This window comes from Cajanus cajan, chromosome 6, assembly GCF_000230855.2.
Source record: "Cajanus cajan strain Asha chromosome 6, NIPB_CcT2T_4, whole genome shotgun sequence".
In the NCBI taxonomy this organism is placed as follows: domain Eukaryota; kingdom Viridiplantae; phylum Streptophyta; class Magnoliopsida; order Fabales; family Fabaceae; genus Cajanus; species Cajanus cajan.
The window spans coordinates 44,598,672-44,670,085 of record NC_138522.1 but is presented as its reverse complement, the minus strand read 5'-3'; the positions used below and the strand labels follow the sequence as shown (position 1 = coordinate 44,670,085).

The 71,414-nt window shown below is 33.2% G+C and overlaps 5 protein-coding genes across 19 annotated transcripts in view; 3 read left to right on the top strand and 2 right to left on the bottom strand.

Moving 5' to 3' along the window:
• The window catches only part of LOC109818037 (Protein kinase family protein), a 7,473-nt gene extending 4,345 nt beyond the window's left edge, over positions 1-3,128 (top strand). Inside the window, exons 14-20 of one of the 11 annotated variants that reach the window (XM_020383429.3) lie at positions 1-126; positions 226-414; positions 496-688; positions 1,411-1,441; positions 1,528-1,617; positions 1,836-1,920; positions 2,788-3,128. The exon at positions 1-126 is cut by the window's left edge and continues 32 nt beyond it. In XM_020383429.3, coding sequence (XP_020239018.1) covers positions 1-126; positions 226-414; positions 496-555 — 375 coding nt within the window. In that variant the 3' untranslated portion in view covers positions 556-688; positions 1,411-1,441; positions 1,528-1,617; positions 1,836-1,920; positions 2,788-3,128. Of the gene's footprint in view, positions 127-225; positions 415-495; positions 1,622-1,835; positions 1,921-2,787 lie in introns of all 11 variants that reach the window. The other 10 variants (XM_020383428.3, XM_020383427.3, XM_083077174.1 and 7 more) reach the window with 10 other exon arrangements.
• Positions 3,129-18,095: 14,967 nt separating this feature from the next.
• LOC109818052 (protein SAWADEE HOMEODOMAIN HOMOLOG 1) lies at positions 18,096-23,182 on the bottom strand. Of its 3 annotated transcripts, XM_083077170.1 has the most exons (10): positions 23,002-23,162; positions 22,494-22,645; positions 22,241-22,326; positions 22,105-22,150; positions 21,846-21,939; positions 21,113-21,176; positions 19,097-19,148; positions 18,852-18,995; positions 18,650-18,769; positions 18,096-18,575 (listed from the first exon to the last, which is right to left on the bottom strand). In XM_083077170.1, the coding sequence occupies exons 3-10, from the start codon at positions 22,315-22,317 to the stop codon at positions 18,531-18,533; spliced, it is 642 nt and encodes a 213-aa protein (XP_082933296.1). In that variant the 5' UTR covers positions 22,318-22,326; positions 22,494-22,645; positions 23,002-23,162; the 3' UTR covers positions 18,096-18,530. The 3 variants fall into 3 exon arrangements, with proteins under 3 accessions (XP_082933296.1, XP_020239038.1, XP_020239036.1); XM_020383449.3 differs by lacking the exon at positions 22,494-22,645 and having other exon boundaries at positions 21,113-21,161; positions 23,002-23,182; XM_020383447.3 differs by lacking the exon at positions 22,494-22,645 and having other exon boundaries at positions 23,002-23,181.
• Positions 23,183-44,825: 21,643 nt separating this feature from the next.
• On the top strand, positions 44,826-50,474 carry LOC109818045 (NADP-dependent malic enzyme). 3 transcript variants are annotated; one of them, XM_020383439.2, is made up of 20 exons: positions 44,826-45,016; positions 45,484-45,665; positions 46,133-46,253; positions 46,544-46,618; positions 46,764-46,915; positions 46,997-47,102; positions 47,189-47,254; positions 47,350-47,445; positions 47,562-47,633; positions 47,719-47,802; positions 47,885-47,983; positions 48,557-48,604; positions 48,685-48,738; positions 48,825-48,923; positions 49,023-49,112; positions 49,201-49,278; positions 49,393-49,467; positions 49,570-49,660; positions 49,889-50,017; positions 50,112-50,474. In XM_020383439.2, the coding sequence occupies exons 1-20, from the start codon at positions 44,957-44,959 to the stop codon at positions 50,198-50,200; spliced, it is 1,866 nt and encodes a 621-aa protein (XP_020239028.1). In that variant the 5' UTR covers positions 44,826-44,956; the 3' UTR covers positions 50,201-50,474. The 3 variants fall into 3 exon arrangements, with proteins under 3 accessions (XP_020239028.1, XP_020239030.1, XP_020239029.1); XM_020383441.3 differs by lacking the exon at positions 44,826-45,016 and adding an exon at positions 45,103-45,377; XM_020383440.3 differs by lacking the exon at positions 44,826-45,016 and adding an exon at positions 45,104-45,386.
• Positions 50,475-51,474: 1,000 nt separating this feature from the next.
• On the bottom strand, positions 51,475-57,141 carry LOC109818047 (ATP-dependent protease La (LON) domain protein). Its single transcript, XM_020383443.3, has 9 exons — positions 56,707-57,141; positions 56,530-56,607; positions 56,022-56,134; positions 55,847-55,912; positions 55,217-55,318; positions 54,612-55,104; positions 53,679-53,884; positions 53,362-53,525; positions 51,475-52,015 (listed from the first exon to the last, which is right to left on the bottom strand). Exons 1-9 carry the CDS (start codon positions 56,951-56,953, stop codon positions 51,871-51,873), a joined length of 1,614 nt encoding a protein of 537 aa, XP_020239032.1. The 5' UTR covers positions 56,954-57,141; the 3' UTR covers positions 51,475-51,870.
• A 3,613-nt stretch (positions 57,142-60,754) lies between these two features.
• Positions 60,755-70,271, top strand: OVA4 (Nucleotidylyl transferase superfamily protein). Its single transcript, XM_083077169.1, has 14 exons — positions 60,755-60,953; positions 61,034-61,126; positions 61,218-61,305; positions 61,538-61,579; positions 62,367-62,456; positions 62,557-62,679; positions 64,160-64,231; positions 64,458-64,570; positions 64,698-64,719; positions 64,811-64,876; positions 67,343-67,389; positions 67,543-67,624; positions 68,764-68,853; positions 69,732-70,271. Exons 1-14 carry the CDS (start codon positions 60,895-60,897, stop codon positions 69,867-69,869), a joined length of 1,125 nt encoding a protein of 374 aa, XP_082933295.1. The 5' UTR covers positions 60,755-60,894; the 3' UTR covers positions 69,870-70,271.
• The last annotated feature ends 1,143 nt before the right edge of the window (positions 70,272-71,414 follow it).

The window sequence follows — 71,414 nt, the reverse complement described above, 5'->3', positions numbered from 1 at the left end:
AGCGATTCATTTCCGTTTAAGTGGATCAATAAAAAATGGAGAGAAGGATTTTATGTCACTGCTATGGCCACTGCTGGCACTAGATGGGCTATTGTTATGTCCCGTGGTGCTGGTTTTTCAGACCAGGTCTTGCATTTTAAAAAAAATTGTTTGTGATTAGAAATCCTTGAGGCCCCGAAGACATCCATCTGATCTATTTATTCTTCTCTCCAAACTTAATGCCAGGTTGTGGAACTTGATTTCTTGTATCCCAGTGAAGGCATTCATCGAAGGTGGGATAATGGTTATCGCATCACCTCAACTGCTGCTACTTGGGACCAAGCTGCATTTGTTCTTAGTGTCCCAAGAAGAAAACCAGCTGATGAAACTCAGGAGACACTCCGCACATCTGCTTTTCCTAGTACCCATGTCAAGGTAAACAGTGCATCTGATTTTCATCTATTAATTGTCATTCCATGATCATACATGTTAACAATTGATATTTTGTTTCTGCAGGAAAAATGGGCAAAGAACCTCTATATTGCATCTATTTGTTACGGGAGAACAGTGTCATAAACTGCTGAAATTGAGGTTTCTGGCTGACATCAGTTTGACTGCTGGCACAATCCTGCTTGCTCTTACATCTTCCTAGTTGGGAACTGAAGATCATCTCTGACAAATTTTCTGAACAATTCAGTTCAGCATTGATGTATGCTAAACTCTCTTTATGGTCACCATCACATATCATGATGCAAAACCTGTGCACTGTATTTCAATTTTGTCAAAAAAATACTTGAGTAAAATTAGATTATGTCAATTGGGAAGAGTCTTTTGATATAAAGTTTGTACAGATCTGAACAGTAATTACTATGTTGAAGGCATGTGCACAGGTTAGGTTTTTGTTTATTGATGGTATTTTGCAAATATGCAACTAAGATTTTCCAGTGGGAACTGGGCAATTCAAGCTGTGCACCCTTGTACTTGGTCCTCTTTATCCCTATCACTTTTGACTTAAAGCTACTTATGGGTGTCTGGATTTGACCAACAGAAAGTTTTATATTCTGACAGTGGTTTGTAATTGTTTAATCATTATTATTGCTTCTGATGTTGTCTTTCTATGATAATTTCCTTCCAATGCTGTTCAGTTTGTGGGTACATCTCATGAAATTTAAATGGGATTAGTATTTAGTATGATTGAAATGAAGGATGAGGATGCTTTAGTTTCAGCTTTTTTTTGTTTTGCTTTTTGAAAATTGTTTTTCTAGTGTCAGTTTTTTAACTTTGAATACCTTACCATGACTGTTTCAAGTTGGAAGGTTGTGGTTTCTACATTCTAAAAGTTCAGAGGCTGCAAATATTTTCCATTTATTTGTGTAGGTAATGATGACTTTGAAATTTACACCTCTTGTTCTAACGATTTTTTGCTTCCAGTATCCAAAGTCTACATGTTAGGCTTCTCCTGGTCAGTCCTTCTACATGACTGGGTGCTCATTTTATTTTGTTCTAACACCGAACATTGAAAGATGCACTTATGATTTTTTTGAGAAGTTGGCTATCATGGAAGCTCATCTTGGGAGATAACTTGTGTACCTCTTCTTTATTGATTTGTGTATTTCCCGAGTTACTTGAACATATGAGGCAGGTATTTAATTCTGCTGCTAGTTATTCAACTTGTATTGAGCAGCTGAATCATTCATTTAGTTTAATCTAGATATAATATAATATATACAGATGAACTATTTGATGTTCATTTGGCATGATGACATTGCATGCTACTTTATATTTTTTTTGCTCTCGGTTGAAAGTCAAGTGTTTGGATGGTACATCTAACTTCTGCGGCTGTGGAAACTTTGCAGATTTTGGTTGGTCCTGGCAATGATTATGTTGCTGGAGCAACCCATATGTCAAGTAAGTCAGAAGCTGTTCAAGGAACTATTTGCCGTAAGTGATTCTCATCCCGTTTTCAATTTTTTGCAATTTTATTGATGAATGGTTAGTTTATGTTCTAATAATTTGTCAAAATTGTCGTATTTTGAATGTTACTTTACTACAACTATTGGAGGTCTAGTAGAGAAATAGTTGTGCCTCTATGAGATGTTAGGTAATATTGACCTAGCTTTTATGAACTCCTTGAAAATAAAAGTTCCTCTAATTTGCTTTTATAGGAGCTTTGGTTTTTTGGGTGGTTTATTTTAAAAAAATAGTAATGTAAATTTCTAAGGGAAGTCTTTTCACCTAAAAGTGTGACATTTTTTGTTTACAAGGGAAGGAATAGCCCGTAAAAAGTTAGGCTGAGTGCTAGACTGCTAGTAAGAGCGTCCTATGTTGGCTGTGAAACCAATTTTGAAGTTTCACACTATTTTATTTGTTGTACTTTTGGTATCAAAATGGAGAGACTTTTTATTTTCCCAAATGCAATATTTCAAGGACATGTAATAATTAACTATAAAGCATTATGAAACATTTTTAAGTTATAGGACATTTTTTTCTTTCAGAAATCTAGATTTGGAATCATTGTTGTTAGTTGAAAACTTAAATACAAGGACATGGTTTTCGAGTGAACTTATTCGGAATGATACAAGGATACTAATTAAACCGAGCCAGATAACTTGCCTTGGGTTACGATGGTTTACTGAATGGAATATATTGATTAATGTCCTGTGGGAAAGGAAATCCTCAATCCTTAGTTTATTGACTATAAATTAATTATACCCTGTATTTGTCAATTTCTGTGTATTTGTCAAAAGTCTATTTTATGCTCTTTATTTGGTGAAGTCATTTTATGTATTGAGATATCTATTTGGTTAGGTGTCCCCTGGCTATTCCACAAACGGAAAGGCACAAGTCCAAATTGACATAAATTCATCCTACTGTTCAATAGTCAATACCTTCGATTCAGGTATTGAGAAAGCGGGTGCATTATTCCGAGTGAGGCATGAAGGGTGAGAAGTTCGGGGTTCTATCGCCTGTTCTCTATTTTTTTGTGGCTTTTAAAGTGAAGAAATGTATTTTGGAAGATAAATTGTATACAACCGCTCAAAAATTAGTAGTTATGATATAAATTGTATATAATAAACTTTGAAGTTGGTTATAATTTGCTTATCAAAAAAAAAAAAAAGTTGGTTATAATTTTAATTATTAATTTTTAATTCACGGTTGATTGTTTTATTTTTTATTTAGTGTACTTTCATTTTTAGCAATGTTGAATCCTGTGTAATAGACGGTCTCAAGTTCCAACCAAATAAATTAAAGATGACTAGTCATTTTCAAAAAGAACGAGCCAGCTAATACCGATATTCCTGGAGTATTGACTTTCTTATGTCAAGAACTTAAAGAAGCATCTTACAAATGTGTTGGATCCACTCGACATTATGGCACTCGAAACGTTGGATTGATAGCGCTGCCCGAAAAATAAAGGTCAAGTTAACACATGCTGAGAACCTGACAAACCCCACGTGGGTGTGCTCGAGATAGAGTCGAACAAGAAAAAAGGATTACTCGAGAATAATCGAAGTGTTGAGACTCTCCCAGAACCAGTAGGTAATTAAGCCAGAGCGGTTACCAAAAAATCAATCGAAGAAACAAAAGACACGTGGGAAGAGCGGTTAAAGGAAGTTACAATTCATGACCACGTAGCAAGCATAATGGATAGCGGTTATGAGTTAGAGGCGTACATGCACAAAAGTAACCACTCTTGATTGTTCTATAAATACAAGGATTACGTACCTTTACAAAGGTCGGAAAACTCATACTCTAACCAAATTCTGAAGCATTCTCTGCCTGCACATATGGTTTCCATGCAAGGAATCATCTTTGGGTATGATTACTTCTCGGCCACTTGTCTTTTCTCTTTTTAGGAGTAGGATTAGTGTAGTCTTTCTTTTCTCTTCTCTCCCTTTAATTACGTAGTTATAGACTTTAATCTTGTAATGCTTGAACATTATGTAATTTGAACATGATTTGTATTGCGAATGTATACATTGTTCATTCTATTCATATTGTTATTTGCATGCGGGAACATTGCTTGTTTGTTTTAATCGAAGAACATTTCGAAACAAGTAGTTGCTAAGACTTTTTCATCCTACTCTCCATTCTCGGTAACACGATAACACAGTAAAGCACCTAAATTGAAATACGTTCGTGTGCTAGTCTAAATAAAAAGAACCCAGGATTTGATGGTTAATTCCACCGTAAACAAATTGGCACGCCCAGTGGGACCCGTTTAATTCAGAACATAATTGGACTAGTTTAGGTGTGTGAATTGCATGAGATTAAGGAGTGGGAGAACTATGTCTACGTCTAATAATCCGAATGCAAGCCATAATAATGCAAATGTAGAACAGCCTAACCCCAATCCTGATAGTGCTACTAATGTGACCGGGGGGCAAGGTCTCCTTCTGTGTTACTCGAAAACACAGCAAGGCCAAATAATGTAACTCAGGAACTGGTAGATGTCACGAGGGAGTATCCTTGGGGTATGCCACCTAATTGGCGAAGTACCCAACCTATACATGCTGATATGCCAGTACCCTTGATAGGGCCTAATCCCCAAATGCATATATCCCCACAGGGATATAATCCTGGACCAAACGGCATGGGTTTGTTATGCAAGACCCCTATCAACATATAGGAACGAGTCAGGAAGGTTCGTTAATTCGACAAGGCAGTTACGTACCCACTGGAATTAGTAACCAGGCTATGATGGCTCTTAGACAGCAAATGGACCATAGTAATCATGACATGGTCAATTTGTTGTCAACTCAAATGCATAACATTATGACTCCCCTGTATGAATTGATAAACAAAATAGGGGATAAACTAGGTGAGGGAATACCTTCGAGAGCCATGAGTGCGAACTTGAATGACAGAGAAAACCTTGGGGGGCATGGAAATTTTCAGAATGTAATTCGACCTAATGGGAATCCCAATGATCATTTAGACCAGATGGTGGAAAGAATATTAAATAGGCATGGATTCGATGTACGAACGCCCATATTTCGTGTCAGCTTTTCCTGATTATATTACCCAAGCAGAACTACCCCGAGGAGTAAAAGTACCCAAGTTCTCGAAATTTGCAGGAGAATTGACTGAGTCAACAGTCGAACACATAGCTAGGTATGGAGTCGAATGTGGGGATTTAGCAAATAACGAATATTTAAAAATGAAATATTTCCCTAGTTCATTGACTAAACATGCTTTTACATGGTTTACTACCTTACCTCCTAATTCGATACACACATGGGTACAGTTAGAGGGTAGTTTCCATGAACACTTCTTTAGAGAGGAAACAAAAGTTAGTATAGTCGATCTGATGAATATCAAAAGACAAGATAATGAAACTTTGGATGACTATTTGAATAGATTCAGGCAATTAAAATCTCGATGTTACACCAATATACCTGAACATGAATTAGTTAGGATTGCGGCGACAGGGTTAGATTTCTCGATACGCAAGAAGTTAGTAAACGAACAGTTGAGGGATATGGCCCAACTGGCTAAAAAAGTGAGAAGGATCGAACAAATTAAACTAGAAAAAGAAAGGTTGAGAAAATTTGACAAATTTGTTCGAAAGGAGAAGGTAGCGTATTTAGAAAATTCAGATCTTGGGGAAGATTCTAATTGTGAAGTCTCGAGTGAGGAGTTTGAGATCAACTTAGCAAAACTACGCCCTGGCCCTACGTATCAGTGTCAAATGTTAAAACCCGGAGATAATGTAGAAGGTAATTCGAGTAAGAAGTATAGTTTTGATGTAACCAAAGCGGAAAAAATATTTGATATTTTATTAAGAGATAAACAAATCGTACTCCCAGAAAATCATAAAATTCCCCCATTCGAGCAAAGAAAAGGAAAGAAATTTTGTAAATATCATAATATGTATGGTCATTAGACTAACAATTGTGTGCGTTTCAGGGATTTTATCGAAAAGGCGATTACTGATGGTCGCCTTGCTTTTGAGGAGAAAGATATGAAAGTGGACACAGACCCATTTGCTGCTCATACTGGATATGTCGAGCCAGTCTCGATAGGAGGGATCAATATGGTGGATGTCACTGTCGAAGAGGATGACAATATTGAGCCCATTTCTGATTAGAAGCTCGAGGAACTAATGAAAGATTTTGCTAAGGAGCAGGAGCCCATTTATCCTAAAGAGGGGGATAACTTAGTTGATTTCTTGTCGAAAAGGAAAGAAGTTGATAGAGAAGTGATGTTATGCCCTCGATGTAGTGCTGTATTTGATAGGGCTGCTGCTAAGGCTTTTGAGGAGTCAGATATGATGATGAATTATAAGGCTGAAAACCTTCGACAAAAGCCTAAGCCCAACGTCGGGTTGAATGCTGGGTTAACTATGAGGCAGGTTCACATGCCTCAATATAACGCTCCAGTAGGAAAGATGGAGATGTATAATTCATCGAGGTTTGGTAACACTTTTGTTCCAAATGCTAATGTGCCTATTGGCAAATGGAATTCACCGCCAAGGCCTATGGTCGGAGGAATAGGTCGAGGGAAACAAGTGATGGCTTATCCACGGAACCTAGTGCAAGGAAATCTAGGGAAATTCCCAACGGGAAGTTATGGTCGTGGCTTTCGACAACCTTTCAACAATTTGAGTAAAACTCAGTGGAGAAGACAGCAAAGGATGCGGAAAGCTACTTTTGAAGGAGTAAAAGGAAATCGTTTTTCGATCCCTGTTCCCCAGAGAGGAGAGTCATCTCAAAAGTTCGTTGAAGATGATGAGGAGGACATGATCACTGATTGCTTCGAGAGTGGCTTCGAGGACTCTTTAGAGGACATTTGTGGGATAGTTTTGATCTTACCAACTGAGTATGCTGGAGCCATGGAAGCTGTGAATGAACAAGAAGATATCCATCGAGAGGACTTCTTCGAGGACCCCAATTATGAGTCGAAAATCGTATGGGTTAGCCAAATATCAAGGGTTATTCCCAAGTTTAACACTGCTGTGTTCGATTCTCCTACTGAGGAAATGAAAGGACACCTCAAGCCTTTATTGCTGACATTGTTGATTGAGGGGCAAGAGGTAAATAAGGTTCTTGTTGATGGAGGGGCAGCTGTGAACATCCTACCCAAGACAATGCTGAAGAGGTTTGGAAAGTCCTTAGGGATTTAAAACCTCACAACATAATGATTTCGGATTATGCCGGAAAGTATTCTCAGCCTGAAGGTATGATTCTGCTCGACGTACAAATTGGAAGTGTGAGGAGGACTACAATGTTCATAGTAACGCCATCTAAGGCAAACTTTAACGTCCTGCTAGGTCGAGAATGGATTCATGGAGTAGGAGCTGTTCCATCCACTGTACACCAAAAGATTTTTTTTTGGAATGATGATGAAGGGTTAGAGATGCTTCAAGCTGATCAGAAAACCTATGAAGTTGGGATGTATTTCGCTGACCAACAACTTACAGCGTTTGCGAAAACTAAACCTTTCGATGCTTACAATTCTAGAATGATGGATGAAGAAGAAGGCATCAAGAAGACGTTTTGCTGGGATGTAAGGAGAGGTTTTGTGATTCGAGCCGAGAAGGATTCGGCTCCACTTGAAGAATGAAGGATAAAGATCCTTACTCGAGCTTTTTAGCTCGAATATCGGCTTACGTAGCCGATCGAACGGCCAATATGGCCGAAGAAGTTCAAAGTGAAAAAGCATTTTTGAAGGAAGTTGATAAAAACAGTACGGCCACATGGGCCGATGAAAAACAAAAAATAGAAAATCAAGGAGACCAGGGAGTTTCCAACGAAAAAGAAAACCAAAAAACAGGAAATCAAAGAGACCAAGATGTCTCGAGCAAAAAAGAAGATCGAGGAAACGGAAAAGACTACGCGGTCGAAAAAACAACAGAAAACCAAGAGCAAGAGCTAGATCCCAAGTTGGATTGTATCTTCGACGACTCACCATTGGGATTCGAAAGAACGGAGAAAGAGGAATATAAGTTAGAATCTCAGGATCCACTCGAGGAGGTAAACTTAGGAACGGGTGAGGCTAGAAGAGTAACCTACGTGAGCAAGTTCTTGCAAGGAAACCTAAAGGAGGAATTGCTTCGAGTTTTACATGAGTATAAAGATTGCTTCGCATGGAATTACGAGGAAATGTCAGGATTAGATCGAGAATTGGTGGAACATAGGTTACCCACAGTTCCTGGAAAGAGACCTGTTAAGCAAAATCCCCGAAGATTTGCCCCTGAAGTAGTCGAGAAAATTAAGGAAGAAATTGAAAGACTGCTAAAAGCGAAGTTTATTAGAACTTCAAGATATGTTGAGTGGGTCTTGAATATTGTGCCTGTGATTAAAAAGAATGGAAAACTCAGAGTCTGCATTGATTTTCGAGATCTCAACAAAGCAACGCCCAAGGATGAATATCCTATGCCTATTGCTGAAAACATGATAGACGCAGCTGCAGGTAATGAAATTATGAGTTTGCTTGATGGTTATTCTGGGTATAACCAAATTTATATTGCAGCTAACGATGTGTCGAAAACTGCTTTTCGATGTCCAGGTACCTTAGGCGTCTATGAATGGGTGATGATGCCATTTGGGTTAAAAAATTCTGGTGCTACTTATCAGGGGCAATGAATTTAATATTTCATGATCTAATTGGTAAGTTTGTACAAGTATATATTGATGACATAATTGTTGGGTCGAAACGAAAAGAGGATCATCTAAGCCATTTAAAATTATCTTTCGAGAGAATGAGAAAACATGGTTTGAAAATGAATCCACTAAAATGTGCTTTTGGTGTTACAGCAGGAGAGTTTCTGGGGTTTGTCATACACCAGAAAGGAATTGAAGTGGATCAAAACAAAACGAAGGCTATTATGGAGACTAAACCTCCATCGAACAAAAAGGAACTTCAATCTCTCCTAGGTAAAGTGAACTTTTTGCGAAGATTCATATTGAACTTGTCTGGTAAAACTAAAATCTTTTCTCCTCTTTTACGTTTAAAAAAGGAACAAGAATTTCGATGGGATAAAGATCACCAGAAAGCATTCGATAACATCAAAGAGTACTTGGCTCATCCTCCAGTACTCGCACCAATCTCTGAAGGGAAGCAACTGAAGTTGTACATTTCCACTAGTGATTCCACTATTGCGGGCATGCTGGCGCAAGAAGATGAAAATGGCATCGAGCGAGTCATCTATTATCTAAGTCGAATGTTAGTAGGAGCAGAAATTAGATATTCTCCTTTAGAGAAATTGTGTTTAAGTTTATATGTTGCTTGTACAAAGTTGAAGTATTACATTAGGACTCGTGATGTTGTAATATTTTGTCGAAGTAATGTGATTAAGTATATGTTGTGTAAACCTGTTTTACATTCTCGAGTTGGTAAATGGGCACTTGCATTAACTGAATATTCACTTACTTTTGAACCACTAAAAGCAGTTAAAGGTCAAGTACTCGCAGATTTTCTCGCTGATCACTCGAATGAGTCAAAAGAGATTTTATACTTAACCACGAAACCATGGCAATTATATTTTGACGGATCGAAACATGAGTCAGGCGCTGGAATAGGTCTTTTAATCCTAAACCCTCAAGGATTGCCGACAAAAGTGTCACTTAAAATGAACAAAAAGTATTCGAACAACGAAACTGAGTATCAAGCGTTGATAGCTGGACTCGAAATATTAATGGAGTTGGGTGCTCGAAATGTATTGATTCGAGGGGATTCACAATTAGTTGTAAAACAATTAACACAAGAATATAAGTGCTTAAATGAGAGGTTAATTGAATTAAAGGCTCGAGTCGTGCAATTACTTAACACTTTTGATGAAGTCGAATTACAACATATTCCTCGAGGCTCAAATATCATTGCAAATAAGTTGGCTCAAACAGCCTCAGGGTATAAAGTAAGTGAAGAATGTCTCGAGTATTTAATCCACACAGAAAATGAATTGGTGGAGCACCGAGAAATTATGAATGTTAGTTCAGTAAGTCAGCAAGATTGGAGAAGCGAATTGATCGAATACTTGCGAAATCCCAACCTAAAGGTAGAAAGGAAGATTAAACTCCAAGCCCTTAGTTATCTTTTACTGAATAATGAATTGTATAAAAAGGGTTTCGACGGAGTTTTATTCAAATGTTTGGGGAAAGATGAGAGCTACATAGCAATGGCGGAGATACACGAAGGTATTTGTGGAGCACATCAAGCTGGAAAGAAAATGAAGTGGGCATTATCAAGAAAAGGTTTGTATTGGCCAACTATGATCAAGGACTGTATCGAATTCGCAAGAAGTTGTGAAGAGTGTCAGAAACATGGACCGATACAAAGAGTGCCGGCCAGTGAGTTGCACTCGATTATCAAGCCTTGGCCATTTCGAGGGTGGGCAATGGATTTGATTGGCCAAATACACCCACCTTCCTCGAAGAACCACAAGTATATTCTAGTCGCCATAGACTACTTCACAAAATGGGTAGAGGCTATTCCTTTAAAAGAAGTCGAGCAAAAAGACATAATTGATTTTGTCGAAGATCACATCATTACAAGATTTGGGATTCCCCAAACAATTACTACAGATCAAGGCAGTCTTTACAGGTCGAAAATTTGCTCAATACGCAGAATCGAGAGGAATCAAGCTAATAGCCACTACACCATATTATGCACAAGCAAATGGTCAAGTAGAGGCTGCGAACAAAGTAGTGATTGGTTTAATCAAAAAGCATATTTCCAATAAACCTCGAAGCTGGCACGAAACGTTGGTTCAAATACTATGGGCTTACAGGAATTCACCTCGAGATGCCACGAAAACTACTCCGTATAAGTTGGTATATGGACATGAGGCTATTCTTCCTGTTGATATTAATTTACAATCAATTCACATACAAAAACAAAACAAATTACCTGTTGAAGATTATTGGAATTTAATGTATGATGAGTTGATTTCTTTAGAGGAAGAAAGGTTAATGGCCTTACAGAATCTTGTTCAACAGAAAGAAAAAATTGAAAAATCCTATAACAAGAAAATCAAAGTACAACAATTTCGAGTAGGGGATTTAGTTTTAAAGGTGATACTTCCCATAGAACAGAAGTCTCGATACTTAGGAAAATGGTCTTATAATTGGGAAGGCCCCTTTGTAGTAGAACAAGTATACACGAAAAATGCCTACGTGATTAAAGAGATGAATTCGAACATAAGTAAGGTAATAAATGGGAAATATTTGAAATACTTTCATCAAAGAGAAGAATGATCCATTGTACATCATACAAGAAGTCTGAAAATAAAAGCCTACTTATTACAATATTTGGACTTAAAATCTTTAAAAGCATTGTAAGCCTCATCTAAACGCGTCCTTCGAGAGGAACATTGAGCTTCCAAATGTTTCTTCTGCTCTAAGGTCTTCGCAAGTCGAGAAGAGATGACCTTGCCTTCCTCCTTGAGACCCGTTTGACGCTGCTTGATCTCTTGACTTTGAAGCTTAATAGCATTTTTCTGCAAGCGAGCTCTCTCTAACTCATGTTGGAGAGATTTGATGGTTGCCTCTATGTCCTTTTCTTCTTGATGTAATTTCTGCAGAGAAGACACCATTTCCGCTGTTGAGTCCTTGATCTTAAGCAAGTCAGTTCGGAGCTTTTCGAGTTTAGCACGGTCTTCTTCGCTTTCAACCTCGACATGGGTCACCTCTTGAAAGGAAGTAGACCATTGAGATCGAAGGTCCCATGCGAGGCTAAAAGGTTTGACAAACTCTTGTAACTCAGAATGGACCTCAGGAGGAAGGCTCAGGTAGGATAAGAGATCGTCCATCATTTGTTCAACTTCTGTCTTGAATTCAGGAATAAGAAAAGTCTGATCAAGATCATCAACATATGCCTTTGCTCGAAAGGAATCAAGCAAAGGTTGATATGAAGGAACCTCAGAAACTAGCTCCACGGTTTTATCCTTCTCCTTCTCCGACCCAGAAGGACCACTCGTCCAATTATCTAAAACTTCGAAGATACTGTTAATATCTTCATCTTCGTCGTCGAAAAAGCTCATTAAGTCCAGGTCCGGAGAAGGAATTGACGAAAGACCGTGGACAGAAGAAGTAACCCCGCCTTGGGTTGAAGGGGAAGTTGTGAAGGGTCGAGGCGATTCAGTCGAACCTGTATAAAAGGAAAATACATCAGAAGGTGTCATTAAAGAATTATGATAATAAAGTTGTAAAGTCGAAAGAAATACCCTTTTTCGGACTCAAGGGAGGTCGTAGCTCAAAAGAGGGTTCACCTTAAGCAGAGTCTTGTTGCAAATTCTCTTCATTGACAGCTGGTTCCGATTGAGGAACCTTATCTTCTTCGATTTGAGGAGGAATTTGGATGGAGGCCATTATCGAGGCCATCTCGGTAACATTCAATTGAGACGTGACCAACTATAAACAAAAGAAAAGATAAACATTTGGTGTTATTAAAATAGACCTCGAGCCAGGTAATGAAAGAGAAAGGAACACAAGTGAACCTGTAGGGACGTCTCAGTGGCAAGAGGAATATCTCTCGACAGGTCTCGAGAGGAATCAACATCAATAATATCAATACCCTATGATGAGTGAACAATGTTAGAAAGAGTTAATAAAAATCCAGTTGAAAATGAATTATTGGTCAGAATACCTTGGGTACTGATTTCATCGCATCTTGAAGAAGTTTCTCAGTAGGAGGTTTCTGAGTTTTCTTAGGAAGAGAAACTACTAACTTTCCTTTTCCTTTATCCTGCTTCTTCGTAGTCGAAACCTGAAAGTAAAGAAACAAGATGAGTAGGATTTAAAAGGATAAGAAAATTTAAGGTAAAAGAACTCTTTTACTGTCTTGATACTGCTTGACTCGACTTTTTGCTTCTTAGGGATTTCGATATTCTGAAACATGAAAAGTAGAAGATAAAATGAATGAAGAATAATCGAAGAAGCCCAAAGAGGGGGTGAGTAAAAAACTCTTTACCTTAGAACGAAGAGTAACCTTATCAGAAGCAATCTTTCTTTTTCGACCTTTTGCCCCTTGCACACCTTTGTCATCATCGCTTTCCCAATTAGGAATCTGATCAGCGTGTTGGGGAACGCGTTGAGGAATAGCAGCTGGATAACAACGCAGAAGGAAAATGAGATAAGTACACACAAAGATGTGAGAAAGGATCTTGGTTATAGTTGTTTACCGGGGAGAAGCTTAGTGTTATCGACCCAACATAGTGGCCACCATCTTCTTCGAGGAAAATCGTACAGGGAACATCTCGCATAAGTAACTCGATCCTTTATCGGGATTGCTTTATGCTCAAGGTAAAGCGGGTCGAGTGTTTTTACCCAAGGAGGGTAAGATAAATACTTGGCTAAACCAAAAAGAGCATTGGGCAAAGGTGATATACTTTTAGGGCAAAATTTTTCGAAATCAGTTTTTCCTCGAGGATTAATTACCTTTTTCGAGCGAATGTTCCTATGTACCATTTTCGACAGAGAGACAGAGGCATCGAAGATGGTCCGAAACATGTTGTCAGGTCGATAACAAACTTTAAAAAATTGTTCAAATTGATAAATTATAGTTTGATTCTTGAAAGTACCTGATTGCTTGGGACCCTGCGAACAAGAGAGAGGAGAGTTTATCAGCTTCTTCAAAAAGCCATCAAAATTGATGAGCTTATCTACAATATAATAACACCACCATCGAAGGTAGCATGTTGAAACTAAAAATGAAGGGGAAAAGTTGGAAGGCGTAAGCTTAAGTTTTTTCTCTGGTCGAAGAATGAAGTTAGTGACTTCCTCATAATTTCCCTCTTCGACACAAATATCTGCATCAATACTTTTCTTACGTCGAAGAGGTAGGGGTTTCATTTGGCAGAGACCAAATTGTCGAGCAAAGAGTTGAGGCTGATAAGGGTAGAGTCTAACATCTTTTTGCCTCATGCCTGAGAAAATGACGTCCCACGATAAGAACCCGAACCAGATGTCAGTCGAAGAAGGATTGATGCTCCCAACCTGATTATTTTGACGTAGCCAGACTGGACCTATTAAATTTTGTCGAAGAAAAGGGGCTAAATCCTCGGTGAACTCAGTGAAACTAAGAAACGCTCTAATATATTTTTCAAAATTATCTACTAGACGTTTCCGTGGGGTAAGGGTAGTCAAACGAGCTCCTTCGAGTTCACAGAGTGAAATGGGAGTTGAAGGTAAATGGAGCCTTTTCTCGAGAATGGCGTTGAGCCATAGTTGGAGCAGCCATAGTGGACCGGAAAGATTTCGAGGCCCTGACTCTCGAGAAAGACTCTCAGAAGCTTCGTCGAGGCATGTGTATAGAGAAGCTAGAAGCAACTTGCTCAAACATATGTGTTTCTTTAGATGAAGAGCCTGAGCCAGAACATAGTAATATTTTGGGACTTGGAGGGAAGGAGTACAGAAAACACAGGCCGATAACCAATACATCAGAAATGCAATGTGTTTTGAAGAGGAAACAGGGGTACCAGGTTGTCCCATATGGGCAGTAATGAAAGCCAGATAGGTTTTTTTATCCTAGGTGATCGAAATATCCTTAATCGAGATTTCCTCCTCAAAGGCATTAGGATGAAACCTCTCCCCAAGAGGCAGTAACCCTGTTATAGCCGCAATGTCGAGCAAAGTGGGGCAAACAAAACCACAAGGAAACTCGAAAGCCCTAGTTTCTCTATTCCAAAAGAAAATAGCAGAGAGGAGCATTTGAGGGTCGAAAAGGTGAAGGTCAAATTTGGCTAGCTGGATAAATTCAAAAATACCTATCTCTTTCCATTCAGAAGACATAGAGGCTTCTATACGGGTTAGCCAAGATAAATGTCTTTCTTTAACAGGGGGAAAAGCTCTGAAAATTTTTGTGGTATCGGCAAAGAGATTTAAATCTATCTTGGGTGAGTAAATGAAAGGGATGGTGGTGGTATCCTCAGGAAGAAGGGTATTACTAAACTTCTTGTTGTTCTGACCAGCAAAAGGACCAAGAAAAGCATGGATAGAACCATTCTCTAGGGAGAAAGGAAGAAGTACCTGAGATTGATATATCTTTAAACTGGCCTCTTCCATGCCGGGAATAGGAACGAAGGTATCATCGCCCTCTTGAACCTTACAGACTTGAGCATTGGTAATGAACATAGGAGTGCCCTGAGTAGGAGTAGCAGTGGCCATGGTGGATGCAGTGGTTGTGGTCAGAACAGGAGTTGAGGTAGAGGTAGCAGCAGGAGAAGTTGTAGAGACCACAGCAGCAGAGCTGGAGGTAGCAGAAGAGGCCATTGGAACCAAGGAAATAAGGAACTTGGAAGAAAGAAAGAATGTGGGTGTGCAAGGTTCGCCGGAGAAGAAGATTCTGAAAGCAAAGGAAACTTGAGCGCGAAGGAAACAAACGGTGAAGGTGATTTTAACCCTAGGGTAAAAGATAACAAGTTAAAGGGTCACAAATGAAATGGGCTTTTCTGAGTAAATTCAAATCTAATTTAATGATTGAAACAGCCGCCTAAATATTTTTGGTAACAGTAAAAAATAGAAAACACGCGCCGTCTCTGCCATCAAGATCAGTGCGACAATGGTCATATACATTAAATGCGAATCCAGATATGAGTCAGACTAGGGTATCATCGAAAAAATGCGTGCTTCAAGTAAACATCCGTAGGAATTCGACTTTCTCTATATCAGCATATATATCAAGATCGAATTCCTAGGGGGGCACTTGTTGGATCCACTCGACATTATGGGACTCGAAACGTTGGATTGATAGCGCTGCCCGAAAAATAAAGGTCAAGTTAACACATGCTGAGAACCTGACAAACCCCACGTGGGTGTGCTCGAGATAGAGTCGAACAAGAAAGAAGGATTACTCGAGAATAATCGAAGTGTTGAGACTCTCCCAGAACCAGTAGGTAATTAAGCCAGAGCGGTTACCAAAAAATCAATCGAAGAAACAAAAGACACGTGGGAAGAGCGGTTAAAGGAAGTTACAATTCATGACCACGTAGCAAGCATAATGGATAGCGGTTATGAGTTAGAGGCGTACATGCACAAAAGTAACCACTCTTGATTGTTCTATAAATACAAGGATTACGTACCTTTACAAAGGTCGGAAAACTCATACTCTAACCAAATTTTGAAGCATTCTCTGCCTGCACATATGGCTTCCATGCAAGGAATCATCTTTGGGTATGATTACTTCTCGGCCACTTGTCTTTTCTCTTTTTAGGAGTAGGATTAGTGTAGTCTTTCTTTTCTCTTCTCTCCCTTTAATTACGTAGTTATAGACTTTAATCTTGTAATGCTTGAACATTATGTAATTTGAACATGATTTGTATTGCGAATGTATACATTGTTCATTCTATTCATATTGTTATTTGCATGCGGGAACATTGCTTGTTTGTTTTAATCGAAGAACATTTCGAAACAAGTAGTTGCTAAGACTTTTTCATCCTACTCTCCATTCTCGGTAACACGATAACACATTAAAGCACCTAAATTGAAATACGTTCGTGTGCTAGTCTAAATAAAAAGAACCCAGGATTTGATGGTTAATTCCACCGTAAACAAAATGACAAAAGAAAAAGGTTTAGTGGCCATTATTTTTGTTTAATGTGCTCATACCCGTAGCTCTTTTCTAGGGATGGATAAAGCCTATGATTTGTTTGAAAATTTAATAAATATTTATATGGAGAAACATAAAATAAATCAAATTTTAAGTTCAAAGAATTTGTGATTTTTCTGAAAGTATCTCCAATTTCATTTTTTTTCAAAAATTAAGAGGATTTTAATTTGGTTTATTTTAATATTATGCTAGCGTTGAATAGTGAATTCAAATTAACTCTGATAATTGTTAAATGTTTTTATGAAATTATTTTATTTTAATAGTGAAGTATTAACGGAGTACAAACATGTTGCATTGTTAATTATAATTTATCCTTAGTATAAATTTTTAATTATTATAAAATAGTATGTAGATTATTTTCTCTATGTACATACAATTTTCTTTTTGATTGTGATAGCAAGTGAAACTACTATGTTTTCTATAAACTCATTTAGATTTCTATGCAATTATTTTTTCTTATGCCACGCGTGGCAAACCTATTGTATTTTCTAAGTGCGTCACTCATTTATTTTTTAAAGTCACACAGCTAATCCAATTTTTTCTCATGCTAAATAGACACTTCTTGTCCTAATTGAAGTTCTATTCATGCCCTTGCATTGGAGGCTTTGTTTTCAAAAATTAGATTGTTAGTGGATAAAGAATATTTCAATCTTGTGGCTGTACTGATTGAACTTCGACATCAGATTATTGAAAAAAATCACTCACATATGTACATTTCTTTACTTGTTAAATTCGATTCCCTTTTTGTTAAATATTATATTCTGACGTTAACATATATATTCTTTAGATAATCAATTTAAGTTGAAGTGAGCGAACGTATAATTTATTTTGCTTAATCGAGTGATTGGACTTTGAATCCTTGCTATTATAAAATATAGAAAACTCAAATTTTAAGAAAATGTCCACATATTTAATGTTTGTTTAACTTTTAAAAAAGATTGTTATTGTATTCGACAAAAAATACTCTTACATTATGAACCCAAAAAATATGTTCATATAAAAAGGGGTAAATATCATTAACGTTTATGAAACTGTGTATATAGTATTATAGTCCACGGAAGTATGAAAATTCAAAAAAAGAAGTCTAAAAGTATAAACTCTTACTCATTTTAGCTCAAAATTTCGAAAATATTAATATGCTCAAACAATTAAAATATAAAAATGATTGTAAAAAGTTTTTAAGAATTTGAATGAAATAACTAAAACTTCTAAAATTTATTTAGAATTTTCTTATTTTCATATATTGAAGTTTCAGATACTAAAGGGATACACACTTTTAGTATGTTATACCCGATTAAAATGGAAAAAGAAATATTCACCTGCTAATATACCCCACCCCCACAAAAAAAATTTATTAAAAAAATGAACGAGCGTCAACTTTTAGTGTTGTATTCTAATTGAGAAGCTTCATATCTTTTTTTATTTAAACTGGGACAAAATAAATCATTGGAATGACTAGTTTAATAATTATTGCACGTGTAAAATCAATTTAACTAAGATTATACTTCAATTTTATACCCACGGACTACACATAGAATATACAAATTATTTTGCTACACATGATCAAATGCACGCAATTGTATGCATTAATATAACCATAAAACCATCTTTTCCTCTTATCATTCAGTTCCGAAAACATACGAATGATCAGAGGTACCCATAATAGGTACCGTTGCCATTGATGAAAAACAACGATTCTTGTTTGATTTTTGTTTTCCCCAGAGTATGTAAAAATTCCATAATTGAAGCTGAATTTTCTTTTACCGTCTACTGCTCTTACCTACTAATGATGACAAAAAAACACACCATTTCAAAAAGTTTCAGAATTAAACTTCTACAGCACCCCCAACTGAAACTTAAGTGGATGGGGAAAGGATTTTACATTTTTCAGCTATTAAATTTGCACGATACACTCCATGTCAAGTGCTAGTTGCTTCCTAATGTGCACCAAGGTCGTTTTGCTGAGCTCATGGAATGTCAAAAAGAATTGATCCCAAATACAGCTAACATCTTGGTCTGCGGCAAAGTCTCCTCAACCGAACTCTTTCCTGGAAATGGTAAACAAAACATTAAAAACTTGTATGAAATGGTTAATGCAACCAAGAGCAGAATTAATATGGACCTCGCAGTTGTCATGTTCATATCGAATTAAGATGAGGCACCTACAACCTCTAATATCATGCATTCTCCTTTGGATCTCTACAATGTGAGCATCATAGTAAATTGCTTGATCTCTCCTCTCCTAAAATACAATTGAAATTGTCAAGTCATATACAGTGATGTCATGTAACAACACTACAGTGAGGAAATTCAGCCTAATTCACCTGAAAGCACAGGACAGAGTCTCCAACTTTCAGGTTGGAACACTCCGTGTTTTCAAAAGGAATAGAGCGTTGGCGAACTGAAGTTTTAATGTTGATCCACTCATCTTCCTCAGCTCCAAATCCAACAAATCTGACATGGACTTCCTTTAACAAAAGGCAATTGTCTCAGATGGCAAAATATTGTACATCTTATAGGTGAAAAATCAATTTATCAATCCAATATCAAGTTTTGCAGAAATACTTACAGCTTCCCCTGTGCTAAGAAATCTGTGAGCTATAAATGCCTCAACATCATACCTGCAGCAATATCTTTGACTTACAAACAAAATATTTGAAGTTTACATAATTGATTGAAACATGAATAAAATGCACCTCTATGCCTGCACTTCGACCATATTGCAAATTGTACAAAATTTAATGGGTAAAATATGTTTTTGACCTCTCTAAAATTTCTTAAGTTCGATTTTAGTGCCTCTAAATTATTTTGTCCTATTTTAGTCCCCTCTAAGTTGAAAATGTACTACTTTTGTTCCTCAAAATAATTTAAATGGCCTTTTATAACCACTTTTTGGGGCTATTTAAAGTATTTGGAATATTAAAAATGATACATTTTCAAATTAGACGGACTAAAACCGAATTTCAATAAATTTAGAGGGACTAAAAACATATTTATCCAAATTTATGGGAAGCAGGGCAGTATGAAAATTGGTCATTAATCTTTCAAATGTAAAAAATGCAAGATAGAGCAGGAATAGTGGAGTTCAAACCAAAAGGCAAAAATAAACTATACAAAACATTTCAGTGGGGAAGAAAGAATAGAGAAAAGAAAATAGGTACTAGCAACACAATCTTTTGAACACACTTTTTATTAGGGTATAATATGTTTTAGCCCCTCATTAGGGACTAAAAATGTGCATTTTGAATAAATACAGGGACTAAAAACGTATTATATTTTTTAGGGAAAATATTTTGAGATGAAAGACATTTTATCCCTTTTATTATTGAAATTTATTGAAAATATTTTTTTAGTAAATATCACTTCTCATTTAATAAGTCTTTCTTAACTTTGTAGTTTTCAATAAATTTTAACCAATAGTATGTGTTGCTAGCACTCCTCAACCCACAAATGTTAACCATTATAGTATTATGGTATAGATGGCCTAAAGTCTTTAAATATCCCTTTTCTAAAAGAAATAAAAAAAAATTGTTAGCTTAAATTTTTCAAGATGGAAAATTAAATTGATGATAGACAGGACTGTCTATGCACAAGAACCAAAAGCACCATTTTTTGTGTTTGTGAAAGAGCACCATTTACATAATTCATCTGCTAAAATCCACAAGAAACAGAAAACATCTCTTTATTAAAAAAGAGGAAAATCAATCATATTAGGAGAAGGAAAGTTGCTTGACAATGAGAAAGAAAAAAGAGAAATATTCGGATTATATAGACTAGTGGGGTTGAGGCACAGATTACTTAATAAAGTTGTTTAAAAATTACCAATGTTTGTTAAATCTATTGGTGTTATGCCTGGTTCTCAAACCTCAAGGTGTTGAATTCAAGTCTTGGATTTATAAGAATAGTTAATTAAATATTTTTTATTAATTTAAAAATTTAAGGATAAAATTGTCTAAAAAATGTGTAAACCAAATCAAGCTATCGCCTTTATATATGTTATAGATAATAGATACAAAAGCCTCCTGAATTTTTAGAATATCTATTACAGGAACTCCTATGCAAGTCCCATCTTCAGAATACATTAGAATGGAGCAAATGCACAAAGCATTTTTACCATACTAAAGATGAGAACAAAATCACTTATGAACACAATTCATACCATGCAGAATGTCTTTACATATTAATAATAATAGTATTAATTTACTAATAATAAGATAGCCAGAAGTGACATTGGTGCATCCATACTTAATTTACTTTTTCCATTCCATTATCAATGGGTTGTGAGTCTCTGATATTATAGCCAGAGCTAGAGGTTTAATCCATAATTGAAGACTTCATGCAACCTTTCTACAACATTATGGAATGCACGTCACGGGGACACATGATGAAGCTATCCCCTCCAAGGTAAACATTCCAATAAAGATAACCAGAATCTGTAGTTAGGATTATAATGCACATGTGGGTTTATAATATTGGGAAAGTGTGAACAAGCACCTTTTAGTGACATCAAAATTTAAAAATCTTCATAAGCGTTCATGATTTCTAAGAGAACTTAAGCTAACTGCTACACTGTGTATGTGCTTACCATGCTCCATCTTTTGATGATCTGGCTTCAAATTCCAACTCTGATGGATCTGGCATAATTTTCACTGCAAAGCAATCAGTTCAGGCACAAACTCACAAGATAAATACAAGTGTAGCAGCTAACTAAACAAAAAAAAAGAAAAGGAAAATAGAAAGTGAGAAAGAGCCTATGGAGTCACTTCCTCACCTTCAGTGTCATATTTTCTTCTACCAAACATGCTCCTAATAACATAAAGCAGCTTAACATAAAAGCCATAACTTGAAATAGGCAACCTACCATAACTTAAGCAACAATGATAGATGCTGCAAATATACTAAATAATCTAAGGTTGACAATTTGAATGTTTGAAGACATCATAGATCCCAGACACATCAAACATAAAAGGATAAAATTTAGATACAGTTTCCTTAGGTGCAGTTAGTGTTGTTCTCCAATCAGAATTGAAGTTTTACCTTAATAATATGCATAAATGTATATTAATAACACTTGCATTAAAAGCAAGAGCATATTACCAAAGTAAAATTCTAATTCTGATTAGAGAACAACACCAACTGCTCCTAAGGAACTATATGTTTTGTCCAATATAAAATAGGCAACCTACCATAATTAAAGCAACAAAGATAGATGCTGCAATTATATTAAATTAAATAATCTAATGTCAACCAATTGAATGCTTGAAGACAGCATAAGTAATGACTATGCTAAGAACCTAAAGGGATGCAAGAAGTCTCACCTTCCTTGCATTCAAGGCATTTAGGAACCATCATCAACTCACTGTTAGGGACTTGTGGTGAGTCTTGGAGCCTAGTCTGAAACCAACTTTCAATCTAAAATTTCCCGCAAAGTAAAGGAATAATTAAAAACTACTTAATAAAAGGCACATTGACAAATAAGTTCTCCAATATCAAGAAAAAAAAATGACAGTATTTGAAGGATGGAATACAGGAAATTAAGAAAATAAATTACACGAGTTAGTAAGAAAGAACATTAACCTCTGTCCATTTTATGACAGGCTTCCCAGCACGACCAGAGGATCGGCTGCAGAAACGTAACATTCCAATACTCCTCAATGACAATACTCATTTATTACTGGAAAATAAACCATCAACCATTGAAATGAAAACTCACTTGAAACTTCCAGCCAGTTTTTGGCAAAATTCCCTGCCAAATGATCCTACCTTAGATTCCCTTAACAATTTCTCCATTCTCTCAATCTGTTTGTCAGAGCACAGCAAGCTCAAATCAGTATCAGGACATGCTAAAACACACCCTCTATATTCTATAACCAAGGTTTTAAAGAATGGTCCGCGACCGCAATTTCAGCCACAATGCCAAGGTTTTTGGGTTTCTATGACTGCAATGCAACCACAATTATGGTCACCTTGGTCGCAGTTGTCAGTAATTTCCCGCAATATCAAGAAACAATAAAACCGCAACCGCGATTTCAGTGGTAATGTCAAGGTTTTTGGGGGTGCCTGAGACTGCAACGCGACCACAATTATGGCTGTCTCGGCCACATGTGTTTGTAATTTCCTGCAATATGAAGAAACGCGAGGCAATGAAACTGCAACCGGGACCCACAATTTAAAACCTTGTTCATGACCTTCATGCAAACACCATGATCAACGGTGGACAATCAACGTTGGAATCATCGAAGTAACACAACATCAAATACTAAAGACATAACGTGAAACATCCTTAAACCCGCGACCGTTATTAAACAAACAAACAAACTTAAAATTATAATCAAAAGCTTCTGATTCCAAACACAAAGGAACATATAGCACTTCATCTCGTCTTATAGGCATGAAAATGACATGGAAAAAGTTGAATAATCAAAATTGAAAACCCAAACCGATGCGATGGCATAACAATTATAATTATAATACCTCGGCATTTGTAAACCCAGAAAAGACCGCTCGGCTCCGAGGACGCAAGCGGTCCATGAACTTAAAGTTCGTCCCTTTCGTTCAAAAATCGACTTTCTTCATATTGAATTTCTTCTCTACAAACCTCAGGTGCAGTGAAAACCCTAGCAACTTTTCTTTATTCCGGGGGGTTCGCGTTAAAGGAAAAAGAAATGTAAATTAATAATAATAATAATAATAATAATAAGGCTTAATTGTATTTTTATTCTCTTGCAATCGTGCAATTTTGATCCCTAAAATTTTAATTGAGTAATTTTAACCCCTAAAAAATTATAATTGTGCAATTTTGGTCATTTAATTTTTAATTAAATAATTTTAATCTCTCAAATATCATAATTGTGCAATTTTAATCTCTCTCATTAAAAATTTAACAATTTTAATATATATATATATACAATATTTTAAAATTATACAATTATTTGTCTATTCAAGTTAATGCATATTATAATTTTCTTCAATGTATCAAATGATATATATTTATTTTTAATAAATAAACAAAATTTATATATTATTATTTTTATAATATTACTGATAAATTAATATACTAATAATATTATTCATATTAATTTACCAGTAATATTATAAAAATAATAATATATAAATTTATTTATTTATTAAAAATAAATATATATCATTTGATACAATGAAGAAAATTATAATATACGTTAACTTGAATAGACAAATAATTGTATAATTTTAAAATATTGTATATATATATTAAAATTATTAAATTTTTAATAAAAAAGACTAAAATCGCACAATTGCAATTCTTAGACTAAAATTACCCAATTAAAATTTTGGGGATCAAAATTGCACAATTACAATACTTTAGAAATTAAAAATACAATTAAGCCTAATAATAATAATAATATATTATCATTATTATTACTATTATTAAAAATAACAATGCATAGTAAAATTGTTATATTTATGAAATTTTGTTCCTCTATATAATTTTAAAAAAATAAAAATGCTGGATTTCTTTTACCAAAACTTGAGTATAATTTTTAGATGAAGCTGGTGCTTTTTTTAAATTAGAGTTAAAATTTTATTTTGGTATTATACATTTATATTTAACACATGCCTCGTTAGTATTCAGTAGGAAAAATATAATTTTTTTTTTATTGAATGTAAATTATTATTATTATTATTGAATATGATAGTGGTGTTGTGAAGTTCATGCACTTATATTTATGTATTTTAAAATCAACTCTTATATATTAAATATAAAATATGTTAAAATATTTTTTAGAGTATTTCTTTAATGAGAGGTTTGTATGAATTCTTTTAACTTCTTATTTAATTCAAATTTTATTTATCATAATTATTTATAAATTAAATGTTAATATTTTAAAATAAGTTATCAATAAATAAAAATAATTTTATATTATAATATAAATTATTTATTATAAATCTAAAATATAATTTATATATTTAATAATATCTATTTATTTAAATTAAAAATATACTTTATATATTTAAACATAATATTCTTTATGTATAATTTATATGTTTAATATATATATATATATAATTTATTATAAATTTTAATATGTACTTCTATGCTAATAATAAAGAAAATATCTCATTTTGACATATATAATATTTCAACTATTTTATCCTTTTAATTTCTATATTATATCTCATTTTACCCTTTAAAACTTTACAAAAACAGATTCTAATTATTAATAACAAATTATTATTCAATGTTAATTCATTATTTTATTTATATTTTTTTTATATTCAAAATACACGAAGACACGAAATATTTTTTTACCCTAGTCTTTATTATAATAAAAGGAAAGAAGTTTGTGATTCTTTTTTCTTGCTCAAAATAAGGGTAATTATGTAATTTTATCTTATCATAATTATTCTGAATTTTATTAATTATTTTAATAAATTCTGAAATTAAAAAAAAAACCCCTTCCTCTTTCTCTTTACTTTATATAAAAGAAAAAATCCTCTTCCTCTCTGCTTTATACGTTTCCCATCAAATTGTTTGCATTTTGTCTTCCACTCAGAGAAACAATTATGAATATTTATTTCCTATGTATTGGTTGCAGCTTTTCAATGCTAATTAATCTCAATTATCCTTTAATTTTTAAAGTATTTTTCTTTAAACTTCATTCTGATTGTCCAGTTTCATCATACTCCCTATTTTTAAAAATACTCTCTCCATATATACATTGTTCACTTTCTGATTTGGGTACTTTTGTACTTCTAATATGAGGATTCACACTTTCTCTATCAATCATAGGAAAACTATTTTTAGGTAAGCTTATATGAAGTTTTAATTTTAAAGGTTGGTTGTTTCAATGTTGATGTATAGTGAACATATTATTAAAAGTTTTATCTTTTTTTACTTTCATCTTCTTTTTAAAGGACATGGCTCAGAGGTTTACATTACTAAAGGACATTGCAGCGGGAAGAATTGACTAGAAGATAAGAGTTCGTATAATAAGATTGTGGAGGTTGCTAGAGTTTAAGAATCCATTGCAAACAAATTCCTTAAAGATGATTTTGGTGGATGAAGAGGTTTTTTTTTCTTCATAAATTATAACGATTATAAATTTCATTGTTTGATAGTGTAGTTTTTGTTTTTTATTTTTGTTTGAAATTTCCATCTTCACAAAAAAAAAAACATGATTAGTAAAGATATTGTTTTCAGAATCAATTACAATGAGTCAATAATCTTAGTAAGGACATTGATAAATTTTTCTGCACGTATGCTATTTTTTAGAAGCTAATGTATTTTTTCCTTTATTCTTTTAATTATTTTTACCTATTATAATTCAAATAACCTTATTTTAAAACAAATGAAATTAGTCTGATTCAAATCTTTCAATTTTTTATTTTTAACCAAATCCTACAACCCAATATCTTTTTTTTAAAAAAAACTTACCATCACTTTTGTATGTACAAATCATTTTGTTTAAGGCTAATTATTACAATAGTCATGTTGTATTCTTGCATTTTTAGTTGATAAATTTCTATGTAGTGTTGCTAGATTTTTCCAATTTGACCTTTCTATTTTGCTGTCAACTCGTTACATGTCCTTCACCTCAATTTTTTCTTATTCAATTCAATTAAGATGTGAAATAATATTTTTAATCAATTTGTTCCCGTTGTGTTGTTGACTTTCTACCAATTCTACATTTTTAGTCTTAAACTTTTCGTAACTTCGTAACTCTATCATATTTCCTTGCATTTGAGATAATAGTTATATTGATTTATGCATTTCCTTTAGAATAAATGAGAATATAGGTGATATTTCATAAGTTATTATGTTGTATTGATTTAGGGAGTAGTTTTATTTTTTTATTGTGTTATTATTAAATGTTACATTTATTTTAAATTTCTGTTTTATGTTTTCAATTTCATTTTGAAGGCCAAATAATTTCTGTTATTTGGTTTTCAATTATATGTGATGCATCAACTTCTTATTTAATTTTAATTTAATGTCTAATTTCGTAATATTTAATAATCAGGATGAAAGGATTCATGCATATGTTAAAAAAAAATCTTGAAAATTTTCAAAGATTGTTGAAAGAAGGGCGTACTTATGTAATGGAGAATTTGTTAATTGTTGAAAATCGAATGAAGTTTAAAACAACCACCAACGAATTTAAGCTTGGGTTTATGCAAAACACCAAAATTGCTGAAGTTGAGGTTGAAAATATTCCTTTACATTCATTCACGGTTGTACCATTCCCTGATATACTTGCAAGATCAAATGAGTTTGTGTTAATGGGTAAGTTATTATTCAACATGTTGTTTTGACGAACTATTTATGCTTAAATGTTATAGTCTTATTAAATAGTTTAATTTTTATTTAAATTTTAATTTAGATGTAATTGGTTATGTCGTACAGCGATATGACCTTAAGAAATCTGACAAAGGTGGAAAAACAAGTAAACTTATGGAGGTGGTGCTTGAAGATTTGGAGTAAGTTTTTATACTATATTTCATTTAGTGAATTTTCCCTTAATTACAATGCATTTAATTGATTGTATGTATCTTATAAATGATGCTACTCATTGTAGTCATTTGTTTTATTTTACAAGTACAACATAACATTATCTTTAAAATATTTACATTCATTGCAGGAGTAACAAACTTATGTGTACTTTGTGGGATGAATTTGCTGCTACAATGGATGAATTCCTTTAAAAAAAACACAAGTAACAATGTTGTAATTATTATATTGCAACTATGCAAGCGAAATGTTTTCAATTGTATGCATTCTGAAACTAATCTTTTTTTAGTTTTCAATTTGTATATAAAGCATAGATAACCAACTTATTTGCTTTAATTATTTTAAGGGAAAAATGGTGTCTATAATTCTTACAACAGTACCAAACTTCTCATTAATCCGAACATTAAACATGATTTGGAGTATAAAGAAAGGTCACATTTTCTTTAACTTGAAAAACTATTTAATGCATGGTCAATTTTTTTAATGTTGTATAAGAAGTACTCTGTTATTTAAGTGTTTTGATATTTTTTCATAGGTTGAACAAATGTGATTCTACTATGAGTCATGGTGTTAATCATACTTCTATGTTCTTGTAAATGCGACGAATGACAATTTCTAATATTGTTGATTGTGTTCAAGTTTTGTTATTTTTAAATATTTTTTTTTTGCAAATTTTAATAAATATATTTAATCATTAAATTTATTCTTTCTAAAATATTAAACCCTTATTATTATGTAATTAGTCATGTTATTGCACTGTTATGGGAAAAATTATAGAAATTGATGAGCACAAAGATTGACATTATAATTCATGCAACAAATGTGCGAAAAAAGTTATCAATCTTGGAAACAAGTATTTTTGTAAACATTGTGAGAAGATTGTTGTTGGAGTCACTAGGTATAATCTGAAACTTATGTATATTAAAAAAATATAATATGATATTTTAGCATAATGCATCTAATTATCTCTTTTAATTTTGTTACATAATTTATGTATTTAACCTTCAACTTTTTTTGTGCCCTCAAAATTTGTTAGATTCATGTTGCATGTCACTGTCATTAATGACACTGGTTCCACAAATTTTGTCATGTTTAACCATGTTATCACATTGTTTTTGGGAAAGTCTGCTACTGAAATGAAGGAACAACATGAAAAGGTTGTCAAAAATTATACCTCATTCTTATTGTTTATTATGAATATATTTACCATAGGTTGTTAACTTGCTATTTTTTAATCCTAGGAAAAAAAGGGAAAGATTCTTCCTGTTGAGTTTCAAGCATTATTGAACAAAGACATAATGCGATTTACTAATGTTGATAGTTTGAATCTCTAATTTGGAGGAAAGGTGGTAATTTTAGGAGGTAATTTTAGACAAATTTTACCTGTAATTCCTAAAGGGACAAGACAAGATATTGTCAATGCTAGCATTAGTGCTTCTTATCTTTGGAAATTCTGCGAGGTTCTCACTTTGACAAAAAAACATGAGACTTCAGACTACCAATTCAATTTCTAATGCTATAAAGATTAAAAAAATTTCAGATTGGGTATTGAGCATCGGTGATGGAATTGTTGGTCAAGGAGATGATGAAGAAATGAACATTGAATTTCTTGAAGATTTGCTTATAAAGAATACAGGTGACCCTCTTTCATCAGTTGTTGATAGCACTTATCCATCATTGTTGGGAAACATGACTGACCGCACGTTTTCCAACATAGAGCCATATTAGCACCAACAAATGAATCGCGAATCGTTTGAGCTCCAGCCTTGGAATCGCAAATCTTCACTCTACGACATGAATCAGCTGAGAAAGGAAGAAAAGGAAAGATTTCTCCGAAGGAAGAAGAAAAATAAGAGGTTTTAAGCTCTTTGACTTCTCTTTAGAGTTTTAGGAAATATGAATTATGAATGCCCTTTTGAAAAATCTTCCTTATGTACCTTTCTCGAGTTGGCTCCAACTATTTCTGGTCTAACTTCCAGAGATCAATGTGTTCTTAAGATCTCTTAGTTCCCAAAACTCTTAGCAACAACTATCAAATCAAACAACAGAGTTATGATATGACAATATCACTTCTTTTATTTTTTATTTATTTTTCTCAAATCAAACAACCTTATTTTTCATCTTATTTCTTACCTATTTCCATTCTCTTATTTCTTTTTCTTTTATATTCTTACTTATTTTTCCATCACAACTAAACACACTATTAGGAGGGTGTATTGGATTAGGATTTTAAAGGACTTTTTTAGTTAAAAAAAATCCTGCGGATTTTAAAAGACTTTGCAGAATTTTCATGACTTTTAAGATTTTGTAGGATTCTAAAAGACTTAAAATCAGGATTTTAATGGATTCTGTAAGACTTTTAAATCAAGATTTTAATGGATTCTGTGGGATTTTGTAGAATTTTCGTGAATTTTTGACATTTGATAAGATTTCAAAAAAATTTCATACATTCAAATTTAAAAAGAGTCAAAGACAAAAATAATAAAAAACAATAATGTCTAGATAAATAATAATAATAATAATAATTCTCCATAATATCGTATCCTCTTAAATAGCATTCACTCACATATTCATAGCTATACTAGTCCTCCAAGCATTAGTGTCTTCTCGCTCTTGCTCCTGGGTTTGAATAATAGGCTCAAAAGTATGATCTTCATTAACTAGTAACGTTGAAGATGAAGGTTCATCCACCGCTTCAATTGGAAATTCATCAGAACGACGTAGAAAGTTATGTAGTGCTGCACATACTAACACAAGTTCTACTTGTGTCTTAAATAAAAATGGAGTTGCTGACTTAAAAATTGTGAACCTTGATTTAAAAATACCAAATATTCTCTCGCTCACATTCCTTAAAGACGCATGAAAACGATTAAACAATTCTTTCTCATTTTCAGGGTCATTACCCTGACCTGCATAATCTTGTAGATCTTACACCTCAAAATGGAGCTAAAAATTGGCGTCCATTAGGAAATCCACAATCCACCAAAAAATATTATTTTAGTTATATATTATATGATAATTTTTAATGATATTTATAAATGTAAATTATTTTAACAAATATTTTAACAATATTTCCTTTTTTAAAAAATAAGCTAATGAAGGCATAAATCCTAAACCCTAAAAAATTAGATACTGCAATGTCTTATGTTAATTTTCTTTTTTTAAAATATAAAAAAATCTTAATTTCATAATATAAAAATAAAAAGAAAATTTCATAGTAAAAAAATAAAATAATTGTTGAGTCATAAAAGGATGAGGGATAAGAGTAACAAACTCAAGGGAAGGAGAGAGATCGCAATTTTTATGTTGAGAGAGTTCTTCCCCCAACTAAAAAATAAAAGATCCATTTTCATCTCATTCTACTCACAGAAACCCTAACTCAAATTCATCTTATATATATATATATATATATATATATATATATATATATATATATATATATATATATATCAATTCCATCTTTCACCTTTTCCTTTTCTTGACGTGTGTTATAAAAAAATTACCACTTAAAAGTTAAAATTTCAAGCATTTTTTTTTGTTATATAAAAGAACAAATTCAACTACATAGAATAAAATAAAGCAAGTCAATTAAAGAGAACGAACAAAAAAATAGAGCAAGTCAATGACACTATCATTTACATGTCGGAGTTTCACAAAATAGGGGAATGAGATGGAAACAGTACTACAATATTATATATGAGCAATGAATAATAGTGCAATATTATTAGCAGAGAAAAAATGGTGAAAACAGGAGCATAGAAAAAAAAAGATGAAAAACTCACTTAAAAATTCTTGAACCACTTAAAAAGTCACTTCAAACAATCCTTCAAAATTTGATGGGTTTGGATGAGATTATTTTATGAATTTGGTATTTATAGATAACACTAGAAAGTCCTTTAAAATCTCTCTCACACAACAATCCTTTAAAATCCTTATATTTTTGAATACCAATTAATGGATTATTTTTAAGTTGTAAAAAATCTCAAATGAATACCAATATATTTTAATGGACTCTTTAAAAAATCTTGAAAATCCAGATTGAATACCACTAGATTATTTTTAAGTGACATAAAATCCTGATTGAATACCAATGAACTTTTTTACTCAAAAAAAATCTTTTAAAATCCTACGAAATCCTAAACCAATACACCCCCTTAGTTTTTAAGGTTTTTTTTTCTTGTTAATATTTTAATCTATAGTATCAATTTTTTTTCATAAAGAAAATTTCATGAGACTAAAAATAAATAAAATCTATTCAAATACTAAAAACAAAAGTTTTAAAACTAAAATCATATTTAATTTTTAAAATTTTAAAATATATTAATTTTTTATTAATTACTCATTCCGATTACATCACTTGACCAAACTTGATCATAATTGGATTAAATTAAATTAGTTTACTTTTAAAAAATCATAAAAAGAAGGCTAAAACCCTATTTTGGTCCCTTATAATCTTTTTTTGTTTCAATGTAGTCCCACTTTTATTTTTGGTCTCAATTTGGTCCCAAATTAATTAATTGGTTTCAATTTAGTCCTAAATTAATTAATTGGTTTCAATGTGGGACTTCCGTCCAAATTATTTAAACGGAGTTAACTTTTTGGCACGTGGATGCCACGTGGATCCCATGTAGATGACATTTTTTTTAAAACACCTGGACCCAGAACGGTCCGTTTTGAAACCAGAACGGGTCGTTCTGGTTGCACTCTTCGTGTGTTAATTTCGCATCTGAAACGGGCCGTTCCAGATGCGAAAATTAACACACCACCAGTGCAGCAGAACGGGCCGTTCTGGTTTTAGAACGGGCCGTTCTGGATTCAGAACGGCCCGTTCCAAAACTGAGAATAGAATATTCTTTGCTTAATTGTGTTTTTGATCACTCAAGTATTATAATTATGCAATTTTGATCCCTAAGATTTTAATTGAGTAATTTCAGTCCTTAAAAGATTTTAGTTGTGTAATTTTAGTCTCACAATTTTTAATTGAACAATTTTAATCTCTCAAATATCATAATTGTGCAATTTTAGTATTTCTCATTAAAAATTTAATAATTTTAAAATTTTAATATATATATATATATATATATTGTTTTAAAACTGTATAATTGTTTGCTTATTTAAATTACCGTATATTATAATTTTTTTAATGTATCAAATGATATATATTTATTATTAATTTTTAATGGAAGAAACTAAAATCGTACTATTATGATATTTAAGGGACTAAAATTGTTTAATTAAAAATTGAAGGACCAAAATCACGAATTGCAATTCTTTAAGGACTAAAATTACCCAATTAAAATCTTGTGGATCAAAACTGCACAATTGTAATACTTGAGAGATAAAAAATGCAATTAAACCAACATTCTTTATTAATTTTATTAAAAAATATAATAATTTTGAAAAATATTTTTTTATAGTAAAAATTTTAAAATTACTTATTTTTATAAAATACAATTGTCTTATAAATAGAGTAATAATTTTTTCTTTTTCTCTTTCTGTTTGAAGAAATATTTAAGTATCACTTTATAATTTTTTGCAACTTATTTAAAATTAGAGGAATAAAATGATAAAAATTAATAAGATAAACATAATAAAATAAAATATAAAAAAATATTAATATATTTATTTTATTAGATATAACAACATAATTAAAATATAATTAATAATATATATTTTATAAAATTATTAATATTTTATATATAAAAAAAATGAAACCGGAACGGCCCGTTCTGAAACCCGTTCCAGGTGCAAAATTAACACACCAAAAGTGCAACCAGAACGGTATGTTCTGGTTTCAGAACGCGTCGTTCTGGGTCTAAGTATTTTAAAAAAAATTGTCATCCACGTGGCATCCACGTATGCATCTACGTGGCATCCACGTGCCCAAAAGTTAACTCCGTTTAAATAATTTGGACGAAAAGTCCCACATTGAAATCAATTAATTAATTTGGGACTAAATTGAAACCAATTAATTAATTTGTGACCAAATTGAGACCAAAAATAAAAGTGAAACTACATTAAAACAAAAAAAGATTATAAAGAACCAAAATAGGTATTTAACCTAAAAAGAAAGCTCACATATTCTCTCTGATCCAATTTAATTAAGTTTAATCGGATCAGTAAAATAGTTCAAATCCGATAACACTCAACCCAATTAACTTTTATTATTATTTATTTATTTATTAAAGGCTTCGGATGAAACGCGATAAATGCGTGCACCACGCGGAACAGACAGTTCGTTATGCTTTAATATAATATTAAATTAATACGTTCCAATTCTATAACTAAGGCCCATTTTTTTTTTAAAAAATAAAAGATGAATAGGGATGACAATGGAGTCTATGGAGATGGGTAATAATAAATCTGCTCTCGTCCTGCTAGATGAAAATTAGCCTCATATCTACTCTATATTCGCGTGAGTACCTATTAATTTCTCGAATACTCATGAATATTTATAAATTTTTTAAGAAATTAAAAAAATTATATTACAAATAATTTTAAGTTTATATTTAATGTCATTGAAATATTAAAAAAAAATTTAATGTTAATTTTAAACTTGTATTTAACGTTAATTTTGTTAAAATAATAATAAAAATGCAAGATAATCAATAATTTAAAATACATCAATCTCACAAGTAAGTTAAAGTCTCATCACAAAGCTACAATAATTCAATCTCTTAATTTCAAACGAAAGTAAACAACTTAAAATACATAAATTTTACTGGTTCAATCAAAGCTATAAAATTAATCAAATTACATCCAACATAATTCTATAACATGCTTAACACATGTTGGTAACTTCATCAACTTCACTTTTGTAAGAAAATAAGATGAGAGAGTATAATTTTAGGGTTATGTGGTACAAGGATAATTAGGATATTTAAGAAATATTATTAAACGGGTATCCTAGGTATGGATATCATCATACCCGCCCCTGCCCCATTTATAAACGGGTAAAAAATTATCCGTCTCTATTATTCGCGGGTACTCAATTAGCCTATCCATTTATTATCTGCAATGGATTTTGTAACGTAGCAAGTTGTTTCAGAAGGCCCAAAAGCCCAGTATGGGTGATTTAGTAGCCCAGAATGGGCTGTTCCCAATCTGGAACGGGCCGTTCCAAACTACTAAATTGACCTGTAAATTGTAGTGGAGAACGGGTCGTTCTGGATGGAGAACGGGCCGTTCTGGAGGGAGTACGGGCCGTTCTAGAGGGAGTACGGGCCGTTTTGGATGATTCCTATAACGGACCGTTTTGATTTCAAAACGGGTCGTTCTGCATGTGATTTTTGCACATGATGGAGGGGTGCAGAACGGGCCGTTCTGGATTCGGAACAGGCCGTTCTGGCCACTCTTGAACTTCTATAAATAGGGGTTGTGGGCAGTTGAGGAGAATGAGAGGTTTTAGAGAGAAGTTCTAGAGAGGAGGACTTTGGGTCTATGGGCTCCTTTCTCTCTCTAATTTCTCTGTATGATTTTTCTTCTCCTCTAGACCACTAATGTCTTCTGTCTTCTCTTGAATTTCAGACTAGAAAACTTGTTTTTGGAGGATTGAAGTTCAAGAGTCAAGCTTGGAGGATATTTCTTCTTCTTTTTCTTCTTCTCAGATTCTTGGCTTTTTAGAGCCAATCTTCAGGTGAGGGAAGCTAGAATGTAGATTGTTTAATTTTAGGAGAGTTAGGGAAGCTTTATGCATGGTGTTCTTTTGTTGAAATAGTTGAGTTGTTGGGTGCTTAAGTTGATAAAGTTGCTATATGTTATGTGAGGACATGTTTATGTTGTGAAACATGATGAGATGATATAGATGAAAGTTGTGAAGTGCATGATGATAATATTGTGAGTTGTGAGAAACATGATGTGAAGTGTGTAGATGTGTATGATTTATATAGATGTTATTAGTAGACTATGTTGTTAAGTTGTTAGAGAAGAGTTGTATGTTGCTATAAAGTTGTATGTTGTGCCATGTGTTGAAAATATATTATTTTATGATGATTGTGTTGTTTAAAGTTGAAATGAGACGTTGTGTTGTTAAAATGTGTTGTTAAACAATGTTGATGAGTTGTTATGCTGATAAACTATGTTGTTTAAGTTGAATGTTGGTTGAGATGATGAGTTGAAAATTTATATTTTGTTTAAGTTGTTAAGTTGATTAAGTTGTGATGATGAGTTGTTGATCACTAGGATTAGGGGAGATGTTTTCGAAGTTGCTCATCCCATTGTGTGGATTGAGATAGTTGTGGTGCTCTGATAGCCCAATTTATTGAAAAACCCTCCTTGGGAAGTTGTCCCTTGGAGTGGATGGTGTGTTGTTCTCATTTAGGACTTAGTTGATCCCGTGTGTGGGCAAGGTCGAGGCACACATGTACAAAGCGACCACGGTATAGGGCCAGGCCGAGCTATACCGATTACAAGCCAGATGTTTATTGTTGTAAAGTTGTTATGGTGTCTATTGTTGTAAAGTTGAAAAGTTGGGGACATATGGTGAAGATATATGTCCTATGTTGAGATACATAGTACTAAGGTGATAAGTTGAAAGTTGTTTTAAAGTTGAATCCCTTAGTACTGTGTGGGCGACATGGAAATAGTTGATCCATGTCATGGTTGAATGACCAATTTGAGTAAGGTATCTAGTTAGAGATGTAGTCTTTGACTAGGTACTGGAGGGTGCGTGGTACTTGGAGGACAATGGGTGGGCTAACTCCATATGTGAATTGGTGATGCTAGCCAAGGCTGTGGTAGGCTCATACCCAAACCCTTCTGTCCTGACAGTAGTACTGGACCTCCGAGTCTAAGTGGCACACCTGAGCAATCGCCTATTGTTGTTTATACCTGGTTCTCTTCGGAGTTCCTAACGTTGTTCTATACCCGACCTGGTTGAGATAGGTCAAACGTTGGATTTGGTAGGGTTTATGCCACCTAGACTACTCAATCTCAGTTGTTGGAGATCTCCCAGTTGTATATGCGTGATAACGCATTAAATATTAAGTTGTATATTGTTGTTGTTATTGTATTAAAGTTGCTTCTAAGTTGTATGAATGAGTTATGTTTTTATATTGAATTATATGGTCGTTTGTAATGATGATTGAATGAATGAGTGGTATAGTATTTTCCCTATACTTGTATGGTTGATTATTGAACTCTAGCTTACCTTTCTGTTTTCATGTGGATGGACTGCGATGATCATACCTTGTATGAGAGCAGGTCAGGGCTAGCTTGGAGTTGGGGTGACCGCTGCGAGACGGGGAGTTTGATCATCGTGTTAGAGTTACCATTTTGGGTAACAGTTTCGTTTGTGCTTGACCGGCACTAGAATCATATTATTTTTGGGATGACTGTATATATATGGTGTTTTATTTTATAACCAGAAACTTAGTTATTTTCATTCTTATTTTTACATGTATGTATGAGTTATCCAGCTTAATATTTCTCTTAGTTTACTAGCAGTAGTGCGATTTCACTAAGTGTAGAGACCATGGCGGGTCATTACAGATTTTACCCGTAAATACCCACGGGTGCGGATATTTTTTTCATCTTGTTCTTGAGCCCGAGTTTGCTAAATCTAACATATGACGCTAAAAGTTGGCTCGATATAAATTAGTTAAATGTTTACCGTTGAGATGTTTAAATATAAGTAAACAGGTCATTAATTAACACTTAAATAATTTAAAAATGGCTAAAAACCTATTTTGGTCCCTTATAATAATTGTTTGTTTCAATTTAGTCCCACTTTTATTTTTGATCTCAATTTGGTCCCTAATAAATTAATTGGTTGCAATATTGGACTTCCGTCTAAATTATTTAAACGGAGTTAACTGTTGGCCACGTGGATGCCACGTAGATGCATAGGTGAATGCCACGTGGATGCCAAATGTTTTGAAAACACCTGGAACCAGAACGGACCGTTCTGAAACCAGAACAAGTCGTTCTGGGTGCACATTGGGTGTGTTAATTTTGCATCTGAAACGGGCCGTTCCAGATGCAAAATTAACACACCACGAGTACAGAAGAACGACCCGTTCTGAAACTAGAACGGTCCGTTCTGGTTTCAGAACGGGCCATTCTGGTTTCAGAACTGGCCATTCTGGATTCAGAATGGCCCGTTCCAGAACTATAATAATTTTGAAAAATATTTTTTATGGTAAAAATTTTAAAATTACTTATTTTTATAAAATATGATTGTCTTATAAATAAAGTGATAACTTTTCCTTTTTCTCTTTCTGTCTGAAGAAATATTTAAGTGTCAGTTAATAATTTTTTGCAACTTATTTAAAATTAGAGGAATAAAATGATAAAAATTAATAGGATAAACATAATAAAATTATTAATTTGTTTTCTTTTAGTGTCCTCTAAATTTTTACACTCATTTAAAACAAAAATATTCTATATGTTATTTTGAATTAATTTAACGAAGTATCATATGATTTTTAATTTTTTTAAAAATTTTATAAATTTGATCTATACATGAAAAACTTTTTAATTTAACAATTAAATTTTTAAAAATTTGATATAGAACATTAATTATTAAGTAAAATAAATCTATCAAGACTTAATCTTGAAGTAAGTAAATATTTTCTTCATTAAAAATGAAGATAATTTTACCACAAAATAAAAAACAATTAAACAATAAAATAAAATATAAAAAATATATTAATGTATTTATTATATTAGATATAACAAGATAATTAAAATATAATTAATAATATATATTTTATAAAATTATTAATATTTTATATATATATATATATATATATATATATATAAAAAGAATGAAAATTTTTTAGTGTGGGCAAGTGCCCCCACTATGATTAACTTAGATTTGTCTTTGCATGTGGTTGTGTGGTGAAATGTTAGTCCTGTGTATCCTCTTTCTTTATTTCAGGTTCTACCTCTTCAAGAACAGGTTGTTGTTGTTGGGTAAATCGTTAATGACTTAAAAAAAATACTATATCATTTCATCCTTTACTGTATAGTGTCAATTTGATAGTAAGTGGTTCACTCCAGTTTGACTAACAATGAAATAAAATCTATTACCATTGTCTTTAGTGATATACTGCATTGTCCTTAATGATACATTGTATAACCCATCTGTTTAGCAATTGAAGTTATCAATTTCCATTGACAATATTACCAAATCCAGTGTTTAAAATGCTTTGTACCTTGGGTTTTTTTCTTCCACGATTCACAACCGTGAACTATAATCATTGATTGTTTGTGTTTAGTAGTCTGGAACCAGAACAGCCCGTTCTGAAACCAGAACGGCCCGTTCTGGTTGCACTTTTAGTGTGTTAATTTTGCACCTGAAATGGGCCGTTCCGGGTGCAAAATTAACACACTAAGAGTGCACCCAGAACGACTCGTTCTGGTTTCAGAACGGGCCGTTCTAGTTCCAGGTGTTTTAAAAAAATTTGACATCCACGTGTCATCCATCTATGCATCTACGTGGCATCCACGTGCATGCCACGTGGCCAACAGTTAATTCCGTTTAAATAATTTGGACGGAAGTCCTACATTGCAACCAATTAATTTATTAGGATCAAATTGAGACAAAAAATAAAAGTAAGACTAAATTGAAACAAACAAGAGACTAAAATACTATTTTAGCCTTTAAAAATTTTAAACTATGCAAGAACGAAAACTAAATTATTTAGGCTGACAATAACGTATTTTGTAAGTAAGTACTAAGTACACGCGTTATGCACTAAACAGTTACATGTTAATACACAGTAAATATAAAAACCAGATATCTAAGATTAAATTGATTGGAAATTACTTTATTAATAATAAAATAATAATTAAAAAATACACGATGAAAAAGTTAATTTTAAAAAAATAACTGAGTTAATAAAGTATTATTTTAATATAAATTGTAAATGTTTCATTGCATCTAATATTAGTTAATTTGTAACCCATGTATCTTTTTGTTTAGTTCTCCGATAGAAATTCAACCTAACCTTATTTTTTCTCTCTTTTTTGACTTCAATAATTTTTCTCACCATTCGTTTTTCTCTTCAGGAACTGCTCAATTAAAATAAATTGCTTGACTAAATTTGTTAAGTCATAAAGTCCATTGAAAATTGGATGGTGATTAGCTATTTGTAGTACTATCATTGTCTAATTTTTTTTATTCACCAAAAGAAATTTGTCTAAATTTTGTTTTTGTTATTACAATAATAAATTATTTTATTACATTTATTTAAATTTTCATAATGCTATTTTCTAATATTTTTAATTTTAGACTACTATATTATTATAATAGTTTTAAGTTTTCTTAAAATTTAAATATCAGTTTACTATTATCTTTTTATATTTCATTGGAACTGTCCATATTCATTATTAGTATTATTTTTATATACTTTACATTTTCTTAACATTATAACTTGCTGAGAATGGTGGAGTTACATTCATGTGAATGGAATTAAAGCCACATCTGGTTAGTTTTACAATTGCTAGAAATATTAGATTATATTTAATTTTTTATTCTCATATTTAATTGGAACCACTTTTTTCATGAATTTTTGGCAATATTTAAAAAACCTCGTTGAAGAACAAATCCAAAGGAACATCCGTGCCATCAACCATCGAGCTATTTTCCCCCTTTTATGTTTTAATCAGGAAAAACAACCACATCGTCCTTCTCTATTTTTTTTTAAATAAATAAAAAAATTTGCGAAAATGAACAATTATTTTTTAAAAATTAATTTCTTAAGTATAAAAACTAGAAAATAAATTATTTAAATTTATAAGTAAAATAAAAAAGATAAAAAGGTCATATAAAAATATAATTTATAAAAACAATATTTCTTTCACATAACGATATAAATGATAAACAAACTGTCACATTTACACAAGTAACTAAACAAGAGAATCATAAATATGAAAATCAATTAATAGCTCTAACAAATTTTTTTCTAATAAAAAAATTATATGAGATCTAAAAAAGTTAACCAAGAAAATTTTCCTTTTGAATATTTAATACAGTCACATATTTATAACTTACATTTAAAATTATTAATTAAGTTGAAACAAATTCATATACATATTCTTGAATGGTTTATAAGACATTTGATTGGCCAAATAACAATTTGTCATTACTCATTTCTTCGTATAACCCTTTACACTCTTTATTGACCTTTATATAAGTAACAAATTTATTTTTTTTTATCTTGATTTAAAATAGTTAAATATATTTAATTTTCATAATTTCATATAAAATACATATCTCAATTACTAAAATATCCATAATCATATTAATTATATAATATCACAATTGTTAAAATATCTATAATCATATTAATTATATAAAACTTATTTGGATATGAATTTATATACACTTTTAAGAGTTTCTCAAATAAAAAATACTCTATATTTTTAGTAGAAAAATTCTTAAAAACACTTATAACTTGTACCAAAATATATTCATATAATTATTTCATTTATTGTCTTACAAATATTTTTGAATTAAGAATATTAAATAAAGTTGACATAGTTAAAGTTTAGTTATATCTTTGTGAGACCCTTCCCTCTTTCTCTTTTTCTCCCCTCATTTTCACTCTTTCACTCTCACTCACTCTCATTTCCTTTTCTCTCCTTTCCTAGTGGCTGATTCCTTCTTCTTTGTGGTGGTTGTGGTAAGCTTGGTTGCTGAGTAGGTGGAAGAGCTTGTGGACGCACGGATTTCTTTCTTCCTCCTCCGTTCACCATCTTTTCCGATTTTCTTCTCCATTCTCCGCGATCCCGAAGCTCGGATTCTTCACCGAGGTAAGGGAAGCTAGTTACTTTGCTGTTTTTGGTTGAAAATGAGTCTTAGAAACTCATTTGCTGTTTGTTGGTGGTTGATCTTTGGCTGAGATTTAAGAAAAACTAGTTTTCAGGGTTTTTCGGGGTTGGGTGAAATTTTGGGGTTTTCCCTTGATTTTGGATGCATGTTGAAAATGAGCTGTTTTTCTTGATGTTTGATGGAAGTGTAAACTTTTGGATGGTTTGCATGTTGGTTTCCTAGTATTTTTCGCAGGTTTTGATGAAATTTTCGAAGTAGGTAAGGGTTCCTGTTTGAATTTGCGCCGGGCACAGTTCTTCGCGCCAGGCGCAGTTCTTCGCATCGGGCGTGATTTGAAATGGGAAATATCTGGGTGAATCTCGCCGGGCACGGGGAGAACCACGCCGGGCGCAATAGACCTCTGTAGGTCTTTGGTTGAGAATTGCGCCGGGCTCGATTTTAATGCGCCGGGCGTGCATTTGATTTTCAGAATTGGACTTTATAGTCTTCATGAAAGTTGTAGCCTTGGATGTTAGTTTTCCAATGGCGCTGGAATCACCCAAAAAGGAGTTTTAGAACTCCAGATATGGCTGTTTTAGTGAAGAGGGGTCAAGCTGCTAGCATTACTTATAACTGTTGCGGTTTTTAGAATTTTTAACAAGGTAGATGAAGGAATTAGGACTTGGTGTCTTCATGAGAGTTGTAGGAAATCTTCTTATCTTTCATATGAGATAAGGATGAGTATGGTAGGAGTAGTATAACTCCTGATGCGTTGTTTTCTGTTAAGGCTGCCATTTCACTTTTAGTGATTTGGTTAAGTTGAAAGTTGTTTTAGGTGCTTAGGTGTATTGGTGTTGTTTGGGTGAGTAATTTGACAAGATAGATGAGTTGTAAACAAGATGGTTGGGTCGTATTATGTGTTGAACATGTTGTACGTTGTGAAGTTGTTGATCATGTTGTTTTAAGCTGTTAATGATGAATGTTATTGAGCTGAATGATGATATTGATGTGCTGCGCTGAGCGCGGCCCTTGTTGCGCTGGGCGTGAGACTCCTTGGGAGTCTCTGCCTCGAGGGCGCTGGGCGCAATTTGGTTTGCGCTGGGCGCGAGACCATGGGAGGTCTCTGCCTTGCCTGCGCTGGGCGCGGTTGGGGCACGCCGGGCGTGTGAGACTCCTTGGAGTCTCTGCCTGGCCTGCGCTGGGCGCAATTGGGTATTGCGCCAGGCGTGAGAGAGCTTTGGACTCTCTGGCTAAGTCTCGCCGGGCGCAGGCACGCTGGCCCTGGAGCCCTCTGGTTGTGCCACGCCGGGCGCGACCATGAGTGCGCCGGGCGCGTATGAGGATGTGAAGTTATATGCTGAATTTGCTGATAATATGGTTTTATGCTGATTAATGCTGCCAATGTCGTGTGATGAAAAGTTGTGTTGTGCTGTGTGATGCTAATGCTGAACCTTATTGTTTGAGTTGAGTTGAATGATATGCTGATAGTTGTTGAATTATGCTGTAATTGCTGAGCTGAGATGTAATTGATAAATATGTTGTGCTGACTAGGTGTAAATGCTAAAAAAAATGATGTTAAGCTGTAATAGATGTATATCGCTATGCTGAGCTGGGCTGTTATTGATGATTTTAAATGCTGATTTATAATATAGTTGTGCTCTAGAATGATGAGCTGAGTTGTGAGTAGTAAGCTGTGTTGAATACTACTTAGCTGTGCTGTATGCTGATTTTGCTGTGCTGTGCTGTGAGCTATTTTGTTGTGCTGTTTATTGCTGAGTTGTATGCTGTGTTTAGCCACTATTGTGGTGCTGTTATAGCTGCTATGTCGGTGTTGTTAGCCACTATTGTGGTGCTGTTATAGCCGCTATGTCAGTGCTGTTAGCTACTATTGTGGTGCTGTTATAGCCGCTGAGCGGTGCTGATATTGCTGAATTTGCTGTGGTGTAGTATAAGCTGTACGGGTGTGCTGATAGCTGTAGATGCTTTTATTTACATATTTATGTATGTATGTCGATTTCTTTACACTAGCTTACCCTTTGTTGTCTTCATGATGTTTGGACTGCAATGATCATATTATGTATGGAAGCAGAGCAGGGATAGGTTGGTGGCTGGCGGTAGGTTCGTGGCTGACAGACAGAGCTGATCTGTGTAAATGTTTTGTTATTTTAGCTACTGGGTGTAGTAGCTTTGATGTATTTTGTTGTACACTCTAACTCTAGCCGGATTGGAATCTTGTATATACATATATTCTAGATTCTATATTATATACTTGTTCTATCTGTCTGGTATTTCCGGTGGGCTGTGCCGTGTGTAGTGACTAGCTGGGTCGTTATAATCTTAATAAAAAATAATTTATTTATTTTTGTTTGTATATAAATCTCGAAGGGTATCAAATAACGTTTTTGGACTGATGCAATAAATTAATTATTAGTTAACAAGTATGGAATAGTTGATTAACACGCGGTGTAGGATGTAGATAGCATATATTAAAGTTAGCTTCTTTTTTTTTTTTGGTTTCTAGAAAAAGAAAAGTCTCATTTGGAATCTTCTTCAGTTTTGAAGTTTTTATTTCAATGCCGTATTAAAAGTTTTCCTTGACTGAAGGTGGATCAAAGTTTTCACAATTCACACTGTCATCCCTGTTCATGCACCAATCCAAAAAAGGTCAACAATCAACATAGGAAATGTCCTACCCAGATGAATTTTAAGTTTTAACGGAACAATATATTATATTGTTGATATGGATTCGCAATATCTGCTGATAAAAAAATAGATTCATAATATATTAATATTCATACCAATAGTTTAATTTTTGTTAAATAAATGGTATATTTGCTAATTACTATGGTTAATTCAACCCTAAACCTTAAAATTTATGACACAATTAAGTTGGGTATACTTAATTATAAAGAGTGACGGAACTCTCAATAACTGCTAATTGATTTTAAAATTGTATCACCTCTAATCCATTTATAATATCTTTATCCGATTGATTTTTTTAAATGCCCGTAATTAAGATTGTAAGAACTTTAAAGTTAAAACGCCGACGATTTTATAATCTTAATAATCGAAGGTTTTTAAATACATTAAATTAATTTTTAAATTCTGTAATTCCAAGCAAGTGCATTAAATTGAAACTAGATGAATGCGGTGCAGGTGCGGCGCATAGAACATCAGAACATAAGAAAACCAAAGAATGTAAAACCAAAAATGCGTTTCAAACCCTTGACTTATTATTGAACAATGAATAGGGTCTTTGATGTACTGCTACGACAATGTTGGAAACCATAAACATTTTGGAAAAATTCCGACAAGTTTGAAATTTGAATACAAGAAAAGGATAATATATTTAATCAAATTCATGTATACATGGACAGATAAGAAGGGCTTACCTATGAATATTCAATTACTCATTGAATAACTTTATATTCTTGATGCACTCTCTTAAAAGAATTTTTTTACACTGTAAATAAGAAAAAGGCTTTTATAATTCAAGAAATTAAAAAAATAATTTATTTGAGGAATTATTATAGAAATTAATAAATTTATAGGTTAAAACCCTAATTTAATCCTTTATAAATATTAAAAAGTTTTAATCTGGTTCCACTTTAATTTTTTGTTTCAATTTAGTTCCAGTTTATTTTAAAATACTTCAATGTAAAACTTTCGTTTAAATTTTACAAACGGTGTTAAATCTTGACTGATGTAAAGGTTTGTGAGAATATTACGCCAGTAATTCGTATGGCTTAAGACCAAGATTTAATACCGATTCTGAAATTTTGACGGAAGTTCTACATTAAAGTATTTTAAAATAAATTAGGACTAAATTAAAAAAAAAAATTAAAATAAAACCAAATTAATTTTTAATTTTTTTTAATATTATAAAAGACCAAATTAAAATTTTAGCTTAAATTTATATTATATATTGTGATGCAATAAAAGTTGTTGAAAAGATTTTTTCTAAATTCTTCTTTTGGGGGAAAGCTATAAGATTAAGATGGAATGTGTGGACTGGAATGGGAAAGGTATAATGAGTAGAATTGAATATAAGACAGACACACACAAGGTATTCTCTCTCTTTGGCTGGCCGTGGCAGTTGCAGGGCAATATTGACTTTAACAAAACGCGGAGAATCTGCAAAGCTTCTTTTCAAATCCTTCACTTACATCTTCCGCCAAGTCAACATGATGTGCCTCAATAAGAACACCATCACCATTAACAATACTCTGACACCACCTACAAAAGTAATTTCCATTTTCACATTTGTTGGTAGCAAGGGTTATTATTATTCATATATGGCAGTATTTTTTTTAACACGGCATGCTAGGAAATGAAATATTCAAATGTTGGTCAGTACATACAGCGGACAGACAGCGAAATCCTTCTCTTCTTTGATTATTACGCGTCCTACTTACTTGTCACGTTGAAATCTAACTCTATTTTCATCATATGACCAACCAAACCAAATTATAATATAAAATATAAAATAAAATAAAAAGCATTGTCTAGAGAGCTTATATATAGTTACATTACATAGTTGTTTCGGGCACATACCAATCTACCATTCTGTTTTTCCGCTGCTTGTTTTGTCTGCGTAATTACAAAGTAAAACAGGTGACACTTGTTTTCACTTTTCATTGCATGTATTAATGTGGCAACATGTGTTTCTCTTTCTCACGGTTCTGTTTTGGTTAATTACTTGCATTGGCAGAGACTACTACGAAAGTTGTTGGCAGTGATGTCTAGCGCGTTGAAGGAGGTGAGGAACGGTGGTGAAGTTTCTGTGACGGAGGATTTTAGCAACGGTCATGGAGGGGGTGTGAGGGATTTGTATGGGGAAGATAGTGCCACAGAGGATCAGCTTATCACCCCATGGACTTTCTCAGTGGCCAGGTATCACTACTTAGAATTTGGCATGTCAAAAAAAACATGGGACTTGTCTTTTGTAGCTTCTAGTTTCAATGTTTGGATCTGTGTTAGACTAACCCTCATATGATAAAGTCGATTTTACAAGGTTGAATTAGGTCCATACCCACTTTCTAAGAATATGTGCTTCATTTGTCTATTGTCTTGTCTATATGATTTTGTTGGTGTGTGTGTTTTTAAGTTTTGGCTATGCTAGACTTGTTTGGAGAAAAATTCCTCCTTTTCTCGGCAATCTTGGATATTTTGTGGTTTGGAGAAATGGGTTTGGTTGATCACCATAGAGTGGATTTATTTGATGGTGAAATGATTTATGAGGCTATTCTATTAACTTGTTATGATGCGATCTGCATAAGGGGTGGTTTGGTGTGTTGTAAGGATATGGTTGAATTAGTTGCTTAGTGTTTGTGTGGTAATGAAGTATTTTTGTGTTACAGTGGATGCAGTTTGCTGAGAAATCCACGCTACAACAAAGGACTGGCCTTTACTGAGGGGGAGAGAGATGCTCACTACTTGCGTGGCCTTTTGCCTCCAGCAGTCTTCAATCAGGAACTTCAGGTTACTTACTGTCAAGTTTAATTACTTATTTACATACGGACATATTATTAAGTGTTTTTAGTGTTGCTCTCTGATTAGAGTTGTAGTTTCATCTTTATAATCTACTTAATAAAGATTTGTATTAGATGTTAATATATGTTATCAAGGAAAAAATTCGATTCTGATCAGGGAACTGTACCAGATACACTGTTTGAATTGCATTTAAGTTTTATCCTTTATATCAATGGTATGTTAGAATCAGTACAATCCGGGGATTTTTGGCTAAATGCCCTTGTTATCCTGGTGTTCAGGAAAAGAGGTTGATGCACAATCTTCGCCAGTATGAGGTTCCTCTGCATAGGTACATGGCCTTGATGGATCTTCAGGTACTTTCTGAATTACAATTTTTCCCATCTTAAGTGCATAATTCATGTATGTGTTTAAAACATGCTGGTTTAAGGAACATTAACATATAACCAAGAACTATTGCTACGAAATTTCTCACTGTCTTTGACATTTCTCTATTTACAGGAGAGGAATGAAAGGCTGTTTTACAAGGTTCTGATCGATAATGTTGAGGAACTGCTTCCTGTTGTTTACACTCCTACAGTTGGAGAAGCATGCCAGAAATATGGAAGCATTTTTAGACGTCCTCAGGGTCTATATATCAGTTTGAAGGAGAAGTAAGTTTTTTTTTCATAACATTGATCTTTTTGGTTTTTTCACTTGGTATTGAGAAAATACTAAGTGTTTGAATTCTTCAGAGGCAAGATCCTTGAAGTCCTGAAAAACTGGCCAGAAAAGAGTATTCAAGTTATTGTTGTGACCGATGGTGAGCGTATCTTAGGACTTGGAGATCTTGGTTGCCAGGTAAATATAATGTTATAGTCTCTTAAAGTTAAAACGGCATTACACACACAGAATTTTAGTAACAAATTTTTCTAAAATTTTGTTAGGGAATGGGGATTCCAGTTGGGAAACTTTCTCTCTATACTGCATTAGGAGGTGTTCGCCCTTCATCAGTAAGGACCACTCAGTACTATTTTATTTTTTCCCTTTTCCCTTCCTCATAATTTATCAAATAATAAATTGTTATCTTGATCTTCTTTGATATCAGTGCTTGCCTATAACCATTGATGTTGGCACAAACAATGAGAAGTTGCTGAATGATGAGTTCTACATCGGGCTTAAACAAAAGCGAGCAACTGGGAAGGTATGATCATCATCCTTGACACTCAGACATGCAAATGATATACATTTTTTTAACTATATTATTGAGTGGGGGAAGTTTTATATTCTGTTAACTGATACTTGTTAATTGTCGTTTAGGAATATGAGGAACTTCTGGAGGAGTTTATGCGTGCAGTTAAGCAGAACTATGGGGAGAAAGTTCTCATACAGGTTACATATCAGATTCAACATCTGCATTGACTTTGGTTTGCTTGGAATTTATTATTTTCCTAATTTTCATGATTTTTTTTTTCAGTTTGAAGATTTCGCCAATCATAATGCATTTGATCTGCTGGAAAAATACAGCTCATCTCATCTTGTTTTTAACGATGATATACAGGTAGCATGCTTGAAAACTTTGACTTGTACAGAGTTTCTTATTTTGACTCAGGTTACTGATTCTAACCTTTGGTTTAATGCAGGGTACAGCATCTGTGGTATTAGCAGGATTGCTTGCATCCCTGAAATTAGTTGGGGGAACCTTAGCTGACCACACCTTCTTATTCCTGGGTGCTGGAGAGGTAAGAGTCACTTACTTTATTCTTTTCGTTTGGTAACTTCCTTGGTGGTAGGACTGGAAATGAGTCGAGCTGGGAGTTCAACTCAACTCAATTCAATAAGATTCAATTTAGCTCGAAGCTTGACTCGAGATAAACATTAACCTCTTCTTTTCTCAACTTGAATTCAACTCGGTTCAAGTTTGTGAATAGTTTGGTTCAATTCGTTAACTTGAATTACATGAATCAAAAGTCAATTTTTTTTAATCTTATATATATATATATATATATATATATATATATATATATATCAATCTAATTCATGAACTGAGTTGAACTATACACAATTTAAATTTGGTTTATTTATTTATTGAGCTCAACTTTTAGTTCATTTGATTTATAAATCAAATTCATCCAGCTAATTATCAAATTGAGTTTTGAATTATTTTCCAATTTGATTGGTTTATTGCCACCCCAACTTGGAGGCTTGTATGATTTATGAGAATGCATGAATATACATATGATGATATGAAATGAAATTCTGTCTGTTTTTTCTTTGGGAGGACATCTCTTACTTTTATCTTTTGATTCTTGAAGGCTGGAACTGGTATAGCAGAGCTGATAGCTCTTGAGATTTCAAAGCAGGTATAACTTGATATTTGTATTTTTTTTAATAAGAGTATTCATTTTATGATGTATCTAAACACTATCTTGTTGTTGGCCAGACAAAAGCTCCAGTGCAAGAGACACGCAAGAAGATCTGGCTTGTGGACTCAAAGGTAAAATGATTAGAAAACAGGAAGAGAGTAATCTTCTTTGCCTTCTACATATTCTTCTCTTCCCTAACATGTTTGATCTGTTCCAGGGACTTATTGTTAGGTCTCGTCTGGAATCACTTCAGCACTTCAAAAAGCCTTGGGCCCATGAGCATGAACCTGTAAAGGGGCTTCTAGATGCAGTCAAGGTAAATAAAAGTGTCTCAGATCTTGTCTTGATTTCATAAAATATTTAATATTTATCAGCATTGATTCTTAACACAATATCTTACAATTCACTTCATCAGGCGATCAAGCCAACCGTTTTGATTGGATCATCTGGAGTAGGGAAGACATTTACCAGGGAGGTGGTTGAAGCCATGGCATCCTTGAATAAGGTTCTTTCTTGCTTTCTCTAGTAATATTTTTTTACTACCTGATGAGAAAATTCTATCTCTAATGTTTGTGATATTCCTTGGCATGCAGAAACCACTCATTCTTGCTCTCTCCAACCCAACTTCACAATCTGAGTGCACAGCTGAAGAAGCTTATACATGGAGCAAGGTAAAATTTTCGTTATTAAATATTTGCTTAGACCAAGAAACATCATATTGGAGTTAAATTTCAAAGAAAGAAAAATCAAAACTCTTATCTACGACATTATGTCTCTATTTGCAGGGTAAAGCAATCTTTGCTAGTGGAAGCCCATTTGATCCTGTTGAATATGAAGGAAAAGTCTTTGTTCCTGGACAGGTTTAGTTTAATACAATGCTAAGCATTTTCTTATTCAACAGACACTCATTGCTAAAGTTAGTGGCTGACTTTTTAATTTTGTTTTCCTGCTATGTAATCCAGGCCAACAATGCTTACATATTTCCTGGTTTTGGTTTGGGTTTGATCATCTCTGGTGCAATCCGTGTGCGTGATGACATGCTCTTGGCAGCCTGTGAGTACATGCAAACAAGAGAAATTATATCATTTGAGCATGATAATATACAACTGCATGAATAAGTTGCTTGACTTGGTATTAGTGCTTGTTATGAAGAGAGCAGAAAAAAATGATTAAAAATTGCATGTTCATTTGATAAAACCTCAACAAGACAAAACATGTTTGTGACATGTGAGGGTAACATAAATGGATTGACTGACCATTTCATTTCATATTTTGCAACAGCTGAAGCTTTGGCTGCACAAGTATCACAGGAGAACTATGACAAGGGACTGATTTACCCTCCATTCTCCAACATCAGAAAGATATCAGCCCACATTGCTGCTAATGTAGCGGCTAAGGTGTACGATCTAGGTGAGTTTCATGAAATGTGTTCAATTGTGACAACACAAATATGTGGTTTAATTTTTTTCCCTTCATAATCCTGTTTTCTCTGTGTGGTGAACAGGTCTGGCTTCTCACTTACCTCGACCTAAGGATCTTGTTAAATATGCCGAAAGTTGCATGTACAGCCCGGGTTACCGAAGCTACCGTTGAGTGTTTTTAGTAGTGTGGTCTACACCCTACAGTGATACATATTCATAATGAGCTTCTTTTTAGGAACAGCTTTATTTAATTGCTTGTTAGCTTTGTGGTATAAGGCATTGCCATATGAACTTAGAAAATTTGCTTATTCTTTCAAGATTTTCATTTGTATCAAGAAGGGTTGTTATTATTATTAATATTCCAATTTATGCCGAACGAAGTATGATTTTTGTAGCAGCGACATAGTAAAATGCGAGGAAAAAGAATGTAAAAGGAGATTTTCCAATGATTCGCTCTCATCCCCCCTCCCCCCCCCGGGGGCCCTTCTTTCTCTCTCTCTCTCTCGATAGTAAATGTAATATATTCATAAGAAATATACCAACATCTGTCGATAATAAATAAACAGTTTGAATTTCAAAGTTTCAGGTCCCAAATGTTGTAAATTAAAAAATTAATTAAAATATTAAGATAGTGTAATCATTTTTACACTATTATCCTATTATAATTTTTTTAATTATAAGAGATCATAATTAGTTTTATTACAAGAGATAAATTATCTGATCATAAATGAAAAAAGAAGAAATGCTAACAGGATACTGTACTTTTTAATATATTCTTTTTATTAGTTAAAATTTAATAAACATCTTATTTAATTATTCTCTCATAATTTTATAATTTTAAATGTTTTATCCAATAAAAGATAGTGTAACCAGAATATTAAAAAATGTAATACTAATACTCTTCATGTTAAAGATCATACTTAGGGTAATTTTTGCTTAGTTACAATAAAAAATCATTTAAGAACTTATTTTGAATTCTTAGACTACGTTTTTTAGGTTCTATATTGCTATAAGACATAGTAACTCCCCCATCTTAGTGTCAAGTAAGATATAAAAACTCTCAATCATACTTCACTCAAATGGTAAAACCCATTTCTAAGTTCTTAAAAGTCTCTCTCTCTCCCTCTCTGAAATCTGTCAAAGACAAATAATTTCTTTTTTAATTTTAAAAGCTGAACCCTTGTAAAAAGAACCTGTTTCTCCATCTGGCTGTTAAGTTAATTCTCTCTAACTTCATAACTATTTTTTACAATCATGACAACAAAATTTGAAGAAAAAAAAATTTGTGCATATTATCCAACATCCAACTCTCGTGACTAAGAACGAGTTCTTACTCTAAGAAGTAAGAACTCTGTTAAGGGTATATTAAAAATAAACTCATAAGAAAATATATTTGGAAAACTTTATTGGCTTCCCTCGTGCTAGTCAAATCCATCAGGGAAGGTCTGAAACCAAAATAAAATAAAATGAGTATATAATAATTTACTTAATTCATACATTACATTATTTTCAAAACCAATTTTAGCTAGCAGCTCGGGCAGAACGGACGAAAAACCTCTTAACAAAACAGACATCTATCTCGTTTAAATTAAATAAACAGCTTCTTCATCTAACATGTAAAACACCACAACTATAAGAGTTCGCAAAAACTCTGCATCTAAAATTATCTTTATGTGTGATTTTATCTCTGTCAACCTGTGGCAAACATATATTTACTAATATACGTAATATCAACAGGCGCAGTGCTACAAGAAAGTCGCATTATATACATAACCATGCGGTGCTACTTGTACTTGAACGTGGCTTTCACACCAAATCAAACTCACGGCTACATCAGTAGAATTAAAGGCTCCCGCGTATTTCTGCTGCAAGTTGACAGCTTCGAATCCCCCAGAAAGAGCTGGGTTTCAGTTTTTTGTTCCTGGCTGTAAAAAGCCATCCCATTTGGGTTTTACATGTTGCACAAGTAGCGATTGTCCACGCATACCTGCCAAAAGTAGCATATTGGTACATAAGCTTCTCAGATCTCAGTTCTCACTAAACAACTAAATACAAATCAGACACATTATGTAGCATTCACAGCAAGAATCTCACGAAAAACATGACTTGCACAGTAGGTCCACATTATACGGCCCTAGCTCATCCTTTTCTGTCTCTGTTTTTTCCCATTTCTATTGCTGGGTATAGCAGACACGTTAAACAATACTTGACTCAGTAAATAAAACTTCACTTGAAGGATTGAAAGCCTTGGAGTAAAAGGGCCATCTACAAACTATTTTTCTGAATGGTTTATAAATTATAATAGAACTTTCCATAGAGCACAAGGAAAATACAAGAATAGAAAAGGCTAATGAAGAGTTGTCCACTCCTGCAATTTGCATATTAGCCTACGCCCTAATGGAATCGTGGCTAGCATTCCACAAAGACACTCTTTATCTATGGCTGAAAATGTTTGCTAAAAGAACGGCGTTTCATTCTGCCCATTTACTCATCAATCAATCAATAAATTACACTCACGACACTCATTTAGACCAAAAGCTAGAAAATTAATAAGAGAATTTTGAGTGGATAAATCAAAAGCATATCAAATATCAATAATAAACTAAAAATTTTTATACATAATAATATCAATTAAAAGGGCATCTGGTTAAGCAAATACAAATCAAATGAAAAACCTCAATATAATGAAACAAGGTTGATTGAATATCCGACCTTCACATATATACTCAGTTCATTATGAAGAGCATTAAAATAAACACGGACAAATTTTTTTATATTATTCTATTACTCTTGCAGTTATCTAAACCAAACAGCCAAACACCAACTTTTCTAGTAAAGAAAAAATTCATAAAATACAGAATATATATCTTCCCAAAAGTGCAGCAAACATATATATAAGTTAAAAAGTTAACTGAAGAGAACGAGAGCTCTTTAATTTCTCTGCATAAATCTAACATAAGCTCCCTTTAGAAAAACCGTGTGCACAAGTAACAAAATGGGATGCCCCAAAAGAGTGCATAAACTGAAGGCACTTTCAGCTCCTTTCTTCTCCCAAAACCCAGATAACAGGTAGAGAATGTTTCTGAAAAAAGAGAGGACAAATCCAATTCCACAAAGGAAATCCAGCTAAATCGTATTTCAATGACAGCACACTAGGTGAGAAATAAATGTATTTATACATGGGTCATCACTGATCACCATTACGTGAAGTATCATACAGATTCATGCAATAGTTTGATCTTTGACATACGGTATACATATAAACTCTGAAGTGAAATAAATAACTTGATATTTTCATAAAATCACATAATATGGAAATGGACCAACACTTACCCAGGAAACCAACTGTATTCTGCTACTGCTGGCCCAATGAGAGCTAAACCATTTGCCTTGTAAAGAGTCATTATCTCATGCACATAACCACCTGAATTCACATATGCACTAAGAGGACCCTCACTTGACATCACCAACATATCACTTCGTTTTGCAATTATAGTCTGCAAATTTTAATATGGTAAAAAAAGAGGAAGAATCATTACTTTCTACATTTGATGAAGTTGAAACATAATTGTAAATCTAAAATTGCCTCTGTATTTAATGACAAACAATATGAAGTGAAAAACAGTGGGGCTTTGGTAAGACATGATTACCTGGCAGCTCTTACACCGGATAAGCTCAATCTTTTCTAGTAATTCAATTTCTCTACGCAGCCTATATACAACGCCATCAATATCCAAAAGCTCCTGCCTTGTAGACTCAGACACAGGTATTTTACTGGCGATGTGAAATGATAACACATCAGGCTTCTTAACGAGACTATCCATCTTAGGCACTGCAACTATTCGGTTCCACATATCTACAGAATATCAACACAACCATTAGTCTTTATTCCAGAGCAACACATTTGTTTCACAATAAATAGCTAAAATTCAGAGACTGATCTTTTTATTTAATTTGAATTGTTTACACAATGGTAAGATTTTCGTCAAAAAGAAAATTAAACATAGAATTGTATTATCTAAATTATATTCAATTACAAATAAAAAATAATAATAAATTAATGAAAAAAATTCATTAATACTCTCTCTAGACTCATAAGCAAAAGTACCTAAATTTACACATATTAAAGAAGTTAGTTAAGTTCATTTAATTTTATTGATTTCATATAAAAACTAAATTTTGTTTCCTAAACTGCCCTTATTATTTATTGGAAATAGTAACCACAATTAATTTAAGGAGTATTTTTTTAAATGATAGCATTAAATAGGGTCAAGTTAGTTAGAAGTTGTTTATATTTAAGTCCAAAAATTTTATGTACAGTTTTGCTTATATATGAGTCCAAAGGGAGTATAATATTGTACATTACAAAACAATTTCTGAAAATTCTAGAAATACACGTAACTTGCTCATGAATTTTCATTGAAGGTCCTTGTTCAAATTTTAAAATCAATACTAACAGACCAGCATGTGGAAAAGATAATAAAAAAAATTATTTAGCCAACAATAGTGATACCATAAAAATGAAGGGGAAAAAATATGCAAGAAATATCTAATCAAGATCAGAAGAAACAAAGCAAAGTTACCTGCAGCCCTTTGTGCAAGCCAATAAGAGTCAAACATCTGATATGCCCAATGGGGCAAGAATGCTTTTGAAATTTTATGAGCTGGGTAGGCACACATGTTTTTACATCTATTAAGCTCTTCTTTCGATGACTGTTTTCTAGAAGTGGAACAGTCCCCAGTTCTTGAATCCAGATAGGATCTAATTTCCTGATCTGGCTTGTGCATGAATTTAAAGTCACTGCTATTTTCTGATTCATCCATTGAATCATGCACAATACTGGAGCCAACAACTGATAGATGGACTTTCTTTTCCATCAGTGAGAGCTCACTCTCAAAACTCTCTTCTGAATCACTTTCCTCATTCTTTGAGCTTTGCATCTTAATGTGAGAATACTTTGGAGACACCATATGTGAGACTGCTTGACTATTACTCAATGGTGCTAATTTTCCAAAAGCAACCCTTGGTGCTCTCAGTGGCAGATCTTCCTCAATAATTTGGATCTCTCCATAAGGCTAAAATCCAACCAAACAAAAAACAAGGGATATTTGTCAGCCTTTGGTTACATAGCTAATGCCCAAGTAGATAAAAATAAAAAGACAGTAAGGATAATAATATTGTGCTAACCACTCCTTCCACATCATTCCAGGTCCGTCTTAGGCGAAATCGTTGTTGTCCACGGGTAACAACATTCAGTGTACCATCCCCCAGACGCCCAAATTGTCGAATCTGAAGATATGTGTTTGGCAAGCAATATAAACCAACAGATATAGACACTGATGTCTTAGTCTAACTGTAGTAAGAACTAAGAAGACTATAGCTTGTAACAATAGATGATCTCATTTTAGTTTTCTCTCCTTTAAGAGATATGAGATTGATGACTGCTGCATTGCAAAATTAGGCTTTGTATTAATAAACAGGATGTTGTGTAAGTAAGTGATTAATTCAGCTCTGCTTCTCCCAACATCCAGTTGCATCAGAACAGTTTTTGCACAAACACACATGAAGAGTGATATGTACCTGTGCCAACATTAAATTTCTGAAGCGAAGTGATTTGCAAATTGCAACAGCTTTACCATGTCTCTTAAGGAAAATCTCTCAGGTACCAGGAAGGTGCCATTCATAAATTACATTATAAATATTAAACAGATAGAACTGTATTTTATACTTAAAGGGTTACATGTGGGCAGGAATATGTACCAACATAAATTATTCATCGTGAATGTTATAAATAGTACATCAGTTGAGATGTAATACCTCTGCAGTGGTCCCAATGCTTGCTGATTTCATCCTAAGATTTGCAGTATCCCTGTGAATTCGAATCTGAAAGGTAGATACATGTTCGTGCCACATTCATGTTTTAGAGAAAAATTAAAACAGATTTCAAAAGCATGAATAAACCACAAACAGTCATCATAGGGAGTTAACCTACCACACCAATGGTGTAAGGAATATTGTCTTGAGTCAAAGCTTTCTCAACAGCAGCCACGAAACGAGGTTCAATAACTCTAAGGGGAAGAGTGGCCCCGGGAAAGAGTACAACTCCTGAATATTGCAAGGAGTAGTTGAAAACTTAAAAAGTTAAAAATTATAAAATGAGCATAAGTAGGATGAGAATGCAAGCCATATGAGAAGACAACATTTTGCCACCTTTATACACCATTTTTCAAGAATATATTCCACAGAAGTTTCATAGAAATGTTAGAATCAAGGGGGGAAAAAAAATGAAACTGCCAAAAACACCCTGAGACAGTGCAGCTGGATAATCGATTGAGTTGAAACAACTTTATAGCTTTAGTGTCGAATAAAAAAAATTATACCTAGTTTTACTACTAACTCAACGAATAAAGATATCCAAACATAAATCACTTCACTTCAAAATCAATTCCACTAAAATTAATTATACAAATTCTCAGCCCAACACACGTTAGAAATAATACCTTGGAGACTGAAGAGTGGAACGTTGACAACAGCACCACCGTCCAACAACGCCGTCCTGTGGCGCGTGTCTTCGACATCTGCGGCAAACAACAAAACAAAGCAATAGCAACGCGTCGCAGAAAAAGGCGCAGACAGAAAGCATAACACAGGAATAGGAACGCAATAGAAACGCTAACCACCGAGATACGTATGCAAAGGCGCGATATAGGTATCGAAAGTGAATTCAACGGATGAGTCAGGATCAGGAGTGGGAGAAGTGAATTGTGAGAGGTATTGCGCATACTCCTCGTTGGCGTAGTCGTCGTCGTCGTCACCGGAGTGATCGACTTCTTCGACTTCGAGGTCCTCGAGATCGAGCTGGCGAATCACCTGGATTTGCAATCTCTCCCTCTCCAGAAGTCTCTCTCTCTCCTCGTCATCCATTTTCCGGTGCTAGGGCTTCGTGCGCAATTCGAGATTTGTAGAACGAGAAGAAGAAGAAGACGAAGAAGAAGAAGAAGAAGAAGGGGAAATGGAAGGTTGTGACACAGGGACTATGCCGCATCGCCCAAGGGGACTACACAACTCTCTTCAACATTGCACTTGCACACTTATGGCATGTCTCCATTACTCTATTTTCACAAAATAAGTATTATTTATTTATTCTTTTATGATATATTATATATAAAGTGTATATTAACGAAGTTAAATTCCGATACTGATTAAAAAAAAAACAACAACTTTGATTTCATTCTAATTAGTAGTTCAATTTTATCATTTTTACAAGAAATTTCTTATCATGAATTTATAATTAACTTATTTATCTTATACATCAATCATTCATTTTGTTATAATTTTTTAAATATAATAAAAATGAGATTTTAAAAAAATAATGATAAAAATAATAAAATATTTTTAAAAACTATAAATTTTATGATATTTTAATATATAGAAAAATGATATTTGAAAATAAAACTAAGGATTGATTATTACAAAATCAAAGTTTATAGTGTCTACTTTTTATCAGGATAAAGTTTAAGGATTGAGATAAAATTAAAGGGAAAATATCATTCAGTCTCTAAAAAATTTAGGTTGTTGATACTTTAATCCTTGAAAGTATGAAAATTTAGCAAAAAAAAAAGCTCCAAAGTTTAAAACGTTACTCACTTTAATTAAAAATTGAATAAAACATGCTACTAAAATGGTAATATGAATGTATATTTAGAAACGAAAATGATAAAAAGTAATTACTTTTAGAAACTTAAATGAAATAACTAAAATTTTTAATAACTTATTTAGGCTTTTTCTTATTTTAAGGGACTAAAATATTAAGGAGATGCACTTTTAAGGGCTCAAATGATATTTTACTCTAAAGTAAAAATTTATTTGTAAAAGAGGTAAAATTTAGGAGGGCTAAATGTTTTTTTCTTCTATTATTGTTAACCTTGTATATAAGTAAGGTGTGGTTTGCATATACAAATATGAGTATCCAAGTATGGAAATTATAATTGAAATTGTTATCCATGTTGGTATAAGATCGAGTACATGTATTATTTTTAAATGAGTATGTGAGCGGTAAATATAGTGTTCTACCCATACTTTATCCATTATCCATTTCCCATTCATATCCATAAACAAAATATAATAATCTTATCGCATATGTTTTTTTTTACAAAATAAAGCTTAGGTGAAAAAATATCAGGACAAGACAAAAATATCTCAACTAGATTGGCACCTTAAAGCCTATCAATCCTATACTTCCCCACCTATATAAAATAACAAAGAAAAAAGAACAAACAAAAATATGAGGAGAATAGACCAAAACTCATGAGAGACCAACAAAATCTAAAAGAAGATAAGTCATAATGATTCTTAAAAAATTCTTAATAAAACTAGGTAAGATATCACACCAAACAAATTCCTCCTTATGCTCTAAATCAGGCCTAACTAAAGCATCTGCACATTTATTACTTTCTGTAAAAATACGTGAAGCCATGAAAGACATAAAAACAAAGTTGTAAACAATGCTCCCACATGCGACGAATGATCCAAAGAATTAAGTTAACATTAGAAATAACATCCAACACCAACCTAAAGTCACACTCTAGCCAAAGATTATGCCAACCCCTCCAATGTGGTTGCTCAAAAGCATGCGTAACCACCATAATTTCAACAAAAAAAAAAGTTGATTCAATACTAATAAAAGAGGAAAAACCCCTAAGAAAAACTTCAATGCTATCATGAAAAAGACATCCACATGGCAAATGTCTTGGAGATTCTCTAACAACACCATCAATGTTACACTTAATGGAAACCACTAGTAGGCAAGTACCAATCAACCTATTTGATTAGGTAGATGAGGTTGTGAGAAGAATCTATGTACTATACATGCATACTGTCAAACATGAGACACACCCACTAGAAAGAGTGTTAAATAATGAAACAACCCCCATCATAAAAAATAAAAAAAAAAAACAAGGGGAAAACATCATGCTTTGATTCTTGAAACACAAATTATTCCTGACCAACTAAACAATCCAAATAACATGTATTAAAGTTGAAACTATTAATTTTTTACTTGCCCACTCCACTGTAGATCAACAATAACAAACAATTAATGGATATCTATTAATTCTAACGATTGTTGGAATATCTCCTGAATCCATTGCCATGATGAAATTGCAAACGAGCATCGAAGAAATAAATAGGACAAAACATCATCTGCCAAACAGAAAAGCAAAGGGGATAGAGGATCTCCTTGACCAGGCATGGCAACGGGGTGCGATGGGGTTGGACAAGTTTTATGTTCCCTGCCCTGACCCTCGTAGATTTATACTACCCTCACCCCGTCTCCAATTTTGTTAATCAGGAAAAATTTGAATCCAAACTTGAATTTAGTCAACACGGACAGGTTCGGATGGATACTCACGAACTGGGTTAGGATGTAATGCCTATCATTGACGAACCCCTTGTCTACATGTCAAAAAACCATACAACAAACTATGAATATTTAAAGATAACCTAGTTAATTCTAGAATTGTGCAAATCCAAACACAAATTTTCATGAAATTCAAATGCTTTTAACATTGGGATAAGAAAAATCCAATCCAAAGTATCAAAAGCTTTTCGAATGACCAATGTAATAGTCAAATTACCACTAAAAGAACACCGATCAAGCATATTTATGCCCTTGGAAGCAACGCAAACACAATCCAAAATTTGTCTTCCACAAATAAATCCCCTCTGTTTTGGAGATATAATTTTAGATGCAATGGTAGCAAGCCTATCTACAAGAACATTTGAGATTATTTAAAAGTAAAAATTAGCCATGACAATTGGCCAAAAATCCTGAATTTTATATGCACCAGATAACTTTGGAATGAGAGCCACCAAATTGGAATTCATACCTAAAAGAATTCAATTTTGAAGAAAGAACTGCAATGCAAAATGATAAACAATCAGACCAACAACATCCTAAAAAGCATGATAAAAACTATCATTAAACCCATTGGGACCAGGAGCCCCACATGGACTCATTGCCAAAGTAACACTTTGATTTCCTCTTGTGTAAAAGTAAGTTGATAAGCATAATATTTTCTTCGAGAGACACACAAGAGGGAATCATTGTCTCTACCAACTCACTAGGAACATATAAATCATCCAAATCATATAAGGAAGAGTAGTATTGAAGAAAATGATTTCAAATATCCTCTAGAGCATCAATAATTGAACCCCTCGCTCCAAGAGAAGTTAATGACCCACAAGAACAGGAAAAAATGTAGTATTACAATCACCCTTCAAAAAGTTCAAGCGAGATTTTTTCCTCCATAAAGATTCCTCAAAATTTAAAGCTTATTCTTACTCCAATTGAATCGCTAATATTTAGATTAAGAAGTAACAAAATAGGATGGAATTCTCTCTATTCTTTTATAACTTGCCCATAATATACAACATATAAAATATATATTATATTCCATGAATAATATATAAAGAATATAAGTTACTATACTTTCATCCAATTAAACACTGCTTATGTATGACAAATTATTGATTTTAAGAAAAGTAAGTACATAATTTTTTTTATTCAAATTGTGTAATAAAAAGTAGAGTTCCAAAATTAAAAATTAAAAATTGAAAGAGGACACAAGTGCATTTTGTTTTTCAAAAAGCTTCGTTATATGAAAATAGATGAGTAGATCAGGCATTTGTGTTTTACATTTTGATTCTTCAAATGAGAGCCATTGATCTTGTTTTTGTTGACACACAATGAAGATCTAAAGCTGCACTCGAGTGAGTGTGTCTTAAAAGTTAAACCGCGAGTGAGTCCTAAACAGATAAAGCTAAACACTGAAAATACACACAGGCGTGTGGTGCAGCGGGGGAAGATGAGCGTTTCACATTTCGCGGTTCTATCGTGTTGTCGTCCACGCTTCGCCCCTTCGCTGTACTGTGTACACACTCTCTCTCCTCATTTTGTTCTTCGCATTTAGGTCTTGTCGTTTTAATTACAGTTCCAATCACCAGGTCGTGTGCTTCAACCCTCCTTCGTTCCCGCATCCACTGTTGCTCCACTCTCTCCGCTACTTCCACAGAGGCTCCCACTCCAACCACCCTAAAGTAATACTAATAATCGCATTTTTTTTTTTTTGATTTTCGTCTAAATTTAAGAAGAATTTCGTGTCGTTTACTCAACTTGTTCCTTCGTCAGGAAACGAGTAGTATCGGGAGTTCAGCCCACGGGCTCAATTCACCTCGGAAACTATTTTGGCGCCATCAAGAATTGGGTTGCACTTCAGGTTTATTCATACTTTTCCCCCCTACATTTTTAATTGATTTTTTTTTTTTGGTGTTTTGGATTTCACAACTAATTTAATTGTCAGTGAGTGTGGTGGGATGCGAGTTAGACAAATGAGTGCAGTTTGCTTATATCTACGAGTTAGTTGGATTCAGCATGTGAAAAACAAGTTGATTGATTCGATTCACGAATTTGCTGTTCTTTTAAGACATTATATTGTTTTCGTTTTGCAGAATGTGTATGATACACTTTTCTTCATTGTGGACCTGCACGCGGTATGTCTGTATTCCTTCTATTACCTAGACTTATGAAGTGCCTAATGAGGCTTCTGTTTTTCTCTTTTTTATTGTTTGAGCTCATATAACTAATTATTTCGGTGTATGTTATCATGTGGAGAAGAAAGGATATTGATATTGTTGATTTTTCTTTTGCTTGCTGCTTCTGAAATCTGAATTCTGATCTGTAGTTACTTTAGTTTATTGTACCCTTTAGACATTTACTCTTACTGGAACCAATACGCAAAATAGGTCAATTAATTTGGAGCTTCTTGTTCTCTGCCCTATAAATTCACAGGTTTACTTATAACTGAGGATAAAGATCCAAATTTTAGGATAATTTAAGTTTCACTTTTCTGATAGTTTAGTTGTACATTTTTATTTACAGTTGAGATTTCAACTGGAATCCTCACAGGTTATTCTTGTTGATAGTATAAAGGGTGGCCATATTTGGTCAAAGATGTACAACCTATGAAGCATGGATGCTGTGAATCACATGGACACAGACAATAAAACTGTCCCTGCAAAATTTAAAGTACCTTGTTAGGATATATAACACCACTTTATGTTTGACCTGTGCAGATGCCACCCCTTTTTATTTTTTTAAGTGTACATGCTTTAAAATTGCACCTTATGATCTGGCTAATTATATTGGTTTTCTGAGAGGAATTTGAGGACTAATTTTATGCTTTTATTTTACTAATTTCTGGTTAAAGCCACTTTTCTTTTTTTCATGATGTTGAATGGTACTGTCCCATTTCTCACCCCTTCAGATTTTATCTTACAGATCACGTTACCTTATGATGTCCAACAATTATCTAAAGCTACAAGGTCAACTGCTGCTATTTATCTAGCATGTGGAGTGGATCCTTCAAAGGTTCTTTGCAACTTTTGCTCGGAGCCTTTTTGGGAAATAGTATTTATGGTGGAAATGTCAAGATCACTGTGGATAAATGACATTCATTTTGTGCATACAGGCTTCAGTATTTGTACAGTCTCATGTTCGGGCACATGTAGAATTGATGTGGCTGCTAAGTTCCACGACACCAATTGGTTGGCTGAACAAAATGATACAGTTTAAAGAGAAATCTCGCAAGGCGGTGCGTTCATAGCTGTATGAATTCCTAATTTCATTCTATAAATTTTATTTATTATTTTCGTTGTTTTATGGATCTAATTTGATTTTTTTGTTCTATTTATATTATTTCTTCTTTCCTATCTGTACATTTCCTTCTTGACAGTGGTCTACTTGAAGTAAGATAGTTTTAATTTGATTCTTAAATTAAACAAACTTTGGGAATAGGATTCAAACAGAAGATTTGCTTTGGACTGACTTTGTGTTTTTATATTTTGAATTCTACACTGGTTGTGATAGTGTGACTACTGCTGCATATTTAATTTATTTTAGGAACAATTGGAATATAAACAATATTCACTCTCTTTAGCAAACATGTAGGGACAACAGTTATTCATGAATAAATACAAATATAAATGGGAAAAAAGTTTTTTGAATGGCAAGAACTTGAGTTATTTTTGAGCTTTGATTTTGCTTCAATTCTTTGTATTACCAACTATAAACCTTTAGGTTACTTCTCTATAATGGAAGGAAAAAACTTCTGGTCTGATACTAAGGCCTTGATTTTCAGTAAAGCCTAACATATATGTTCAATGTTATCAAAATTGAGATTTTACGTAAGATCAGGAATGAGGTAAAAGGTTGTAACTAAAAATGTCAAATTATACTTAAGTATAAACAAATATAATGAAAATAACCTCCAAATCACATCATTAAACTAAAATGAAAATTCATAAGCATAACATTTAATACAACTCATAAATCATAATTAGTCACATAAGTTTTTCATAACATAACACAACTAAACACAAGAAAATATAGTCCAAGTCTGCAATTATACAATATTAGAATCTAGAATTCTAGATACTAGTCTAGCAACAATTGCTAATTTTCCAGATAAAAACATGAAGCCAGAGAAGAAAGAGAGGGCGAGGGGCACTTGATGTGAGAAAGAGAATCTTCTCTCTGCTATGATCTCTGCTGAGCCTCCAGCTAAATTGTGAGGGTGAGACTTGAGAGATCAGAAGTTACAGATCAGAGGGTTTTGGTTGGTGTATTTGGGGAAGTAAAGAGGGTCAAAAGAGATGGTAGAGACCTATTTCTGTGTTGGTATGGGTTATGTACCTGATTATGTTTAGAAAAACTGTTTTCCCCCTTTTTGGGTTGAGAAACCCAAACTGCTACCCACTTTCTGGTGGAATTGTGGTAGTTGTTATGAGCTCATGATTCCACACTCCAACTCAATGATTCCACTACAATTCCACCAGAGTATAGCATTTTGGATCGCAAGGCTTAGGAAAATCACAAAATCGTGCAATTTCACGATTTATGCAATTTTGACAACACTGTATATGTTGTTTATGTATGTAACTTCCTGTTGGATTTACTATGTAGCTTGTCTTTTGCAAATGAAGGTTTGCTAGATCAGGTCTATAGTGCTCCTCATGCAGACATATGTTTTTGTTTATTAAAATAATATATTATTTTTGGAATTGGATTTGTAGGGAGATGAAGAAGTTGGGGTTGCCCTTTTGACATATCCTGTTTTGATGGCTTCTGATATACTTCTGTATCAGGTGATTCCTGACTCTCTACCTTGTGGAAATTTTACAATTTACTTTCTATGGAAGTTTAAAAACCTAATAAATTAGCTAATTTTACTTAATATGATGATTGTTGTTTTGCTTGATTAGTATTTGCAACCTCAATTTTTGGAGAAATTTATTTAAAATGCATTGTGATGTTATATTAAATATACCTTGAATAAGAATAATTCTTATAAATTGCAGCATGCTTCTGCAGTCTGATTTTGTTCCTGTAGGTGAAGATCAAAAGCAGCATTTGGAGTTGACCCGTGACTTGGCTGAAAGAGTTAATAATTTATATGGAGGAAGAAAGTGGAAGAAATTAGGCGGGTGAGTAATTGTTTTTAAACAGGACATAAAAATCATCCATAAGATGGGTTGGGAATTATTTAGCTTCTTTTATAGATTTTTTAATGGGCTTGACCATTTTTACTTTGATTGTGTACATTTATGACAGCCGAGGTGGTGTTATATTTAAGGTAAGTTTATATATCATCCCATTAAAAAGAGCTAATGAATAATAATGCAATGGAACTGTATTTTTGTCTAACAGCACTTTCTGGAATATAGGTTCCAGAGCCCCTTATTCCTCCCGCTGGTGCCCGGATAATGTCCCTAACTGATGGCCTGTCCAAGGTTTTCTATTTTTTCCTTTTGTTATTTATTCCTGCTTACATGTACATACATTACACACAGCACTTTTGTATCTAATTCTTTAGTAAATAATATCTGCCAGTTGATTTGCTCTATAAATCATTACCTCTTGAAAATTCAGCTGGTATGTTAGATAGGTCGTTTTAGCATCAAAGAATGCAGAATGTTAGATAATATAAATTATAGAAGTTTGCCTGCAATCAGTGACAATTTTTTAGGAATTCAACTGCAGAACAATATTTACTGCTTTGAACTTATTATTTTTTTTCTTCCATTTATTATGGATTCAATTTGTAGATGTCAAAGTCTGCACCTTCTGATCAATCCAGAATCAATATTCTTGATCCTAAAGATGTAAGTAAAAAGGAATCATTTTTATGTGTAGGCCTTGCTGTGTAGGGATAATGTATGACTGTTTTCTGAACTCTTTGCATGTAATCTATGATTACGACTCTGGGAATTTCATGTGGCTTGTAATTGGTTGATGTTTGAGACAGCAATTGTGATTTGCACGTGAATAAATGTTATGTCTCATCATAAGCATAGTCTTATAGGCAGTAGCATTCAACTATAAAAAATGTTGAATTTAATTTTATGTTGGTATAAACTTCTATCTGATTTTTGTTTCTAAAAGACTATATGATCATGGATGGAAGTTGATGGATATATATTTTGTTGTTGTAAATACTAATCCTGGTTCTGGTGGAGTTTTATTGAGATAATTTTCCAACTGTGGGAAAAAGTTGAAAGAAACTTTTGAGATTAACCAGTACATTGACTTGGGATGCAAAGGTATAGAGGGTAAAAACTAAACAGTTATCTTTCAGGAAGATTTTAAGATGACTTCTAGTTAGCATTTATGTTAGGGAGGAATATATCTGAGGCTATATGCTGGCTGCGAAGATTGGTGGGGTTGTGCTTGGCTCAGATGGTTCTCACTATACAGATCTATTTATTCTTGGTTTCATGTGATACTCTAATAGCTTCATTTCTGTTTCTTTTTGGTATTTACATTTCCTAACTTTTTTTAATCTTTTTAGGATATTACTCTTTCTTTTGATATCTCCCTTGTCAATAATTTTTATTTTTAATTAATATAAAAATGAAAATGTAAATAATCATAGAACAAATTTATTATGTTCTATATGATGTAAATTGCAAAGTTATGAAAGTCGGATTTACATTTTGGTTGTGTTTAATAGTTTTGTAGGGTAGAACAACGGCATACTTGTGTGATAGTTAGCTTATCAAATACTCTTGTTCAATATTTTTCAAACTCTAACAACATGCATTGCATGTGCATCATTTGAAGAAATTTGAATTTCTAGTCTGCATAACTAGATACTGTTACTCCCTTTGTCTTTTTTTTTTTTTTTTTTGTGTCCTTTTATAAGTAAAAAATTATTCATATTTATCTATTCTTTTAAAAGTCCAAAATAACATTAATTACTATCCTTTTCAATCGTGCTTTTGTATTCACCCAATTCTTAAATATTTTATACATTTATCATATACGAGAGAGAATAATGGAGGTAATGTAGAGAAATAAATGATAGAGTAATTAATTAATAAGACAGACATCAAATTGAAGAGATTAAGGGCATAATAGGAAAAAATAATTTTAATATAAACTAGGACACTTGTTGAATTTTTTAATCTGTGTTCCATAACCTTAAAATATAGATAAAAAGAAATGGAGGTAGTAACATGTATTTGGCACACAAGCATAGGTTGGGATTTGGGTAGAATTGAGAGGCTTAGTTTCAAATCTTTTAAATAAAGAGAACAAAGTGTCTATATCATAGAGACCGGAGAGATATATTAGAAATACTGACGGTCTTATTCACAGAAATAAAATAAATTGCAAATTTTTATTTTTTGTTTTTGAAATTTTCATTGAAATAGATTTATGGTATTATTGAGTCTTAGGTTAAAGTTGCTTGTTTGTGGTCATGCTTAGCATATTTGACTACTTGAAAGTACGCTTGGGCACATGATTTCCAGTTTATATGATTATGTGTATTTAATTTGTGAGGATGAGCCTTGGTGCAACAGTAAAGTTGTTGCCTTATATGCCTTCTCCATATCCCTCTAGGTGTGTATATAGTCCCTGATCCTTTGGACAGTTCTTACTCTAATTTGGCATTTTTCTCTCATTTTTATTTGTAAAAAATATATATTGGGAAAAAAATAACCGTATGTCATGATTTTAATGGAAGGAGTACATACTCCTAGGGATGAGAATGTGTTCCACTAGGCTGCACTAAATGTACTTAATTTGCAATGCTTTTGTTGTCACCCATATTGGATGACGTGTTCCTTGCAAGTTGCAACTTTCATGCTAATGTATGACTAAATTTAACTATGAAATAAGATTTCTATTTGTTCTGTAAATGTTAGTTCTCCTTTACTTGCTCTAGCTCAGAGTTTGCTTATTTTATTTTGTAGGTTATAGCAAACAAGATCAAACGTTGCAAAACTGATTCATTCCCAGGGTTAGTACTTGTAATATTACTATTGATGATGATCTTGGTCCTTAGAGGTTTAATCTATAAATGCTTTCTTTTTTCTCTATTTACTTGTTTTCAAGAAATCTTTCTTTTTGGTGTTCTCAAATTATCACGTACACTTTCTGACAAATATTACAGCTTGGAATTTGACAACTCTGAGAGGCCTGAATGCAACAATCTTCTTTCCATATACCAACTTATTTCAGGAAAGACAAAAGAGGTCAGAAATGTTATATATATATATATATATACACACACATATGATTTTTTCCCGTTGTCAATATGTTTTTTGTGGTTCTGATTCTACCTAGTTCAATTAAGTGTTTCTAATACTTTCCATGTCTAATTTTTTACTTGCTTTGTGATGCTTTTTGTGAAACATTATAAAGTGAGTTTTCGGTCTTTAAAAAGTAAAATGAGTTGGCCCAAAAAAACAAATGACATATAGCATCCTATATGTTAATCACTGTGTTTATCTTTGGTCACTGTTAGATAAGCACATTTATTACATCTAAATATGGAAATATCTGTTCCTACAACTTAGGAATTTAGATGATTCTTTTGTATCTATGATTCATTCTGCTATACTCTTACATGATTATAAATAAGAAGCAAACTGTGGACATACAAAGCATAACATTCAATATATCCTTTCTATATGGTATCAAGAGTTTAGGTTTCTTTTGTTTTTCCTACTTCGCTCTGCCTCAGGTGGTTCCCATTAATGGTTGAACAATACCTGCAACCCATTCCAGTTGTGCATATCATTGTGGAGGGCATGGCATTGAGAGTTGTTGGGATTTTCAAATTCAGGTCCAAGGTCTGATAACATGGGGAGCATTAAATGGAGTGACAATACCCGATAAACAAAGGCTGTGTTGATTATAATGGGATGGGAAAGGGTTGTATGGTGGACTAGGTCTCTTAGAGTTTCTTTATCTATTGTATATTCTATAACTTACTAAAAAAAAAGGTCTTAGGACTCGAGGGCTGTCTTGGGGCAGTCTTTGCAAACTGTTTGAAATAAACTAGTGATATTAGGCTATCTGGCTATGGGTATCTGCGAAGTAGTTAACTAGGATGGTCTGTTTTTGCTTCAAGAATATGTGTCTGTTTTTAAATTCATGATCATGAATTAGTCTTTCTCAAATTGTGGCTTTAACATGAGTATCTTTTAAATTTCCTCAGCATAGTTGTAAACGAATTATTTCTAAAAAGTCAGGTGATGAGATATTGAACTTTTGTGTATGCAGACAAATTCCTGTTTAAACTTTGAAGTGTTGCATTTATTTAAAATGATTCCCAATCATGCAGCAATTCCTGACTTTAAAACAATTTGATACCCATTTTTATATGCAGGAGGTTGTGCTGGAATGCCAAAACATGAACTGGGGCACATTCAAACCTCTTTTAACAGACGCCTTGATCGATCATTTGCATCCCATTCAGGTTTCACCTACTAAATGTTACCTTTTGTAAGATTTTATGACGGAGCAATAGTGGTTGTTTACTCTGTACAGATTTACATTTTCCTCCTTGTTTGATGCTGGAATCCATCTTACATCCTAGGCCTCTGATTGGATAATTTACTGATGCATTGACAACTTAGCCCCGTTTACTCTTTTTATTAGTCAGCATTTCTAATCACTAATTTGACATAATGTATGTTAAATAGTTTTTTGAAAAGTTCAATTTTGAAAGAATGATTTTACGTTTGGATTTGATTAGATGAGAATGTTTTGTTTGGATAGTTTGGTATAAAACTAGACACAAATACCATACCATGCTTTGCATGGAAGCAAAACACAACCAATCAAATTTCAATTCCAAAAAAAACACTAGGCGGGGAAATTTCTATAAAATGGTGACATCCAAAACCTGGACAGTTTTAAATTTTAATATAACTGTAGATATAGATCAGAAACAAAGTTATGGTGAAATATTATTTTATAAAAATTGGGGGTATTTTTCTGAAATAGTTCCAAACTTTGGTTTCTTAACTAACTGGAAAGTTGTTTACTACCTAACCACATTTTCTATTAATTGTCAAAGAACTGGTTTTATTAACCTGTTACTTTTTCACTGTAGTTGAATATGGTCTTAAAAGTCAAGTAGAGACTAGGTTCTTGTTGTCAAGAATTAGTCCTCTCAGGTCTTTTGCTTCCCTCTATTATGTAGTCTCACTGTTCCATAATTCCATTGATTAACTGCTTTGCGGACATTTTTTTGTTTGTTTCCCTTATAAAAGTTGGTCCCCTATATTAATTTCTTAGCAAGTATGGGTTCTTTGCGTAATCACTTATTTTCTTTTTACCTAACTTTGGTAGGTTCGCTATGAGGGAATCATGTCCGATTCAGGTTATTTAGATGAAGTTTTGGCACAAGGTGCTAGAAAAGCAGCAGATATAGCAGATACTACACTTCATAATGTTTACCAGGCAATGGGATTTTTGAGGAGACAGTGATAATTGATGCCAAATGAATTAAGATTGGGGATACAGCAACTTAAGAGCTAACTTTTTAATGACCCATGATCAGCCTCAAAATTTTGGAGTAATCTTATGGACATATGCTCGACTACTGGAAATGGAAAGATGATTTGATATAAAACCTAAAGTTTCCTTTATTTCTTGATGCAATAGGCTTTATATCTTTTTCATATTTCTTCATGAATTTGGTTGTAGCCTTAATTTATTTATTTTTTCAATCTCTTCCATTGTTTACTTGTATTTTACAATGAATTCAAATTGATAAATGGTTTCGCCATTGTATTTGATGGTGACAGGACCTAGTCCTCACCAAGTTCTCATGATGACAACACAACCCATTGTTTTAGCTCATTAATTGTATCTTCATTTTACTTACAATCTGGAATAACTAACTTCATCCCCCCGCCCAAAAAAGAGATGAATTAGACAGTCTTGTTTTTTTAATCTTTTTGTTAGTAGTATTCTTTATTAAAGACAATCTTATTCGAGTAACATCTATAAGATTATTATAGTCGACAAAATTCTATCTCTTGAATATTTAACAGTTACATGTTGATCTAAGCTCTTGTTTTTCAATTTATTTAAGATGATAAATATTCTGGATAAAAACATTTATACAAGAAAGCTCTCAGCGCCATTATAAATAAGCATCCATGCCCTTGTGAAGATGGTGGAAGTCGAAGAAACATTTATACACCACAGTGGCATTCTTATCGACATCGAATACTTGCTGCAAGGCGGAATATTAAATCCTCGAATCAGTTATGTATATTTCTCAACCAGGAGATTGTTTGTTTGATTGATATACAGCAAGGAGTCTTTTGACGCACCACAGAATTAGTTCGATGAATAAATGTGAATGTGATGGAGCATCTGAAGAAACCATTGGAGAGAACATAGCGCTGCAAAATGTATGATTGCTTTCGTTCTCTTTTCTTTATGGGCACCAAAAGAATAAATGATGCGTCTCTTATCAGAAACTGTATGCTCACTTCGTGTTGGTAGAGATGAACCGGAAAAAGACATGCCAGGGTCCACCATTGGTTTATTTAAAGTAAGATTCTCGTATGCAAATAAAAATATTGATGTAACGTTTATGCTATTTCAGTTCTTATGTGGGGATGCTTATATTTTTACCTATAAAGATTAGGTCACTTTGGGAAGTACTTTTAGCTAGCATCTTTTTTTTTTGCTAGTTGAAAATTTGTTTAACTTTATTAACTATACTCCTATTTGGTGAAAGTTTTTTTTAGTAGCTTATACTTATAGCGTTATTTTTTTAGCATTTTTTTTTATAATTCTAGTTTTTAGTTCCTAACTTCGATGTTTTATTCTTTTTTGCCTTTAAATTATTTATGAAACTTTCTTATTACCTTTTTTTTTTTTTTTTTAACTTAGGTTAGTGACCTCCCCCTCTTCTTACACTATTTTAAATTTTTAACTATTATATTATTTACATTATTTATCATATTATTATTTTAACATTATACTTAAAGATATTCTAACTTACATTAATCAATA

Bases quoted from the DNA above. Each gene is read 5' to 3' on its own strand.
- LOC109818052 (XM_020383447.3), bottom strand. From the start codon at position 23,058: ATGGACCGCTTGCGTCCTCGGAGCCGAGCGGTCTTTTCTGGGTTTACA. The intron at 22,327-23,001 runs GTATTATAATTA...TCTGACAAACAG, and splicing joins CTGGGTTTACAAATGCCGAG to ATTGAGAGAATGGAGAAATT. The intron at 21,177-21,845 runs GTGAGACTTCTT...ATTGCTTTGCAG, and splicing joins ATGCCTTGAATGCAAGGAAG to TGAAAATTATGCCAGATCCA.
- LOC109818045 (XM_020383439.2), top strand. From the start codon at position 44,957: ATGATGTGCCTCAATAAGAACACCATCACCATTAACAATACTCTGACA. The intron at 47,634-47,718 runs GTTACATATCAG...TTTTTTTTTCAG, and splicing joins GGGAGAAAGTTCTCATACAG to TTTGAAGATTTCGCCAATCA. The intron at 49,113-49,200 runs GTTCTTTCTTGC...CTTGGCATGCAG, and splicing joins CCATGGCATCCTTGAATAAG to AAACCACTCATTCTTGCTCT.
- LOC109818047 (XM_020383443.3), bottom strand. From the start codon at position 56,953: ATGGATGACGAGGAGAGAGAGAGACTTCTGGAGAGGGAGAGATTGCAA. The intron at 56,135-56,529 runs GTATTATTTCTA...TGCAATATTCAG, and splicing joins TCCACTCTTCAGTCTCCAAG to GAGTTGTACTCTTTCCCGGG. The intron at 53,526-53,678 runs GTAATCATGTCT...TAAAATTTGCAG, and splicing joins TCCGGTGTAAGAGCTGCCAG to ACTATAATTGCAAAACGAAG.
- OVA4 (XM_083077169.1), top strand. From the start codon at position 60,895: ATGAGCGTTTCACATTTCGCGGTTCTATCGTGTTGTCGTCCACGCTTC. The intron at 61,580-62,366 runs GTATGTCTGTAT...TTTATCTTACAG, and splicing joins TCATTGTGGACCTGCACGCG to ATCACGTTACCTTATGATGT. The intron at 64,232-64,457 runs GTGATTCCTGAC...ATGCTTCTGCAG, and splicing joins CTGATATACTTCTGTATCAG to TCTGATTTTGTTCCTGTAGG.